Here is a 72,089-nt window from a genome sequence, read left to right on the forward strand (position 1 = left end):
ATAAAAGGTGACAATGCAAGAAAATTTAGATGCTCAAGCCACACTTGACCCCACACATGATGGTTCGTATTAGTCAAGTTATGGTAGTCACGGGATTTGTATCCATGCAACAATGTAAATTCATGAAGTGTATCCATTACACTTCATGAAGTGTAATGGATCCATGCAACAATGTAAATTCATGAAGTGTATCCATTACGGGATTGAGTAATTATGTGACTTTTTGCACCATTGATAATGTTCAACCCATCTACTCTTTTGTTTGGATCCTAGTGATCAATGGAAATGGTTCTACTCTATTTGGTTAACAAACACTTTACAACGAAGCTGAAATTTTTTTGTGTATTACATTGTTTGGATTTATGTTGTCAATACTTTGTTAATATGTCATTAATGGTGGGTAAGAATTATGGTTAATACTATGAAATGAGTCTATTTAGTACTAGTGGTTAACTCTTTTGTATAGATAGTGTGTTGGGATTTGATCCTACGATACTTTTAGTACTGCTAGTACATTTTCCTAGAGTACTTGAGGACTTATTTACACTCACTCATTATCATTATTGAGTATATCATTATTTTTTCCAAGTTGAAAGGCAAGTGTCTTTGCTTGCTCCTACTTTAAAACCTACTAAAGGATGGTCAAGCTTTTGGTTGAGAGGAAAAACCAATATAAGTCATCCAGTAAGGTAGACAAGATGCTATCTACCATGTTGCATGATGTGACCTTGGAGTATATTATTTTGCTAAGGCAAAGGACAAGAGAGTATGTTATAGGTGTTAATGAATTCAATTTACTATCACAATTTATTATCATGTCCTTAGATTATTCTTTATGAAATTGTGGAATTGTCACCAAGTAATATGTCGTTTAAGTGGCACACAAACTTGATCTCAATGTCATAGTTTGATTTAATATTCTAGTTTTTGTTCGGGCATTAATATATCCTTACAAGGGATAACATCCAAACTTGTTATTGTCTTTATTATTCTCCATCTCTAAAGTTTCCATTGTGTTGAGGTATATTATTTTGAAATACAATACTTCTTTTCCAACAAATAGGTATCTATAGAAGTAACAAATGCCAAGGTTTACTTGGAAAACATTAAATCGTCAAAAAGAGAAGCACAAAATGGTAAAACCTAAACAGAGAAGAATGAATTCTCTACTCCATAGTCCTTACATGTATCACAGGCATGGTTTCCTAGATGATAAGGTATGTGCACAACATGCATTTCATTGAGTAAAAAGATAATGTTTGCACAAAAGGCTTGGGTTCGAGTCGCCCAGTGGCCTAAAGAGATGAGAGGTGTAGCCAATCACCCGAAGACTTATTGCCTTGTGTAGCAAGTCCATCTCAACTACTATGGTTCGTTCCATTTCAAGGGTATCACACAAAAAGACAGTGTTTGGCCTAGCATGGAGCATCACCATTCATAGATAAATTCAATAAAGTTGTAGAATAGCCAAGCGAGTTTTATAGTGTAGTTTTGATTATCAAAGTTAAAAGGATAAAATTTAATTAGCATTTGCTTGCTAAAGCGTAGTCTAGTCTTTGGTGATGTATTCACAAATTTGACATCAATATAGGCCATGTACGCTAAAGAAAGGATGAGTCTGTAGTAACTCAAGAATGAATCATGAAATATATTTGGATTTCCCTTGAATGCAAATGTGGCTGTATGTGGTTATATTGTGTTTGGCGGGTTGCATGATAGTAATTTGGTGGACATAAGGGGGGCTTCACAACCGTCCGCCCGAGCGTCTTGGAAAACGGATTCTCCGAGCGGTGGCAATTCACACGAGGATGGACACACAATATGTATTAAAAGCCAATGCTTTCTATCACAAGCTTGTGATTGGCCTAATGGTTAAAGGTGGACGTGGGATTGCTGACGGCACGGGTTCAATAACCCGTGGCTCTTCCGTTTGACGGTAGCTTCTCAACCAACCTCTACACGCCGTCCAGTTTTTTTTAAAAAATCTGTCCGTGACGTGTAAAGTGCCACGCATGGATTGGTCCACGTAGGACAATGCATGGCTCCGATTGCTGGAGCTGCCGGAGCTACCATGGGCTCTTTATAGCTCGATGTCCTCACACACCCCTCTGTCTCGGCGGTGCCTTCCTCACACACTGTGCTGCTAGAACTCTCTCTTTGAAAGCCTCTCCGTGGGTGTACCAGTCCTTGCCAAGGCTTCGCTGAGCAGTCAGCGCATGAACACCCATTACGCCGCCAACATCATCTGGCAAGTCGGCGGACTTTGCCCCATGAAATCACATATTTGCTCCATTCTAGGCTGCGCCTCACTTGCTTTTGGCTCCTCCTACTCCAACTATCGCGCCTCTTTGTCAATTGCATGCAGTCTCTCGATAGCTCCACCCGAACCCACATTGGTTTTTGTTTTCTAGGCCATACCCTATCAGTATTGTCATTGTCTAATCAAGGCCCCCCACTTTCATGTGTATATATCTTATAATAGACACATACATGTATATATTCTACCTTTTCTTGTTGGGAAGTGGATATATAGCATAGGTTCAACAAGCATGCCATCTGTCATGTAGTCCTTAGGCATCGAACTTGGGTCCCATCGTAGAACCCAATCGTTCTACCAAAGCTGAACTACATGTCCGTTGGCATATATATTCTACCTTTTATCTAGTAGATGTATATCTTCACCTTTTATCCATTGCTATATTTATGCAATGGCCTTGGAATTTATCTACAACTATGTGTATGAATATAAATATTCTACCATCATGACGAAGGTCTAAAGACTAGTCTCCAATGCTGCATGTACTTTTTCCACCATGCCATACCTTACAAAGTTTGGGGAAGCTTTTTAGGTAATGTTTGTCAATTTCATTTTTGGACCAAATGCACCCCTTACCTAAACATTGTGTCCTTGCATGGCTTTTTTTATACCTTCATGATGCAATGCTCCATAAGCATTGTTTGGGCCACACCAAATGGGCATTGAGTTGTTTTGAATCATTTTAAAAAGAAAGATCAAGAGACTTTTGAGAGGATCACAAATCACACAATCTAAAAGCAAGAAACAACCATATTATTGGTAATTACACTAGTTAGTGCCACAAAGTTATTACTCAATTAAATCCCTCCAAATAACTACGATCAAGCATTGCTCCCCATCCAAAACAGTGTGGATGGGAGCATCCACTGCAACGATGACGTACTTTTTTGCCACCACCTGCACATCATGGGCGAGCTACCTTGGCAAATTCAATATTACCTCCTTGTCGGTCCTTGCCGCCAACAACAAGGCACAGCCCCATCAAGTCATCAACCACAAGCCCTCTTGCACTACCAACACATGCTACCCAGGCTGAGATTCATTGTCGAATCCTTCCAACCCATAGAAGACACCATTTCTAGGCTTATTTAAACCTTAACAACTAAGGTTCACAAGCCTTAGTTTCAAAGCCTATAAAATACTTAGTTTTGAAGCCTAATAAACCTAAAAACTCCCTAAAAACTTTAAGGGCTAGCACACAACCTGGAAAATATTGTGAACCCTTGAAACTTAAGTTCATTTTTGTGTGTAAAAATAAAGTATTGATAAATAAGATATCTATTAAGCCCAATAATTGTTGAGATTTCGGAGCTTATGTGTGTGAACACATGTGAAAAGGTGTGTGTAGGAGCATGTGAATAGGAGCTTATATAGCAACTTAGTGTGTGTTAGTGTGTAAGCATTGTGAACAGGGGCTTGTATAGCCACTTAGTGTGTTAGTGTGTAAGCAACGATGTCATCAATTAGACATGTGGCATTGCCCCATAGTTTATGTGATGAGAAAGATAAGGCTCACATCTTATAAAAGTATGTCCCAAGTGTTGATTAACACGCATTATTAATGTAAGCAATGATGTAATCAGTTAGACATGTGTCATTGCCCCATAGTTTGTGTGATGAGAAAGATAAGGCTCACAACTTTAAAAAAGCATGTACCAAAGTGTTGATTAATTAACACACAACATTAATCAAAGCTTCTTTGTATGTGCAATCATTGTGCTTTAATAGTAGCTAATAAGTCTCTCTCTCTCTATCTCTCTCATTTTAGCTATGGATATCCTCCACCTACATCCTCTGTAGATTCTACTCTGCTAACCCTAAAGATACCACAAATAGTATCAGAGTGAAGTCCTCATTCTACTGTTTTTGTAGAAGCATCGCCACCCCAGAGCTATTGCCCGTCGCCTTATTTGGGCGACAACGCTAGTGCTATCATGACAATAGACATTTGGGTGTCATTGGGATAACCTAAAATCATCCCTAAAGACAATGATCTTGCGAGAGATGCCAATGGACAATGATCTTGCAAGAGATGCCAATGGACAAAACATTAAAGTTCTAGGTTACTTTAGCTATGGTTCTTAAACAATTGGTGGAAATGTGGAATTTAGATTCCATGTTACCCTAGATCCCCTTGAGTATGATGTCATCCTTGGTAGAACTTGGATATGTGATTCATTTTATTCAATTGATGAATCCATGCAAACAAACACCTTGAACACTCCTGCAAGCATTGTGCAATTGCTATTACGAGAGGAAAAGACCTTGGAGAAGCTGGAACTTCCAACATATCTTACTCAGAATATCCCAAGGGTTATGGTTGGATTGGAACTTTCCAATAGAATCACCACAATCCAGCACAGCTTTATCCACAACAAGAGCAAAATCTCATGACCCTCAAGTTATGGGATTTGTTAGGTCAACCCAACACTCACAGCTCATCCTGAAAGAATTCCATTCACACGACTTTAACATGCCATGTTTGGGGTACTTTGAACATACAATATATATTGAAACTAACCCCCTTACTTGCAAGTTTTTTGTGGGGTTGAGTATGTGATGGAAGAAGATTTGATCTTAGGGCATAAATGGACTATTGCTGCCCAAGCACCACTCTGCTTTGCTAGCAATAAGGTCATCATGATGGTCAATGAAACAAAGTTGACAATACCATATTGCACGGAGGAGGATCCAACCCTAATGGATTTCTATGATGCTGAACGCAAAAAGCTACAAGCCTCTTCCTCGAAAGCCCCTCTACACAAAGACCTACCATTTGTATCAATGACCAACTCCGATAAAGCATCTACTCCTCTGACTCCATCTTCACCCAACAAGAGAAAGAGCTTCTATTTCCAATGCCAAAAACTTGCAATCAACAACTATTCCTGAATAAGTTCCCCAAGCGCAACCATCTCCCACTAAAACGGAACTCACAGGAAAAGACCCGGATCCCATGCCTCTTCAACCACCACTCTCACCACATGAGAAGGCTGCATGCTTAAAAGCCTTAACATCATCAGCCAACACCACTCCACAAGAGACTCAAGCCTCATTCGTCAACAATGCCCATGAGTCTCAAACCCATAACCTCAGCGCCAACCAACGTCAAGGAGGGCCCCAAACCTTCCGCGTACCAAAAAGAAAACTCCACCAAGACAACCAAGATCAAGATATCTTAATGGTATCAAAATGTGGGTGAAGAAGCATCTACTTGTAGCCCAAGGCTACTACGAATAAACCAATCCAATTTGGATACCTCGATCATCAAAGCCTCTTCCTCAATGCAACACTCAGAGGCCAAGGAAAAATAAAAGTACTCCACAACACCGTCCACAAAAGCCTATGTGAGTTCCTCAAAGAAATCCAACATCTCAACAAGTGTGGATACCAAAAAGATTACTCCAAGCACAAGGGTACTACCAAGGAAACACCAAAGCTTGGATTCCCAAGCGCAACAAAAGTCCCCTAAGCCTGCACAAATAAAGAAACCTCAGCCACCAAAAGTATCAGCCCCAATTTAGAATGTTGATCAAAGATGGGTGCCTATGCACGTGCTTCAACAATAAGGATACTATGATGGTAATCCCATCATATGGTTACCAGGATCGAACAAAGGAAGGAACGTTTCACTAGCACCTTCAAGCCCAACAGCTTCACCTAAAGTTTGACAAGAATGGAAACCCAAGCAACACCAAGCAAGCTAGGCAATAAATACCCAAGAGCTTGCGTGCTCATTAAAACCCAATGGTAACCAACTAGAAGTTGTACCTCCTGCCTCGACAACACTTGAGTCACAAATTCAAGATTCAATTCCCACGTCTACAAAACGGAGACTTATGAGCGCATCAAAGACAAACTTTTCACCCCTATGGATGAGAAGCATAAGTGCAGCAGCTATATGCGGAAGACATAAGAACCTATTCTCTAAAATAGGGAGTAGACATAAGAACCTGTTTCTTGCAAGGTGGTAGCAAAAAGAAAAGGCGACAAAAAAGCAAAAGAAAAAGAGAAAAGAAAAGAAAGAAAAAAGAAGAAGAAGAAAAAAGACAAACACAAGTCACACATATGGCCTACTTAAAAATGGTAGAATATCACAAGAAACTCCCAATAGTATTCAATAGCCATTACATTTTTGTTAACCTTATAGCTTACTATTCTTTTGGCTAAGTTAATGTAGCAACTGCCCTATGAGTACATATCCATACTCATGCACTTGCACCAAGGCCTTATCTTCGACAACTTTCCAGGTACATCTCTGGATAGGGGGGCCAAAGCCTGGTCAATGGTACAACCCATCGCTTGGAACTTTCCTTCAAATTGCAAACCTCTCCAAACGCAAGTCTTCACAACACAAGGATCTCTAATCCTTAGTGAAGCTATCTATATTAGCCTCGCAAGTCGACCTAATTCTTTCATGCCTCACCAACAAGTGACTACTTCAACAACAGCAGCTCAATAAGAGTCCATTTGACTCATTTAATGTACTTCATGTATTTTTGCTTCATAGAGTACTTAAATATATATAAAAGTATAAACAGCACATGGGAAGAAGCATGCAGGAACATGTCCTACTCAACAAGATTTAACAAGAATCTTGCCACAAAAAGGAACATCATCGAAACCAAATTCTTCAAGCGATGAATGTCGCTTCAATGAATCATATGAGGAACTGAGAAACACAATCTCATTCTGATGATTATGTCTACGTTCCTCTGGATCCTTCCTTCCTTTCTCCCCCCATCATTAACATCTCTGTGCAAGGAGGAGAGATAGAGAGAGAAGAAGAAGACGAGGATTATGCAAGGAGAGACAGAAAGAGAGAGTGTGTGTGTTTTTGAATTATACTAATAACATATCCATAACCAAACCCAAAATTTTGAGAACCCAAACAGTCTTGATAGATGAAGTGTTTAACATGAAGTATTGTCTACAATAATCATGTTATCAGTATATTGAGAGACAATATCTCAAGTAATACACCAAATATCTTAGAGCAGCTTAAGCTGCGAGACATTTGAGAGGGTAGAACCTGTTATCTACATCCATCCAACACAAACAAACAAATAGTTAGCCTGTGTGTGTATTATAGGTGTCTTAGGGCCTACCACGTGTTATAGATGTCACTTAAGAACCCCAAAGTTTAAGCTAAAGTTGGGTCAATAAGTTCCAATTTTTTCCAATCAAAAGTCCATTCCCAAAATTCGGATAAATAACCCGTAAACCTATAATGTAATCTTACATAAGAAATGCAAAGTAATCCACATAGTGGATAGAAAAATGTGCCTTAATATCCATGCCCATACTACTCAAACAAGTCATCAGTTCTCTAATTAGGCATCATAAGTCACCATATCAAGCTAGTTGATGAGGATAGAGAGAGAGTGGAGTGTGGGCTGGGCTGTGAGGAGGGAGGATGAGGGGGAAGAGAGAGGACATCGGTAAGAGAGAGTGGATGCCAAAAAAAGATCACCCCAAGCTCGCTCCCAACCCATCCCTGATGAGGCACACTCTTATTGTTGCCATATATATAGGCAGTGATGTGTGTGAACACACTTAGGACCGCCGGGGTACTTTTCCCCTCTTTAGGAGGTTTTCTTCCCCGGCTTGTATATACGCCCATTATTCTAGGGCTAACTAATCTTTGTACATGGACACAATCTAATACACTGTGTGTTATGTGCATTCTTGCTTCTTCTTCTCCAAGCTTTGTGTGCTTTTCTGCAACCCTAATTCCAACAATTAGTATCAGAGCGTAGGCATCGGCTCCCAGGGCTAGCGGCTAGCACCCTCTGACTCACGTTCTCCGATTGAGGTGAGCTTTCACGAGCGCTTGGTTGCAGGTCCCTATACTCTATAGATGAGCCCGAAGTTTTTGCGTTCTCAGAAATTGCATCTGAGGTCGTTTCGGGCTCCGTTTTTGCATTACAAGTTCTGTACATGTGTTCGTCATTTTGTGCAGAAATTTCGACAATGCAGTTTTCTGCAAAACAGGCATACGTATTCTATTGTGGACCGTGCTACATAGCACGAGTTGTTTTCTGTTCAGTCTTTGCTTCATTACAGGTAGCTTTTGCAGTTTTCTGCAAAACAGGCATACGTATTCTATTGTGGACCGTGCTACGTAGCACGAGTTGTTTTCTGTTCAGTCTTTGCTTCATTACAGGTAGCTTTTGCATCAGTTTCAGTCAGTGGCCATGGCTGATAACAGCAATGACGTATTTCGCATGTTGTCTCTGTTGATGATAAATTGGATGGAGACAGCAACTACCCACTTTGGGCATACATGATGCAGCATGTTTTGGTTACAAAAGGAGTGTGGAACATTGTGCAGGGTATGGATGTATGTCCAGGTTCTGTGGATGTAAGATCTGTTGAGGATGTTGCAGGTTCTAGCAACTCTACTGTTGCTGTTGTTTTACCCACTACTGAACAAGCTCGTTTTGGGATGGTAAAGATGCACAGGCTCATGCCTTGATTGCACTTTCTGTTAAACGTAACATCACTCCACATATTCGTTCAGCTAAAATAGTAAAACAAGCTTGGGATATTCTAACTGGTTTGTATGCAGGTCGAGGCAAAAATCTCTTACCTGCGTAAAGAGCTAGAATCGAAGATTATGCAGGAAGATGATGACATCACTCCACATATTCATTCAGCTAAAATAGCAAAACAGATTTGGGATATTCTAGCTGGTTTGTATGCAGGTAATTAACGAAGCAAAAATCTCTTACCTGCGTAAAGAGCTAGAATCGAAGATTATGCAGGAAGATGATGACATGAATGTTTTTCTTGCTGAGATTAAAGATCTCAAGGAACAGTTGATTTCTACAGGTGAGATTATTCCTGATCATTCTCTTGTGCAGATTGTTCTTGATGCTTTACCCGAGTCATATCAGACTTTTGCTTCCACATGGAGACTTGTTACTGAGGACAGACTTGATGTTGTCAAGTATGATACTTTAGTCAATAAGCTCTTGCAAGAAGCGTAGTCCAGGCAAAATAGGGCTAGGCAGTGTGCAGTTGATCAGGCATTTGTTACTGCCCAGCAGAGAAGAAGTGGTAAGGCAGCCCCTTCCACTGTTTCTTCTCCTATTAGTAGGTCTGCAACTTCTTCTCCTTCCACACATAGCAACAATAGGTCTGAGAAGGCTCTTGATAAAGGCAAGAAAAAGATCAGGTGCAACTATTGTAAGGCAATTGATCATGTCATTAAGAATTGCCCTAAGCTAAAGGCTAAAGAGGCAAAGAAGAAAGAGCCAAATGCAGCCACAATAGCGGATGCTTCTACAAATGCAGATTCTGCAAATATTGTGCAGGATACAGAATGGGCGTTTAGCGTGTATTGCCAGTATGACCCATCTGTACATGATGCATGTTTGGCAGTTTCTGTTGACTCTGATGTATGGTATTTTGACAGTGGTTCTACAAAGCACATTACCTCGCATCGTGATATGTTCACTTGTCTTGAGACTGTCTCTAATGGGAATACTGTCACATGTGCCAATAATGCTTCTTATCCAGTGAAGGGCGTTGGTAAAATTATGCTTACTGCTGCAAATGGCAGTGCTTTCACACTTTCAGATGCTTTGTATGTGCCAGGGATAAAGAAGAATCTATTGTCTATCTCTGCGCTTGCTAGACTTGGACTTGTAGTTAAATTTGTGGATGACAGATATACTGTTCATGATTTGACTTTTGGTGATACGATTATTGCATCTGGCACCTTGTTTTGTGGGCTGTATAGGCTCAATTCTTAGGACAAGTGTGTGGAAGATTCAGCAAATGCAGTTTCTGATGAAAAGGCAGTTTCAGATGCAAAACTATGGCATGCTCGTTTTGGTCATCTGAACTTTGCTAGTTTGCTGCGTTTGCAGAAATTTGATATGGTTGCTTCATTGCCCCCTCTTGAGGCACCATTGAAACATGTTTGTGAAGGCTGTATTTTGGGCAAAATGCAGCGTTCTGCATTTCCAAAGGATGGTTCTGTGCGGGCCACTCGCAAATTGCAACTTGTACATAGTGATGTATGTGGGCCTATGCAAACTCCGTCATTTGGTAAACACTTGTACTTCGTGACTTTCATTGATGATTACTCAAGGCATGCATGGGTATATCCATTGAAGGTAAAGTCCGCAGTGTTTTTGTGCTGCTTATGGCTGAAAATGTATCCAATTCTACTGTGGGCATCCTCCATTCTGATCGAGGGGGGGAGTACATGTCTAAAGAGTTTGATGCATTTCTGGCTAGTCGTGGGATAAAACACCAATGTACAGTGCCGTATACCCCTCAGCAAAATGGTGTTGCTGAGAGGAAAAACAAGTCACTTATGGAGATGGTACGATGTATGGTCAAGAGCCAAGCTTTGCCACATGCGTTTTGGCTTGAGGCTGTCATGTGTGCTGCATATGTACTCAACAAGTGTCCCACTAAGGCCTTGCAGTCTCTGTTACTCCATACGAAGCTTGGCATGGTAGGAAGCCTTCTATTGGTCACTTGCGTGTCTTTGGTTGCTTGGCCTATGCTTTAGTGCATGTGCAACAACGTAGAAAATTGGATGATAAGGCTATCAAATGCATTTTTGTTGGTTACAGTGCTGAGAGCAAGGGTTACAGATTGTATCATCCGTAGTCAAAGCGTATCTTGATTAGTCGAGACGTTGTTTAAATTGTGGAAGATGTTGTGCAGCCTTTGTTATCATGTGCCAAAGAGACAGGTGTGAGCTCACGAGATGTATTTGATACGTTGTTGCCTCTGTTTATAGGTGGGAATTCAAATGTAAGTCCTGATGAGGCAAATATTCAGCCTATGCAGATTTCAAACGACATCATAGATCAGCCTATTTCTGATGCAGATATACAGGATGTAATTTATGAGGATAGGGCTGAAAATGAGTAGGCTAGAGGTATGCCTAAATGGCCAGTGCAAACCTTGTGTGATAGTAAAATTGATGCACCTATGTCTAGTCGTATTCGTTCAGGTTTTCAGCATGCCTTCTATGCATCATATTGTTATGCTTTGGCTGTGTCTAGTATGTGTGGAGGAAGAACCTCTTTCATTTGATGAGGCACAAAAATCAGAAAATTGGTTGGCTGCAATGCAAAGTGATTATGATGCTATAATGAAGAATGGTACATGGTGATTTGCCTATTGGTAAAAAGGTCATTGGATGTAAGTGGGTTTTTAAGTTGAAACGAAAGCCAGATGGCAGTGTTGATCGCTATAAGGCTAGACTTGTTGCAAAGCGTTATGCTCAAGAAAAGGGCATTGATTTTGATGAGACCTTTGCTCCCACTTGTCGTATGACTACCATTCGTAGCATTTGTGCATTGGCAGCTCATAATGGTTGGAATGTACATCAGTTGGACATAAAGAGTGCGTTCTTGAATGGAGATTTGCATGAGGAGGTGTATGTATCGCAGCCTCGTGGTTTTGTTCAAAGAGGGCAGGAAAACAAAGTGTGCAGGTTGAAAAAGGCTTTATATGGTTTAAAGCAAGCTCCACGAGCTTGGTATAAAAAGATACGTACATATTTGACTGCACATAGTTTTCAGAATAGTCCAATAGAAAGCACTTTGTATATTAAACGTGTGGATGATGTACATCTAATCATTGCTCTCTATGTTGATGACATGCTGCTCACAGGACCAAATGAGAGTCATATTGCTGATTTTAAGGCTAGTTTGAATGCCTCTTTTAAGATATCAGATTTGGGGCATTTGCATCATTATTTGGGGATACAATTTAAGCAGTGTGATGGAGGTATTGTTTTGTGTCAGACAAATTATATTGAGAAATGTTGCGGAGATTTGGCTTTCAAGACTGCAAGCCTATTGCTACTCCAATGGAGACAGGTTTGAAGTTGAGTCTTCATGATGCTAGAGATCACTTTGATGTCACACTATCAGACAGCTATTGGTTACCTCATTTATGTATGCATTACGAGGCCGGACATTCAGTTTGCAGTCTCATAGGTGAGCAGGTTTATGCATAGCCCAGGGTCTTAGCATTGGAAGGCAGTTAAACGCATCTTTCGCTACTTGAGTGGCACCATACATCTTTTGCTGTTTTATCTCAAGGGGGATTGTTGCTGCCAGATTTACACGTTTTTTCGGACTCAGATTGGGCTGGTTGCTATGACACAAGAGTGTCCACAAGTGGTTTTTTGTTTCATGCTTGGTAGCTGCATATCTTGGTTGAGCAAGTAGCAACCTACTGTGGCCACTTCTAGTTGTGAAGCTGAGTACAGGGCAGCTTTCACAGCTACGGTTGAGTGTGTGTGGCTCAGACGGCTTTTGGCTGACTTGGGTGTTGGACAGGAGTTTGCACCTCTATCTACACTGACAGTCAGAGCGCATTGGCAGTTGCGAGAAACCCAGTTTTTCATGCTCGTACAAAGCACATTGAGGTGCATTATCACTATGTCAGGGAGAGACTCTCAGCAACAAAGATCAGCTTGGCATATGTGCCAACACAGGACAACCTCGCCGATCTTTTCACAAAGGTGCTTCCTCGTGAGAAGTTTGAAGCTTTTCGCAAAGCTTTGGGCTTGCTCCCCTTTGTGGACTGATCTACTTCGGGCATGGCACTTCCCTATACATGAGAGCCAGCTCTCGTTCATACCATCACTCCGAGGGGAGATTTGTTGCCATATATATAGGCAGTGATGTGTGTGAACACACTTAGGACCGCTGGGGCACTTTTTTCCTCTTTAGGAGGTTTTTTCCCCTGGCTTGTATATACGCCCATTATTCTAGGGCTAACTAATCTTTGTACATGGACACAATCTAATAGCTCTTGTTCTCATTCCTGAGCTTCCAGCAGCGAGCTATCAACTAGATTTAATTGAACAAGATCTAATCAAAGAGTATTTCTCCAAGCTTTGTGTGCTTTTCTGCAACCCTAATTCCAACACTTATGGTAGTTTGGAAAACTTGAAAAGAAGATTCCATTTTTTCAACTAGCCTTAGGCCTAAGATCCTCTCGTAGTTATTGTTTTTCACCTCTTATAGGTGCTTTTTTTATCTGCTCGTAGGCGATGTTGCCAAGGAAGCAGCATATGGGGTTTTGAACCCAGGACCTCCTAGTCCTAGACAAGCAGCTTTACCACTTTTGAGCTATCATGATCTATCACCTCATTGGCCATTGAAGAGAATATTCTTACCTCACCACTCCTCCCATTTTGTAGATGAACTAAACTAAAAAATAGGATGATCTCACACACTTTCTTATAACCACCACTAATAGAGATTGTAATAATAAACTTTACTAAGAGATACTACCAAGATATTATTCTTGTATATACACAATGCAATATAAAAAAGTGATAAGGATTAGAAGTATGTATATTTATAACATTATGTGCTAATTATGTGACTTGAGACCATATAATTAAGTTGTCTCCTTCTTCTTTGTTGTTTGTAAATGCACCCTTTAATGAATGTATGATTTAGATAGGCGTACAAAAAGATGCAGCTTGTTTCTTCACACTCTTTTCCTCCATCCTTGTCAATATCCATGGTGCAATGGGTAAGACCACCTTCACATTCTCATATATCCTTGGCCATGTAATGTCTAGGTGCTATGCTTAGGTGACCAATCATCTTCAAGTTATCCCTTAACTACCTTTACATATTTTTTACAAATCAAATGGTATAAAACATCTTGAAGATGTGCATTAGGTCAAGAAGATGTTTAATCTTCAACTTGGCTCAATATGGGAGACAAACAAAGATCGAGTATTATTAGCCACTTCGTAGGTTAACAAAGTTTCACATGGACCATCGTAAGGTGCTTTGCCATCTTACCCATGTGTAATGGAAGCCCATGTTTTGTAAGATAGTGCTGGACTTTATAAAGCTGCCTTACCCATTTGTACTGGAAGCCCATGTTAGTAATGTAGTGAGACAGACTTTATAAAGTTGCATTACCCTGAGCCGAATGCCAAATAGGAAAGTCACAACTTTTGTGCATATCCATAACTAGTGGCTTAGGACTATTTCTAAGTTATGAGATAGGCTAAGTCTGAACACTATCCATTTGTGTAAGTCATTTTTGACATTAAGCAATACACATTCATACCCTTGCAAGAGAATACTTATAAGCTCTCCTTCTTCTCTACTCTTGTTGCTTACTCGTGTTTTGTTGAATATGCTTGATGGTTTGCTTTCTTGAATAGGTTTTAGTGTAGGCTTCTCCCTCTTATTAGCTTTCTCCACCTCTTATGAGACAGAACCACTATAAAGTCTCTTCTCATCTTGCCACCATCAAGGTAAAGAGAGTTCCTTCCCCCCCTTAGCAAAGGAATCATTTCTATGTGACAACAAAGTGAGGATGCGAGGTGAATGAGCTAGCGCACCCACATCAAGAAGTTGCATTCACGACTCTAAGGCAAGACCAAATGACACTTGTTTTGGAAAAGGCTAAGGGAGGCTCTTGACTTAACAAGTATCTATTTATTCTCGATAGTGGCTTGATGAGAGACATTCTTCACAACTCTTCCTAATTTCCACCTCTCATAGCAGAGGGACACTAGAGATGGAACATGATTACGTTGAGAAGGAGGAATAATAGACAATGCTTATCATATAACATCTTAATTAGTTCATTTATATTAATAAAATAAGTAATGGTCCATCCATTTTTGAGTTCTATAATGATTTTAATTATAGAAAAGTAAGGTATCTTAAGAGTAGAAAGTTGGAAAGAATACTCGGTGTATTTGAGAAAGTCATGCATTGTCCATAACAAAATACCCTTCATCTCTACATTGTAATGTGAAATTGGTCTTGTTATATTATAGACTTTGTTACCTTGCCATAGTTTTTCAAGCTCATGAATCAAAGGCTCAAGGTACACATCCATGTTCTTCACCCTATACTTTTTGTGTGAAGTAAAGCAAGCATTACATGCCCTTATAGACTTCCATGAAGGGATGTTGTAATTGACCAACACAACCGACCAAGTGGACCAGACATGTTGACCTTAAACTAAATGGATTCACATAATCCATTTCTAAGCCAAGACACAAAGTGACAGGGCTCCTCTTTGTACTTTGGTCACTCATGCTATACATGTTTCCAAGCTCCTGAATCTGTAGGGATGATCCTCATAATGCCATTAGCAGAGAGACAAGAAATTCCCCAAGCCCTCCACTATCTCCATCTTGCTATGCACATCCGGATCTTGCAATATTCTCATGTATTTCGGGGAGATTTCCTGGCTTCACCCCTTTTCTTTGGCATCAATTGGTGAAAGCATCTTTGTTAATAAACCTAGTTAAAAAAATAAGCTTTACTTTCTACATAACACGCCTTTCAAATCTTATAACAAAAGAGAGGAATGCCCTTACCTAAACAGGCTTGTAATGCTTGCATCATTGCTCCATCCATAAGTGAAGCAAATTCAATAATTCCAAAAGTGGATATTGAAATTCCCATACAATGGTGCACTTGCTTCTTACCCCCATCTTTGTGTAGCATATTAAGACAAAAAATTTGGTGATTGAGATGTTTCATTCTAGTGTACAATACTCAAAATTCCTCAAAAGAGAATAGAAAGCCAAAAGGCAATGAAAGAAATAAAAACAAAAGTTTTTTTCACACACCCCATTTCATGGTTTCTTGATAATCAAAAATAGAACAGAGGCTAAGGATCCAAAGAGTGATTTGCAAGTAGTATTGGTAGGTTGTAGAAGAAAACACATCATGATGGTGGAAGGGATAAGAATGTGCTTCATGACCACCAACCAGTCTACCAGCTAGATTTTGTTGACACCCTTTCCATCTATCAAACTTTTGTTGAAACTTTCTGAGCACCCATTGCCATCTTTGGTGGATTGAGTCTCCAAATCGCATAGGGATTCCAAGAAGTGTGAAGATAGAACCTTTTGGGATAATTCTGGATCCCTGGGTTTTTTGAGAAGAGGTTTAATACCAATCTTGCTATGGTTGATGGGTAGAAGGAGAGGCAACTCTAAAAGGAAGAGATGGATTATGGACCATGTTGTTGGTGTCAGGCAGAGTTAGCCTGCATTGTTGGGGAGGTGAGGGAGCCTAACTTGATAGCATCATCCACTAGCCATGACAAAGCATCACGAGCAATGGAAACAGAAGAGGAGCAAGACGACATCCTTGCCTAATTGATCTCTTGAGGTGAAAAGGCTCAGACAGGTTACCATTAAAGGCAATCCTAGCACAAGTAGGGTTTTTACAGATCTTATAAACTGATGTCCAAGACCCATGTCACGAAGGGACTGAAGAATGATGTCCCATTCTAGTCTATCTAGGCTTTATCAAAATCAATTTTGAAGAATATAAAGTCCTGATTAGATTTTTTAGCATATTCAAATCCTTCCCACGGAGCTATGATGGTATCTAATATAAAATTTCCCTTAATAAAGCCTTTTTTCTCCTTCTTGATCCAGGCAAATTCTTATAAATATTGGGTGATGATGCTAACTAGAACGAACTAGTTCAAAATATTAAACCCTAGCATTCACAAGCTTCAATACAAGCCACATGGTAATGCAACTTGTTTTGACAAGTGATGCTAACTAGAACCAACTAGTTCAATATTTGAAACCCTAACATTCACAAGCTTTAAAATAGAGTATAGATTTTTCAAAGAAGGAGAAAAACAACATAACTTTTTCCTAGCATTTGCCTTATTTAGCTTCACACATTCTTAGAAGCAGTTATACATGTTCTTAATGTGACAATTCACTCATAAAGTGTCTTGGATTAATGTGAACACTCTAAATAAGTTTTAGCTAAAGCTAGCTAATGTGGACAACCAAGTAAGATGTGGCATGTGACTACCTAGGCCTCTAGTACTAATATTGGGCTACACCTGGATCTATGATTTGACTATGGATGGTCATGCTAGAGAATATCTAAAGAGATGATTTACCTACTTGGCCTAAGTAAGTGTGGTCCTAGTGTTAAAGCCACTTTTTGATGGCCATACATAATTGTATGCATACTAGCATGTGATAAGGAGGTCATCCACACTATGTTCTACCATCCTACTTGTCACATCATTTACTAATGTAGAATGACTATCCAAATAAAATGGTCCACCATACTATTCAAAGGTCCCCAAATAACCAATGTTACTCCCCACCCTAGCCTAAGTGAGAATGGAAATGCAATTGTCATTGAAAACTTACGTGTTACTTGCATTGATCTAAGCTCTAAATTGTTTTGTTTGGTTGCTCTCCTATCCTCAACAAGCTTCTTCGATGTGTCACTCACTATGGCTGCTCCGTTTCAACACTCTCACAATGCATAGCTCATGGCAACCCTCTTGTTAAAGCCGTCTCGCAGGCTTGGAACAAGATTAAACCCCAGCTTGGGATGATAGAAAATCTCAAACTTAAAGCTCCGATCTTTCATCTTGACTCAATATGGTTCTCTCTGGTTCTAAATAATTTTATCTAGCCTCACCTCTTTAAAAGAGCTCATGCTCTTTCTAAGAAAGGCATTAGGACTTGGTTTGACATCTGCTACTTTGACTAGAAAAGATGGCTAACTAGATTGGAAATCTTAACAACGTATGGGGTAAAGACTCAGGATTTGGACCTCATGCAAGACAGAACTAACCTTTGGGATCCTTCTCTCTCTCCCCTCATTCAAGTATGAGGTCCCCTTCTTCTTCGCTCACTTAGCTTGCCCTTTCAATCTAACCTCTTGCCCATTCTTGCCTTTCCTCCTCCTCCCTCTCTCTATGTCAAACTTAATGATAGTAGATGGGTCGTTAAAACTGGCATGGGAGCCAGTGGAAATTCAAGTTTCAACATATATGGTCTAAAAGAATAGCCCCTAAAAAGTCATGCCTCATGTGGCTTATCCTATAGCGTGCTGCCAAGATTGGTATAGGGTTAGGCCTTTGTCCTAGATGCCAAAGAGAGGAGGAAACTATAGCCCACCTATTTAGCATCAAGCCAACTCACCCTACGCTCTTAATTGGAAAGGAATCCTATTAGGAGTTGAACTAATGGTTGTTCAAACAAATTGTGGAATATCATCATATCATAATTTCTCTGGACAGTATGGAAAAATAGAAATGCTCGGATTTGAAAACTATTTTTCAGATGAAAGGATTATTGGACCTGAAGAAGAAAACGTGCTCGGCTACCATCTTGTCATTGGAGGGCCAAAAAATTGCTATCGAGGCAAGGAATCAATTGAAGATGCTGTTGCCTCCTTGATTACTAAAGAAAAAGAAGCCATAGCTGATTTGAACACCCAAGATGAAGAGCTGGAAGAATACATCTATTAACTAACCAAGGTTGCAAAGGAATGAAGTCCTCTAGTTTCTCAGTATCTAAGTATTAAAGTTAAGTTTCTTCAGTTACAAAGCTTTATGTATCTTTTTCATTTCCTAGTATAATTTCAATCTAAAAAAAGGAAAAAAAAGGAAAAAGAAAAAAAGAAAAAAGAAAAAAGAAAAAAGAAAAAAGAGAACGGTAGCCTTGGAACTCCATCATTAGAAGAGAGACGACCAAAATGCGAAGAAAGTAACAGATTTTGATGAAAGGAGCTTCAGCGGGCATGACTGCTGCAACGGAGGGTGTGGCCTCGGGGCTGCGCTCACACGTTTCGGCGGTAGTGGGCAGGAGCATGGCCTCCTATAGCAACAGCAGCAAGCCCTTCTGCCCCCAAGCTTCTAGTTCCATCTGCAGTAGCAGAGCCCAGAAGAAAGGCCTGGACCTGCGCACAGGTTTCGCCTGCCCTTTTTTTGGAGGAAGCTCTCATGGCTCCCTCTTCGGCCTCACCCTTCGCACCGCACGGGAAGCTATAGATCAGGCCGTCTCTCGAGGTGGCCCTCGCAAAGGAATCATCACAATGGTGCGCTTTCTGACATCTGGATGTCCTTAACACGTTGTTCTGATCATTGCTTGCACAAAACACATTGTAATCCTCTCCCAGTTTACATACTAGTATTGGTATTTGTGGGAGAGGAGATGTGGTGGAAATGGCATCTACCGTGGTCTGGATGGCTTTTGGTGGGTGCTTGGAAACGGCCGCCATGACTGTGGCCTGGATGGTGTTAGTTGGTGGGCTGATTTGCCTGGAAATGATCACCATGGATAGGACAATGTTTGTGGTATGCACATTCATGGCCAGGGCAGGGCTTGTGGTCATGCAGATATCCTTGAACACTGCACATACCATGGCTAGGATGGGTTTTGTGGCCAGGATTTGTGGGAAGGGGCAGGGTTGTATTGCACAGTAGACACATTGTCTCAATAAAGGTTTTGCCCATGGTCTGCAGTCTCTTGGCACTTTGGTCAAACTTTTGACCTCTCATTGTGATGGGTAGGATACAAACTAGGCAGCCACATGCACGAGTGATTTCAATAGAGGGACCTTCCACTACCACTTTCAGTAAGATAACAGGAAATTAAAGCCATAATTGCCAAAAAAGTGAGTGTTGCATCCACGAAGCATCATATACCAAGTGCAAATGCAAAGCGGCAATAGAGAGTGGATTTAGCTCTATGCTAGAAGGTAAGGAAATCAAGATGCAAACATTACATGTAGAGTGCAAATAGATGGTTAATGGATGAAATTGAGGAAATTGAGACATCACGAGTTGTTTGCAGATAGGCTTATTTCCTTGTTTAGATCAGATTTAGGAGCATTTAAGAACTTTTGTATTGCTTTGTTTCAAGCAAGACATGCCCATTGAGGTAAAATTTTGCTGCTGTTAAATCAAACTCATGACACTGTAGGCATTCCAGGTTTCTATGAAGTGGCTATTAAACGTTTTCTTGTAGGTTATCCCATTTCAAAGAGGAGATGCTCGTCAACAGCCACCTCCAGATCTGCCTTCTTATTTGTTCAAGAATCGCATTGTTTTTCTTGGAATGTCTCTGGTACCATCGGTCACGGAACTGATAATGGCAGAGCTTCTCTATCTTCAGTACGAGGATCCTGAGAAACCAGTCTACATGTATATCAATTCCACTGGCACCACCAAGGTATCATGGCTGGCCATTACACAACTTGTATAATTATGCTGAAGCTTATTGACATGGGCCACTGGGTTAATAGAAGGTCTGCTGGTTGTAGGATGGAGAGAAACTGGGGTACGAGACCGAAGCTTTTGCAATTTATGACACAATGAGGTATGATCTGCTTTCAACTTTTTTGTTGGTGTCTAACTCCCCTGCCTTTTAAGTTTGAAGGTGACAAAGAGTTGGTAATCATTTGCCCTTCGATTGATAATATCAAGAAAATAAATTCATGTACTGGCCACTTTTTGCTGTTGAGGGGAAGCTCCAATTTGGCTGTGAAGGGTTCTTGCATAACCAAACAGATAAACAAAGGTGTTTGGGTGTTGTCCCGCACACAGCTACAATTCACTTAGATTGTTCATTGTACAAGTGTCCAAGCAGCTTATTAGGCGATTTGCTGAGTGCCAGACAGGTGTTTAGAGTCATAGGACCTACAGGACAAAAGCCTGTTAGAGGCTATCAGTTCACTGTGTGCACTTTTGCATCACCTCAATATGAGCAGGTTCCTTGGCAGAATAGGCAGCATGTGAGAAATTGTCACGGCGTGGGGTGTTGGGGAGACCAAAGTGGTCACCCCCAACACCACACTCGCTACACCTTAAGTGGACCCCATGATGATTTATATGATGACAGGCCCCTCTCCCTTCGCAGGAATTTATTGAATCAAACCACAGTGTGCCTGAACTTTCACAATAGGTGAGAATTGAAAAGATGCCCACAGTTGGGTACATCCAATAAAGTGGGCTGAAATCTGAGAAGTTTGATTTTGAGGGTTGGAAAACCCTAACGCTAGTTTTTGCACAGTCCGGGCAACAAGCTATCTTCTTTGTCCACACCTTGGTTTCACCAAATATGGTGCAATCTGGCGAGCACAGCCGCTGTAGATTGTTGTTGACAATGTGCAACAAGTATATTCTCTAGTATGTAGTCTTGAAATTGATGAGAAGTGCTTGAAAAATGAAGAGGGAGTGCTCCAATTTATAGGTTTGAGACTTCAATGCTCTAGAATGGAAGAGTAAACTCCAAATGACAAGTGACTACTTTAATTAACGAGTGTTAGCTAAATTGACAAGTGTAAAGTAAAATGACAAGTGTAGAGACACTTGTCCCATTCTAGATGCCACATCTTAATTTAAGAGGTGATTCTTCCATAACCTTGATGGGGAGAAAACCAGAATTAGGGTTAGAGTTCATTCATGGGAGACATACACAGAGAAGCAAGGGAGAGAGAGAGAGAGTTGTGGGGATAAGTCAACTCATGAGGCATGAGTGTGTGACTCCCCTATCACACATGTATATTGCACTAGTACACATAGTGCACTTAGTACATTAAAAGTACTAAGTGTACTATGTACTATAACTTATGGGCTTGTACACACTATAAGGGTGGGCATAACGCCTTTACCCCAACAACCTCCCACTTAAAGGCAAAGTGCCCTTAAATGAAGGAAAAGAAAAAATCAGCATGTACATGATAATATACAAGGCCATATCAAGGCTGAAAATGGCCTCATCCAATGCCCATCAAGTGTCTGCAATGAGCAAACCGCTCCGGGGGCAAACTCTTCGTCAACAGATCAGCCGGGTTGTCATCCGTATGAATCTTAACAAGCTGAATTTGCTTGTTCTCTATCACCTCTCTGATGAAGTGATACTTCACATCCACATGCTTCGTCTTTGCATGAAAAACAGGGTTCTTTGCCAACTGAATGGCACTCTGACTGTCACAATGCAACAATGGAATATCCCCTGTATAGCCCAAATCAACCACTAACCGAGATAGCCATAATGCCTCCTTGCAAGCCTCTGTGGCTGCAATATACTCGGCCTCTGTAGTAGATAAGGCTGTGCACTTCTGCATCCTGGATATCCATGACACAGCACCTCCTGTGAATGTAAATACATAACCGGTAGGACTTCCGGTTATCTGGATGACCGGCATAATCCGAATCCGTGTAACCATGCACTAATGCATCCTGTTTGCCAAAGCAAATGCACAAATCCTGTGTGCCCTTCAGGTATCTCATGACACCTTTCACTGCTTCCCAATGCTTCTTGCCAGGGTTGGCCATGTATCTAGAAACCACTCCCACTGCAAATGCAATGTCAGGCCTAGTAGCAACCATGGCATACATGAGACTGCCACAAGCTGAAGCATACGGAATCTTGGCCATATCAGCCCTGTCTTTATCTGACTGTGGGCTGTCCATAGCACTGAGTTTCACATATGGAGGCAAAGGAGTACTAGCTTTCTTCCCCCCGTCCATATTGAACCTCTGCAAGACTTTGCCAATGTATTCCTTCTGAGACAAATACAACACATGCTGATTTCTGTCCCGAAGTATCCGCATACCCAAGATGTGATTTGCATCACCCAAATCCTTCATATCAAAGGTTTCATGCAGCCTCTTTTTCAATGCATCCATCTCTTTACGAGATTTCCCGGCAATCAACATATCATCAACATACAAGATGAGGATCAATAGACTGCCATCCAAAGCTTTCTTGGTGTACAAGCAGTGATCTATGTCACTTCTCCTGAATTTCTGGGATTTCATGAATGTATCAAATTTATGATACCATTCTCTTGGTGCCTGTTTGAGCCCATAAAGACTCTTTTTCAGCTTGCATACAAGCTTCTCCTTTCCACTTACTGCATAACCCTTTGGCTGCTGCATATATATCTCCTCATGGAGATCACCGTGAAGAAAAGTAGTCTTCACATCCATCTGGATCAAGTCCAGATCATCATGCGCAACCAAAGCCAACACAGCTCTAAGTGTGGTCATTTTGACCACTGGAGAGAAGATCTCATCAAAGTCCACACGATATTCCTGCTTGAAGCCCTTAGCCACTAACCTGGCTTTGTATCTTGGCTTTGCATTTGATGCAACTTTGAGCCTGTATACCCACTAGCATGGCAAAACCTTCTTGCCTGCAGGCAAAGGCACCAACATCCAAGTTCCATTTTTATGCAGAGAATCCATCTCTGACTTCATGGCACGCTCCCATAGAGCCTTGTCTGCCCTCTGTAAAGCCTCCTTGTAACATGAGGGCTCCCCACAGTCAGTGAGCATCAAGTAGTCAACCCCTGGAACAAACCTGTCAGGGGCTCTGGAGGGTCTTGTGGACCTCCGTACCCAATGACCATCATTTGCAGGTTGCTGTCCAGCCTGCATATCACCCATTGGTGGCTCCTGTTCCATGCCATAAGGCTGAAATATCATGCCCGGTATCTCCTCCAACTGTGGTATATCCATAGGGATATCTTCTGCCATATCTGGCTGTCCATTTGGACCATTTTCAGCACCATTTAAGGGCTGGTTTTCCTGCTGTAATGGCTGATTTACAGCCCTTTGTTGTTGTCCATGATGTCCATCATCATCAAAGATGACTCTGCCAGGCTCCCGTTGCCTTGCAGGCTCCTTATACATGCATGTTTCATCAAAAATGACATCATTGCTGCGTATGATCTTTCTATTCATGGGATCCCAAAGTCTATACCCCATTTCACCTCTGTCACCATATCCTAGGAATATGCATTTGTGAGATTTAGGATCAAGTTTGGTGCGCATTTCCCTGCGTATGTGCACGTACGCAACGCAACCAAACACTCTCAAGTGCTTGTATGACGGAGGCTTCCCTGTCCATACTTCTTCTGGCACTTTCCCACCAAGCCTCGTGTTAGGTGACCTGTTTATAAGGTGAACGGCTGTCATAACAGCTTCAGCCCAAAAACCATGAGGTAATGCAGCATGTGACAACATAGAACGGACCTTCTCCTGAATGGTCCTGTTCATCCTCTCTGCTGTCCCGTTTTGTGGAGGATCATAAGGAGTAGAGAGCTCCCTCTTGATGCCTTTAGCATCACAAAAGTCCTGAAACTGTTTGGACGTATACTCTCCACCATTGTCGGAACGCAAAGCCTTCAGTGTTTTGCCAGTTTGATTCTCAACAAGAGCAACAAACTTCTGAAACACTGAGAATGTATCACTCTTCAAACGAAGAGGATAAACCCACACCTTGCGTGTGGCATCATCTATAAAAGACACAAAATATTTTGCCCCTCCCAAAGAAAGCTGAGGCATCTCACATACATCTGTATGCACAAGCTCTAACTGAGCATCTTTCTGTCCAAGAGCTTTCTTGTGGGGACACTGTAGTTGCCTACCATATATACAATGCTCACAAAACTGAAAACTTGAAAACTTTAGAGAAGGCAAGTAACCCAAACGAGACAATTGCTCCATTCCTTTGACACTCATGTGTCCCAACCGGCTATGCCACACAGAGATTTCCGGCAGCTCGGTTGCATTTACATTAGCATGGTGACAAACACCTGCATGCATGAAATAAAGAGTGTCCACCTTAGAGCCTCTGGCAACAACCAGTGAGCCCTTACTAATTTTCCACTTTCCACTACCAAATGTGGTAACATAATCAGCATCATCAAGCTGCCCAGTAGAAAGCAGTTTCTTCTTGATTTCAGGCACATGCCTGACATCATGGAGCATAAGCTGTGAGCCATCTGAAAATACAAGCCTCACATCACCTCTGCCAAGAATTTTGCATGCATGGTTATCACCCAAATAAACCACTCCTTCATTGCCAGCAGTGTACCTGACAAACAAGTCTCTGCAACCTGTGACATGAAAGGAGGCACCTGAATCAATGATCCATGAGTGCATACCATGACCACCTGTAAGAAGTGAATGGGCATCAAGTGAAGAAGTAAAGAGGACCTCATCCTCACTGCCACCTGCATGTGACACATTGATTTCTTCGATCTTGACTCCACTTTTGCCCTTTGGCTTTACATCTTTGGCTTCATCTTTCTCTTTGTCTTTGCCTTTTCCCTTTTCCTTTTGATCATTTTTCCATTTGTAGCATTGCTTTTTAATGTGTCCCTTTTTGCCACAATAATGGCATTCCAAATCCTTTTTGGAGCGAGACTTGCTCCTTCCCCTTTCTTGGCTTTTTCCCCTTTGCTGGGATCTCCCACGTGCATTCATTGCATTGGACTTTCCAACAAAGTTGTTTTTCCTGTTCATCTCTTCTTGAAGAAGAGCACCCTCAACATCTGCATATGACAGCATAGCATTCGAATTGCTAGTGGCTGTCCTGAATGTGTCCCAACTCTCTGGCAAAGTGCATAACAAAAAGGTGGCTTTGAACTCATCGTCCATTGCCAACTTTTGATTAATGACCTGGCTGACAATACCATTAAACTCATTTAGATGGGCTGTCATAGAAGCCCCTTCCTTCATCTGAAGGCCTATGAGTTTCTTCAACCAATACACTTTGCTTGAGGCACTTTGTTGGGCATACAAGTCCTGCAATGTCTGCCACATTCCCCAAGCTGTCTTCTCTTCACGAATGCTGAAAAGTAAAGAGTCTGACACAGACAACATGATAGTAGATCTTGCCAGCTCATCCATATCTTCCCACTCTTCAGCCGTAAGAGAAGCGGGCATCACACCCCTTTCTTTGATAGGCTTGTGCTGCTTTTTCTGGAGCAACACATTGTAGCACTGGGTTTGCCAAATATCATAGTTATGCGAGCCTTCAAGCTTCTTGATGTGAAGCAATGAAGAGCTCTCACCTGTGGTTGCCATAGCAAAATGCAACCTGTCAATGCCTGACTCCCTGCAAAATGTGCAAACACTGCACCAAAAGCACACAAAGTGCTCACAGTTTTTCTCCCAAGCTTTATCTCCCACTGCGGAAGCAAGAATGCAACTTTTCTCCCAATTTTTGTGATGAAAACACCAAAATCTGATTGCTGCAGATTTTGGACAGCACCTTGAATGTGCTCTTTTGCCCTTCCAAAGTACTGTACAGCAGTACCAAGTGCTCACCAATGATGTACCAAACCTGTCCCGGCAAGTACAACAGCTGAATTTGAACCTTTTGGTCACTCAAAACAGTGTACAGCCATGCCAAAACATGCACAAAGCTGTGCCAAATCTGTACCAGAGCAGGTACAATAGCAATAAATGCTCTCCTGGCTGTCCAAATGAGTGAAAATCAGACTTTTACAGTCTCGAACACTGCATGCAACAGTCCCGAACAGAAATTGGGCAAAAGCCCCTTGACTGCAAGCTGATTTTTGAGGATTCAAGGCATAAATGTCTTGCCTGCTGCTTTGCCAAGCTCAACAATCATACAAACTTGAAAAGCCCCTTGATTTGAGATCAATTTCTGATCATACATGGTACATTGACGCACATAAAGGCATCCAAAGTGTTCACGATGCTTCCCCCTGGCCACATATACATCCAATACATGAAAGCCCCTTGATTTACAGGCACATTGAGTGCTTGTAAGGCATCAACACATTATCCACAGCATCAAATGCGATCGCCTGCATGCAAATCAACCAAATCGGCACAAAAGCCCCTTGATTTGCACTGCAATCTGCTGCAATTTTGCCCAAATGTGCGATTTTTCACATCATACAGCATGTATGAGTGCTTAATTGCACAATTACATCAAAAGCCCCAAATTTCGACATCCAATTTCTTGCAAATTGATCCTGATTTGACCAATTTCCTGCAAATTTATCCTGATTGTGACCAATGTCACCCAATTTTGCCAATTTTGCTCAAAAAATTGAGCAATTGACACCTGTATCTGCTCAATTGTTGATTGTACTTGCTCAATTGCAAATCCCAAAAAAAAAATGAGACAAATACCTTGTAATTTCTGATTTTTCTCAATTTGCAGGCTGTTGCAGGAAAAGAGGGGTTGATGCTGATGTTGCTGCAGAAAGAGTGCTCTGATTGAGGAGGTGGTACAGGCCAACGGAGCACTGCATCCTTCAAGACACTGCGCTTGGGCTCTTGTGAGCTGTGCCAGAGGTTCTCCAGCACGTTATGGCGTTTGTAGTACTCCCCGCGATTGAAAAAAAAAAGCCCAACCCCACGTTCGAAGCTCACATCGCTGTCCTCATCATCACTCCATCGCCAACCAGTGGGCGAGCAGTCGAGCAGGCCAGTTAATACGCCTTCGCCCCCTCCACTTGCTACGCGCTTGGGCTCTCTTCGCTTATGTCTCGCCTAGCGCCAGCCGACGCCCAGCGCTAGGCCTTCGCTTGAGTTTCGATTGCCACACTCGACCTCCGCCTAGTTCGCACAGCCGGCGCCAGGTTATGCGCGCAGCTGTTGCTACTGGGCAGCGTGGATTCGCCTGCTGGGCAGCGTGGATGAGCCTGCCCACGCTGCTGCTTCTCTCCACCCACCTGCCTGCGACGACTGGTCACACAGTCGACCAATAGCCAGTGCTGCACAAAGGCGACCAGCAAAAAGGCGACTCACAGAATGAGCAAACGACTAGCAAAAGGGCAAACAATTCTTGATGAGAGGGAGGGGAACCTGGTGACCAAAGCTCTGATACCAGTTGATGGGGAGAAAACCAGAATTAGGGTTTAGAGTTCATTCATGGGAGACATACACAGAGAAGAACAAGGGAGAGAGAGAGAGAGTTGTGGGGATAAGTCAACTCATGAGGCATGAGTGTGTGACTCCCCTATCACACATGTATATTGCACTAGTACACATAGTGCACTTAGTACATTAAAAGTACTAAGTGTACTATGTACTATAACTTATGGGCTTGTACACACTATAAGGGTGGGCATAACGCCTTTACCCCAACAAACCTTCTATGCTGAAAATATCCCAACTCGTTAAGAATTTGACAAAGGTGCTTTAGTAAGTCTTGATCCTTGTGAAAATCCAGAGATTTTGACGCGAATGGAATTTCCATCAAAGTCTGCCCAAAATAAAAACTCTCCTAGAATCTAGGAGTTGCATGTTTTGGGTCCAAGAAGGCTTCATTGTAAAGATTCACCTGTTCATGGTTTGTTCAAATGATTTGAGCATCTGGTTTCACCTTTGAAACCACTCATCACTCATCTGGGCATTCTGGTCAATTTGACTACCCTAGTGCTAAATTTAGTCATTTGGGCATTTGGTCTATGACCATGAAACCAATAGGGGACCTGGAGAGAAAGACCAACACTTCATAATACTAGATAGAGACCGGTCGAGACTTATGAAAACAAACCCCAGAACACTCGGGACATTGACAGATAGCACAATATTGAGACAATCTTTAGGACGCAATGGAATAACCATAAACAACACTAAAAAGAACACAACACTGAGCCGGAACAGCCGGCCCCTTGTAGGAATTGTTTTATTCCAATGAATAAATTGATACAGATAAACCAAGGTGCGGGTGCAATCCTGCACCGGATTTTCCACAAAGTTTAGCAAGCACATGCTCAATGATCCGGGGTACCAATCAGCACCACAAGTAGTGCAAATCAGCCTCGAACAACAGCCTGGAATGGTGCCAAATCCAGCCCCGAAATCCATGCCAAAACAGCCCCCAAAATAGAGCCTCAAATCAGCCCTGGAAGGTCTCTCAGTACAACTACCAGATTTCTCCAAAACAGCCCCGGAAAAGCTCCCAAAAACAGTCCCTGATACCCTCAAACACATCCCTGAATCGATGGTCACGAGGGAGCGGTGAAGAGAGAAAAGAATCTGCCTGGCTGCCGTACCACTGAACGGCCTGCTGAAGAGAGAGCTGAAACCGCCTGCTGTCCAGTGTACAACCAACGCAAGGGAGAGGAGAAGAGCTACCCGGCCTGCTGTACCACTGTACAGTTGGCTGTACATGCTGTACGGCCAGCAAACTGAAGAGGGTGGAAAAACTGCCGCCTGCTGGCTGTGAGGGCAAGAGAGACCAAAGGACCGAATATACGAGAGATCAGAGCAAATCACACAGCATGCAATGGGGGTATATATATATAGATGATAAAATCAAGTACGAAGGCTTTGTGTGAATATATGCGCTTATGTGTGTGTGTGTGTGGAGTGCGTGTGTGAGAGCATATCTTGATACAAAGTTCTACACCCACTATTGGGCACTGATGATGTTAGTGGTGATGTGGTAGTAACTAGTGCATACTATGCATAATGGAGTTGACAGCTATAAAGTCTTGTGGGTTGACTACCATGAGTATATAACATGCACGTTCCTAAAAGGTGAATTTGGGCATGTTCCTGGATGCATCTAGGTATATATGATAAAATCTAGTACAGGAGCTCTATGTGAGACTTCGAAGGACCAGAGAGGGCTGCTGTCCCAAAAAACGCAGATAACAGTGCTGAAGTAAGCCTGATGTAAGCGTTGATATACGCTTGATGTAAGGCTGATGTGAGCTCAGATGATAAATGCTGAGGTAAGCCTGATGGTGTGCTGAAGTAAACGCTGAAGTACACCTGATGATGAAACGCTGAGGTCAGCCTGATGGTGTGCTGAAGTACACCTGATGATGAAACGCTGAGGTCAGCCCTGATGTAGGCGATGGAAACTGCTGAAGACAGCCCCGGTGTAGGCGGCCAATCCAGCAGCAGAAAAACGCTGAGGGTACACCTGATGTAGGCGGCCAGTCCAGTAGTAGAGAATGCAGAGTTTGCACTTGACATAGACGGCCTGCACCAGCAGCAGCAACCCGAGATGTAAATGCTGATGGTAGCCCTGATGTAGGCGACCAGCAGAAGAGATTCTTGTAATTGTGTACATGCTGAATAAGGATGCGCTTCATATATATATATAGGTAGAGTGGGTGTTGGTCGGTCAGGAGAGGCTATTGGCCAGCAGATAAAGTTGAAGTAAGATGTCAAAATAGCCCTTTTGGGCTGGATAAAATACCCTTTTGGGTATATTTTCACACACCCCCTCTCAGATCAAAAGGGGATCATGAGAGAAGATGGGGGGGAAAAAAACTTTGGTTGTCGAAGATGAAGATCATGTGCTTTGAGACTGGAGTAGAGGCTTTTGAGATTGCAAGGTACTGGAATTATGCCACAATGCAAGAGGTTTTCACATGCATGAACGTCCATTTTTGGGTTTTCATTCACACATGTGCCCCAAACACAAAAAACAGAATGCTATGCATAGGGAATGCAAGATGGAAAAAATGCAATGCAGTGGGTTTTCACATGAGCCGTGCCCTCATGGGGTTTTCACTGACTCATGTGCCCGATACAATAATGATAAAAAATGTGAAAGGAGAGAAAGATCCCCCTCTCAATATGCAGAGGGTGATGGTGGAGGACCGATGCTGATCCGGTCATGAAGACGCTCGAGGATGTTTGCATGGTTGTCCGCCGTAGGAATGTACTGGAGTCGGATGGTACTAAGCTCAACCTGTTCCCTAGTAAAATGAAAATGAACACCCACATGCTTGGTACGGTTAGAAAAAATAGGATTGCCAGCAAGGGCAATCGCACTGACTGTCGACGAAGATGATAGAAGTAGTGTCAATGGGAACGCACATCTCCGTAAGAAGCTATCGAAGATACATAGCCTCAGTGGTGGCGTCATAGAGGGCCCGGTATTCGGCGTCAATGGAAGAACCTGCAACGGTATCTTGCTAGACCAAGAGAAAGGGGCAGATCCGAGGGAGTACAAATAACCACCATGAGAACGTTGGGAATCGAAATCACCAGTCCAGTCGGAGTCAATGTAACCACACAGGGTGATCCCACAACTGTAGTGAAGTCCATACAAATAGGTACATGCCAGATATCGAACAACCCTCATTGTTGAACTCCAATGTGGCTCCTTAGGAGCATTGAAATACTGACTTAAAATGGATGTGCAATAGGAGATATCATGACGAGAATTTGTGAGCTAGATAAGTTTTCCAACCACTTGGCGGTAGGCTCGATCTTCATGTGGAGGTGAGTCCACTTCCTTTAATAGTTTGATAGTGGGATCCAATGGAGTAGCACCATCAGGAAAGTAGGAAGTAATGAGTTGGAGACAATACTTCTGTTGGGACACAAAAATGCCATCGGGATGTTGGACCACCTCCATGCCAAGGAAATATGAGAGAAGACCGAGATTAGTCATCTCAAAAGTTCGTCTGAGCTGTGCCATGATATCAGCCATTTTGGCTTGATGTGAACTAGAAATAATGAGGTCATTGACATACAGCACTAGGTAGCAAACCATCCCTTGATCAGTGTGAATATAGATATTGGGATCATAGTGAGATGGTTGAAAACCTTGGCCACGAAAAAATTTGTCAATGCGATGATACCACGCTCGGGGGGCTTGCTTAAGCCCATAAAGAGCTTTATGCAAGTGAAAAACTTTGTCCTCAAACCCGGGGAGCGGGAAGCCCGGAGGTTGGTCAACGTAGACCTCCTCTTCTCGAGAATGCCATTTAAAAAAGTACTCTTAACATCCATCTGATAGACTGGCCATTTGTGGTGAGTAGCCAAATTGAGTAAAAGATGGATTGTCGTCATTCGAGCAGTGGGTGCAAAGGTCTTGTCAAAATCAATGCCTACTTTCTGGCAAAATCCTTGCACAACAAGACGAGCTTTGTATTTGTCCAAGGTACCATCGGCTTTAAATTTGGTGCGGAAGATCCATTTGGTTCCAATGATCTTCTTATGACGAGGGCGATCCACAAGGGACCACGTACCATTACGGTCAATGCTTTCGAGTTCTAGTTCCATAGCCTGTTTCCAGGATGGAAGTTTGATAGCATCTTTCCACGATGTTGGCTCATCATGCGCCTCAGTGTGTGCGGAAAAGGCAGAGGCAAATGAGGCACGAGGAGCAAGCCTGGTGGATCGACGAGGACCATCCAAAGGGGTATCATGGGGAAGCATGCTAGAATCACGCATGGTCTGTTGGTACCAGTGAGGTAAAGGGTCCCTGGGTGGCTGTTGGTGGGAGGAGGAAGCCTCCTCAAGAGGCGAAGTTGTAGGTGACTGTGATGGGGTTCATGTGGCACGGTCTGAGATTCTTGTTCGGTTGGTATGGGCAGCGGAAGGCGAAGTAAATCTTGCTCATCAAAGAATGGAGACGCCCATTTGATTAGTGACTAACAGAACCATGGTCACCATGAAACTCGTTTCACGTTTCGGTGTTGAAACGTTTCGTGCGCATCACTGAAACCATTTCGTTTCATGTGGAACAAAAAGTTGTGATTTTTTCTATGGTTTAGCCTCTCCCTATATTTTTAAGCCTTTCACTTCCCTTCTTTTATGTCTCTTTGTCTCTCCTTTCTTCAATGGCGACATTATAGCAATATATTTTCATATTGTCATGCATATATCGTTTCGATCTACCGTTTCATTATGCACCTATCCACATTTGAAACGTTTCATTCCAAAATAGATCGTTTCGACAACGAAACGTTTCAGCAATGAAACGTTTCGTGGTGACCTTGAAGCAAACCCACGTGGAAAAGTATTGGAAGGCGTCGGATTTATGCTTTAGGAAATATACCCACATGTGCCTTGAATAATCATCAACGATTAGCATGTAGTAGAGAGATCCATTCAAGGAACGGGTTGGGGATTGGCCACTCAACTCGAAATGAATCAACTTGAGGATTCCTTGAGCACGATGAGTAGCATGTTGTGGGAATGGTGAGCGATGCTGCTTACCCATTTGACATGGCTGGCAGACATTCTTTGTCAGATTGAGGCTGGGTATGCCTTCAACTAATTGGTCTCGAGATAACTGGTAGAGTGTCATAGGGTAGATGACCATAGTGAAAGTGCCATAGTCGTTCTATGTCGGATGGAGCTCGGGTCACATAAGAACCCGATGAAACTCTGAACCATAAGATGGCTCAGATAAAAAAATTAGACATCCGGTGGAGTTGGGTGGGCCTCAATGATGGGCACAGGAGGATTGTAAGGTAATTGACAGATCTGAATAAAAGCAGAGGCTTTCACACGCGGATGGCCTCGTCTGGGCCTTTGTTTCTTCTTCCTTATGGAGGAGTGGCCAGAGTCAATCTTAAATGTGACTTGAGCGATATTGGCTGAGGGGCCGGGATGAGGTGTAAGGGGAGACCAATCAGACATTTCTTCCGGGGTGGTGAAAGAAACTGACTGGGAGGGGGGGGGGGGGGCTTGAGCAACTTGACCAGTGGATCGCCACTGAGAGGATCTCAGCCAAGTCGTACCATTGACTTGTTGCTGGGTCCTTGGCGGGGAGCCCTGCAGAGTAGGTGCTGGATTATTACCCCTCTTGATCTCCAATTTGGGGCATTGCTACCACCTTGGTTGTTTTGGCGGTTCGAGTTAGTGGTGTTGGAGGTGTTGCCTCTATTTTCCTTGGCTTTAAAAACACACTCATCATCAACATGTCCAGGCATTTGGCAATGAGTACAAAATCTCTTCTTTTTGGGAATATTTTTCCAGTGGGTGTTGAGGTAGGGTTTTTGGGATTAGTATTGTTGGCGGGAGGTTTGCCTTGATTACTTGAGTTGTTGTTCCCCTTCCCTTGCTGTCCTTTTTGAGTAGAGGTGGTATTGGACACAAGGGCCCCCTCTTGAGTAGAGGAGGAAGAGGATGACTTCTCCAAGACGAGTCAGCCAGGGCTCTACTCCATGTGTCCGTGGTCAGGTGTGCATTGTCCTGCACATGCGTCCGAGGTCAGGTGTGCATTGTGTGCACATGAAGCATTGCCAGTCCGCGCTGTAAGTCTCCCTTTGGAATGATGTCAGTTGTTCTGTCTTTGGTGTGCGACCAGATGTCAGACAACTGTGTAGAGCATGTAGGTTTTCATGTAGAAATGGGGCCAGCCCATAGGGTTACCCCAAGGCTTAGGTTTGCGTTTAATGTGGGCATGGGGAAGGCTATGAGCCACCCCAAGGGGCTAGGAAGGCCCCAGGCCTTGCCCACCAGCCCTAGTGTGGGCTGGGCAGGCTGGTGGCCAGCCCTAGGGGCCTGGCCATACAGCCGACAGGGCTATAAGCCCTACCCAGCAAGTCGGCCAGATATGGGAGGCATTCCCACACCCATGCGCAGGCTGGACAGCAGCCTGGACATCAACAGATGCATCCGCAAGTAGCCAGCTTTCATAAAGTGTGAAAACGCTGATTATTTAGCATAAGTGGCTATTTTACCCAGTCGTGGAGAATGTTTCTGCCACCCGACTCCTGTTGGACAGCCGACCAGCAACCTGAAGGGGTATATAAGGCCCAGCCATAATTCAGGTCAATCATCTCATATTTCACCAAGTGTTGAACCTACTCAAGGGGCTAGGACAGCCAAGGAGGAGTTAATGCAAGGGTGGATTTTGAAGGTCAAGGGCAGAGGATTATCCTCAGCTAAGAAGGTTCAGGTTCAGTCTTTTATTTTCAGATTTTGCATCACTCAAATAAAAGCAAATACACCATTCGTGGTGGGGGCCCTACAAAGGGTATTCGGGACCCAATACTGTGTCCTCTTCTCCCTCTCTCTCTCTCTCTCTTTCTCTCTCTCTCTCTATTTTCTGCACATCTATTTTCAGTTTTGTGCATTATTCTTGTTATGAATGATGGCTGATTTCTGAGCATTGAAGTTACCGATCTCCCCCAAAGCTTTCGCATGCCATAGTGGTATCAGAGCCTACTTCAAGTGTAAAGATTCAGCAAACCGGATTTTTTTTTTCTCGCTCGTGGTTGGTTTTAAGACTCCGGTGGACCACCCACCCCTTTTGCAGTGACTCTTGTCCCTCGAAGGACGGTTGGTTTCAGCCTTTGGAAGCCTCCGGAAGTCTCCCACCCACACACAGTGGATGGTTAGATTGTGCTCCAGAAAGGTAGTGCATTTTCTTGCTATGGCGAGCTATGATGACGAGAGAGAACAAGAACCTTGGGACCGATTGCACTAGGCATTCCATCTAGGACATCAGGCATGAGTGTACCAGAGATGTTCCAAAAGATGATGCAAGCAATCGCAGAATAGAGTACCAAGTTGAAAGAGTAGAAGGCGTAGATATTGGCTCTGGAAGAGTGCACCCATTCTCCAGCTCCGCGTTTTCCGTCTCCTCCCTCTTCTTCCGTTTCCCAGATTCCAGATCCTCTACAAAGGGACCCTTTCGAAGGGTCACGATATAGCCAAGTTCGATGCTTGAGTTGCAGATGCGTGCAATGGAGATTCGACAACGTGAAGAGGATGGCATGCGACGCGTGGAACATGAGCGATACCTTGCGGCTTTGGACGCAAGACTGATGCTTCCTCAAATCATTTTCCCGAGAAAATGAATTTTAGTAAGTATAATGGTAAACACGACCCCACAACTCTTTATTCATGGTTGCATCAATACGAAGCTTACTTTGCCGCAGTTCGAAAAAGTGATACTGACAGGGTGATCTTTGCTAGTTGGTACTTGGAAGGTGGCCATTTCTTGGTGGACCTAGTGGGCTCATACCCACACTAGATTAGGTATGGTAGCTTATGTTTGGGACGAGTTTGTCCGCGACCTTAAGCAGTGGTTTCTACCGCTCCATTACCTTGAGCGACTCGAAGACGAGTTTAGGGGAGCACGTCAGAACGCGCAAATAGTCCTTCAGTTTGCTAATAAAATTTCAAACTTATGTTTGTAATTGGGCTTATCTGATACGGACAAGAAAGGGTAATTCCTTTATGGCCTTGACACACAAATCCAGTGGGAGGTGCGTATGTTTAGGCCAGCCACCTTCGAAGACGCACTCTCGCTTGCACAGACGGCTAAAATGAAGCACAATGGCGGAAAGCCCAAGACTTCCCAACCGGCTACTCCCAAGGCTAACACCTCGGGGGGAAAAGGCCAAAACTAGATAGGGTCTTCCCCAGGACAGAGCAGGAGAGTCTCTGGCTCCAAGAACTCGACCAATGCGCCCAAGCTTACTCCAGACCAGAAAGCTGAGGCAGGCAAGATCGGTGGCAAGTTGAGTGTTGAGGAGATTGCTTAGTTCAAGGAGGGTAGGTGTTTCTTTTGTCATACAAAAGGACACACTTCTCGCGAGTGTCCTAAGAAGACTACCACTCCAAAGACCGCGACCCCAGCCTCCACAGCTTTAGTGATGAGCGCAGCTTTCACACAAACCCCAGTGGCGGCCCCTAGTTCTTCCAATCCCAATGCTTCGGTTGGAGCAATCATTAGCCGAGAGCTTGAAGATAAGCAGAAGGGCGTCCATGACCAGGAGTATGAGCGCAATAAATTGCTCAAGACCTTTGGCTACATAGGTGGCCAGAGAGGAGTCATGTTGTTTGACAGTGGCAGCACGGAGGACGTGGTCACGGAACATGCCGCTCGGCGTGCCCGTTTCGTCCTGACTTCGGTGGACAAGCAAGTTGAGCGTTTTAGCACAGGCATGACGATGAGCGTCAAGTATGAAGCTCTAGGTGCTCAATTAGTCATTCAAGGCATAGAGCTTGTGCGTGATTTTATGGTTGTCCCTCTTGAGCAGACATAATCTTGGGCATTCAGTGCCTTCACAAGTTCCTTAGTGATGTCAAGTGGGACAAGCACACCTTCCAGATTAGCTGGAATGTGTCCAACGCCCCTGTGACCATTAAGTGTGAGTTAGGAATCCAGAACTTTCTGCTCATAAGCCACTTGCAGGCTAAACGAGCGATCAAGAAAGGCGTACATTGTGCAATGATTTACATCCAGACTACCCAGACGACGGCTAGTGCTTTCGAGAAGTATTTGGCTCTCCATGAAAAGTTCTTGAAGATTTTTCTTTGGGACAATCTTTCTCCCCGGCTCCCCCCCTCCAGACCAGAGGACCACAAGATTGACCTCCTTCAGGCTCGGAACCCTCGAGCAAGTTCCCATATCGCCTTTCCAAGGCAATGGAATCGGAGTTGGACCGCTAACTCCAAGAATTATTGCAATCTGGCTTCATCCGTCCCAGTGTGTCGCCATTTGTAGCACTGATCTTGTTTGTCAAGAAGAAAGATAGGTCTTCTCGATTGTGTGTCGATTATCGTGCACTCAATAAGCTGACTATTAAAAGTAGATTCCCGATGCCTCGAATAGACTATATTCTCGAGAGGCCAAATGGAGCTAAGGTGTTCTCGAAACTCGATTTAAAGAGTGGATACCACCAAGTGAGGATTGTTGACATCCCCAAGACAGCCTTCCGTACGGAACGGGCCCACTATGAATTTGTGGTCATGCCTTTTGGCTTGACGAACGCCCCAGCCACATTATTCAACCACATGATGATGCGGGTGTTCCGGGAATTGATTGGAAAGTGTGTTCATATTTTTGGACGACATACTGGTATTTTCAGCTACGGTTGAGCAGCATGACATTGATGTGGAGAAAGTCTTGAAGTTGTTGAAAAGCAACGAGCTCTTCTATGTCATTGAGAAGAAGTCATAATTTTATTTGTTCGAGGTTCATTACCTTGGATATATAATTAGTGCAGAAGGCATTCGACTTGATCCGGCCAAGGTGGCCGAGATTGTCAATTGGGAAGTACCACAGATCCTTTGTGGGTATAGGCCAGGTATACTCCACCCACATAGATAAGTTTTCTGACCTCTCGGTGGATCTCACCGATCTACTAAAGGGTGTCAAGACTAAAAGGCAGCGGATTCAAGAACCTCAAGGTGGCTTTGTCAGAAGCACCTTGTCTAGCGCTTGCCTCCTGGGACGAGCTGTTCCAAGTGATCACCGATGCGAGTAACGTCGCAATTGGAGGTGTATTACAACAGAATGGCCACCCAGTGGCTTACATGTCTCTGCCCGTAGAAAAGAATTACTCGGTCTACGATCAGGAACTCCTCGTAGTTATTCAGGCCTTGAAACATTGGAAACATTTTCTTTATGGCCGTGACTTTGAGGCTCGCAGTGATCATCAAGCATTACATTGGATTCGGACAATGCCAAGTGCACAGTGGAGTGACCGACAGCACCGCTGGAGTCAGATATTCCAGCAATTTGGTGAAATGATTGAGTACCTTCCAGGAAAGGCCAATCCAGTGGCCGATGCTTTGAGCTGGAAGGGACAGGTAACTTTGATTCAGACCACTAAACTCGACCTTGTTGGTAAGGGACTAGACGACATGAAGCACACGTATGCGGATTCCGAGGAATTCGGTACACAATGGAAACAGGCAGTGGATGCTACAGGACCATGCCACTTTTTGATACGCGATGGTTGGCTTTTCTACAAAGGCCGACTGTGTGTCATGAAGTCGTTTAGGACAGCTCTTCTCCATGATGTCCATGACGCCATTACTGGTGGTCATTGGAACATGAATTCGACTTTGGAGAAGTTAGAACGGCAATATTATTGGCCAAAGATGAGGCGAGATGTGTTTGCATATGTGCAATAATGTGATATTTGTCAAAAGGTGAAAGCTCCTCGTGGGAAGAAGATAGTGGATTCCTTACCAATGCTATGTTCTTTCTTGACAGCTTTGCGATTTATCCCCATCGTACTCTTTGCCCTCTCAATATATCGATGGATTTTTGTCACGAATCTGTCTCCCAGTCCGGGTAAGCGTAATTCTCAGTGCTTGACTATAGTTGATAGATTTAGCAAATTTGTTATGCTTATTCCATGCAGGGTCAATGTGACCGCCGAAGATGTTGCCCATTCGCTCATTCGGCATTGGTACCCGATTGGTGGGATCCCTAGGATCATAGTGTTAAACCGAGATGCCAAGTTTACCAGTCATTTTTGCAGGGCATTGTTTGATAACTTTGGTACTAAATTGAATTTTTCTAGTGCATTTTATCCACAGACTGATGGCCAGACAGAAATCTACAACCAGTTGGCCTTTGATGTGCTGAAGTGTTATATCCACGATCAGCAAGGTAAGTGGGAATCATATTTGCCTTTACTTCAAGCTGTTTTGAATGATTCTTTTTCTTCAGCTATTGGCAGGACTCCATATGAAGCAGCGTTTGGAAGACCATTCCAGTCGCTATTGACGAGAACCTTGTCTTCAGTACCTGAAGTGAACAGATTGACGGAGTCTTACGAGGAGATTTTGGAGTCAGTAAAAGACAGGTTGGCTGTCACCATTTGGCCACCCAATTGGTCCACCCGTGCTTTCTTATCATGTATGTACATTGGATTGGTGTCCATGGCGGTTGTTTATTCCGGGGATAGATGCCACTCATGTGATACTGTAGACTTGGCTTTCCGTTGGGACTTGTGCCTCCGTGTACATGCTTGGAAATGCTTGGTGGATTGGTGTTCCATTGGGTCTGGTACCTCGTGTACTTGCCTAGAGCACGTCTATTTTAGTATAGTCTCATGAACGGGGATTGTCCATACCAATGTTGCATTGCATAGCATCTTTATGTGCTTACTTGCAATTGAAATTGCATATTGTTTTCATGCTTGCTTGACCAATGTGTAGTTTCGGGTAAGGGGACGCCCGCCCGTGAACCGTGCATGTGAAACTGTCTGCTGACATGGTTGTGTGGCATGTGAACAGGTGGTAAGTATTACCCAATCTAGGCTCAAATAGCCCTTAGGACTTGGCCAATATTTATAAGTGAGTGTGTTCCCACTTCATTAAAGTTTGGGCACCCAAAAGTCACTTATAAATTATGACCGCTTCCAAGTTTACACTCACTGAAGTCCCGAGGCGGACAAGACTCAATGTCCAGGACCTGATCCTCCCCTTTTACTCATAAATGGGCATCTCCCCATGTCCCTTCACCTGATTGGATCCCAATTCACTTACTTATTAAGAGAAAATTCGTGTTTTCTCTTCATGAAGATTTTTGGAGGCTAAAAACTCTGTTTTTTTACCGTTTCTCTCCATTTTCAAGCTCTCCATAGCCATACCCAACTTGCTAGGGTGTTTTTCAAGCTTCCAAGAGTGTTTCCAAGCGCTAATCACACTCCTACTCACTCCCAATGACTGAAATTCAGCAAAACAGCTCTCATTTTTGCTGTAATTTCTGGTCTTTTTGCTGAAAACCCTAATTTCAGTCTTCCTTTCTCAACTTGAACCATAGAGGAATCTTTCCCAAGGTTCCCTTCATCCTCTTGAAGACTTTTGTTGTGAAGAAAGGCGACAAATCAAAGATCTCAACACTCCAAGGGCTTCCATTGCGAAGACTTCTGCTGTCATCGACTCTACTTGCTATTGGTAAGCTTTTATGCTTAAATATGGGAGCAAGTAGCAGGAGGGAGGAACCGGATTACAAGATCACATACCCTGTGTAGTGTTCTCTTGTCCTACGTGCTCTCTTGCAGATTGTTGCTACCATGTGTTGGTGGAACAATAGAGAGCAGATGGTAGGGAACATGGGCAGTTGAGAGGGTAGTGTGGGTTGCAAGTCTACATCGACAACCACTTGTTTGCAATAGTGTATTCATATGCATTGGTATGGAAATCTGGTCAGAAATGCCCATGACACTATGTACTTGATTCTCCCAAGATCAATATACTTTATTTGAGGGAGGGGTCGGCCGTTCCGGCTCATTGTGTGTCTCTTGTCAATTTAGCAATTTACTTCTTGTATTTTGAGCAAGTGTCCATTAAATCTTAGTGTATTTAAGTGTATTGGTTAGCATTGTGTTCAACCAAGTTACATTGGTATCAGAGCATACGGTTCTCTTTCACTTCTATCGTGAGAGACGATCACCGTGAACACTAGCTATCTCTACACTTAGAACATTATGGACAGCTATATAATGAATGTTGGAGATGCTAGTACAAGAGGTAGGCACAATGAAATGCATGCCTCCATTACAGGATGAGCAAACTCATGTGGTGCACAATAGGGAACATGAATATGTGGGACAGTCGTCCCGTGGTGGCAAAGAGAAGATGCAGGAAGAAGAGTCCATAGTCTTGAGGGCTGAACTTACTCGTATGCAGGCTCTTCTCCATGCACAACAAGAAGAATTGAATCTCTATCACCGCGAGGATCCATTGATACATGACCGTTTGAAGGCCAAGAAATCTGAATCTTATATGGATCATGCAATGGCAATGATTGCCCAAGAGTTGCACATGCAACTGAGGGATGCAGCACGTGTATACTTGGCTCGTACCGAGGATGCCTATGCAGAAAAGGCAACCATCCCACATGTCTTGGAATCCCCACAAGTGTCCGAACAAGAACTTATGTCTAAGAGGATGAATCTCCATGCTATGGGAGAGGAACAATCAGTGACTTCACGCCATGCAGGAATACCTTATGTAGCCCGTGAAGGATACCATGTTTATGGCAGTGGTCAAAATGTATGTCAAATGCCATTGCCGGCTGAAAATGTGCATGCACAACACATGCAACGTGGGCTGCAATTTTCTGTTGGTGTAGGTATTCCGCGTATCTCTCATGCCACTCATGCCTTCGAGTGTGCTCGTGAGGGAGAAGTTATGGCTGAAAATGTATCAATGCATGTTGAGGGGCCAGCCATGCCTCATGCTTACAGGGCACATGTATCTATATCTTATGCATCACCTTTTGGTCCAAAAATGATACCAGTCATAGGGGCTGTCCCAACGGACAAACATGGGGGAAAACATGTTGAGATGCACACACATGCATCAAAGTCTCGTGACTTCAAAGGCGGAGACAAATCTGTGAAGTTTGACACATATCATGGGGAATATGATGTATCAAAGGCACTTGCTTTTATTGCCCAGTTTGATATTGCTTTCAGTGATGAGGATATCACTCAGAAATCCATGATCCGGCATGTAAGCATGTTCATGAAAGGCAATGCTGCCCATTGGTGGCTCACGGAGAAGCTCTCACCGAATCCTGTTAGATCATGGGAAGAGTTCAAGGAGAGGTTCTATGCTCAATTCTTGCCTCCCAATGCATTGAGTGAGATAACAATGAAGTGGGATTGGGTAAAGCAAAATGAGGGAGAATCGGTAAATGCATTTGTACAAAAGTTTTGGAAAGTGCTTTTGGAGGTGTCTCCATTTATGCATGTCACCGAGGCGGAAAGGAAGAGAAGGTTTCAATCGGGATTGCAACCCGTGTACAAAGCAGGACTACAAATGTATCTTGGTCATACCTTACACCAATTAATCGCAGCCGCCACCGCCACCGAGCAATTGGAACTCAAATTGAGTCGATCCAATAAGGCTAAACCCTCATTTCAAGGCAAAGAGAGGGCTGTCCAAAACCTGCAAAATGATGGACAGCTACCTAAAAAGGACCAAAACCAAGATAAAAATGGTACAAAGGCTCAAAATAACACTACCAAGAAGCGTCCCTTCAAACTGAGAGACTATGGTCTCACTCCGGAACAGAAAAAGCAATATATGAGTGAGGGAAAATGCTTTACTTGTGGTAGCACCGAGCATATTGCAAAGGCATGCCCAAACAAGAAGAAGCGTGATAATGCAAATGCATCAAAGCCTAATGTGCATATGGTTCCGGATGTGCAGGGCAACACTTCACATGATAGCAAAGATAGGGTTGTATGTAAAGCTTGGGGACAGCTCAAAGATCAGCCCGCTTTGTTCATGTTTGATGATTGTGCATCTGAAAATTTCATATCCGCTCAGATGGTAGCTGCTTTGGGTATTGAAGTGAAGGACATGGGTCCTCAAATTGAATCAGGAGCTGCCTTTGTTGGTAGAGAAGTGCAGGTCTTGCCTATTTTTGGCAAGTTGCGCATACACATTCAAGGCTATGTGGATCATGAGGATTTTCTTGTGGTGCCTTTGAATGGTTGTGATGTATTGCTTGGAAAGCCTTGGCATACACGTATTGATCCGTGTAAGACTTACAAGACCAACAGGATCACCTTCATGCATAAAGGCCGAGAACATGTAATTGATGCTGGTGAAGAGGGTGATACCATTCCCCTTGTATCTCATGTACAAATTAAGAAAGTAATGAAAAAGAGTGTTTTTGCGTACTTGATTTTTGTACGAGATCATGTTGAGGAAAATAATGTACATGTAAACACTCTTAGTAATGATAGGCTGAAATTTTTGCAAGAGCACAATGATTGTTTTGCTGATGAGTTACCAAATGAGTTACCACATGTACGATCGGAAGATCATCACATTGATCTTGTGCCGGGTAGCTCACCACCTAATAGGCTAGCCTATCGTGTAAGTGCATCCCAAAAAGAGATCATGAAGTAAGTGAATGAGCTTCTTGAGAAGGGTTTGGTTCAGCCAAGCTCTTCCCCATATTGTTCACCCGTCCTCTTGGTTCAAAAGAAGGATGGATCCTTTCGTATGTGTGTGGATTATAGAGCTTTGAATAAGCTTACCATCAAGAATCGGTTTCCGATTCCACGCATAGACGACATCCTTGACAAGTTGGATGGATCGGCATGCTTTAGCCGAATTGATCTCAAGAGTGGGTATCATCAAGTGCGTGTAGTGTCTGAAGATGTACACAAAACTGCTTTCAGGACAGCATTTGGGCTTTATGAGTATCTTGTTATGCCTTTTGGTCTTACAAATGCCCCGGCTACATTCAATAGAATGATGGATCACATATTCCGTGGGTACAAGAAATTTATAGGTGTCTTCTTTGATGACATCCTAGTCTTCTCGAAGACCGAAGAAGAGCATAAAGCTCATTTGGCTATTGTTTTTGAAGAGCTTCATAAGCATAAACTCTTCATAAATGCAAAGAAGAGTGAGTTCTTCTTGTCAGAGATACATTATCTTGGACATGTTGTGTCCAAAGATGGGGTGGGGATGGATCCTGCAAAGATTGATGTAATTCGGAATTGGCCCGAATTGAGTTCGGTGCATGAGATCCGTAGTTTTCTTGGATTATGCTCTTACTACCGCAGGTTCATTCGGCACTTTGCATGGATTGCTTCTCCTTTACATGATTTGACAAAGAAGAAGGCCGTGTTCAAATGGACTAATATAGAGAGAGATGCATTCCTCAAATTGAAAGATGCAACTACTCATGGTCCAATGTTGATCATTCCGGATTTGCAAAAGCCTTTTTGTGTGGAATGTGATGCTTCTGAAAATTGCATAGGAGCTGTCCTTAATCAAGAGGGACATGCCGTGGCTTATGAGAGTCGTAGATTGCATGATGCAGAGCTCTCTCTTGGCATTTATGAGAAAGAGCTCTTGGCTGTAATTCATGCACTTACTATATGGAAACATTACCTTCTTGGGGCTGATTCCACTGTGAAGACAGAACACCAGAGTTAGAGGTATTTTCTTACTCAAACTAAGTTGTCAGAGAAGCATATGAGGATGGTCAATTTCCTCTCTATGTTTCATTTTCAGATCTTGCACACCCCGGGAAAGAAGAATGTAGTGGCCGATGCATTGTCATGAAAGCCGTATGTAGCAGCTATCTCGGTTGCCTCTCATGGGGACTTGTCTACCATGCGTTTTTGTATCATACGGATGCTGATTTTGCTACTATTTGGGCTGATTTGATGGCTGGTCATGCACATGCTTCATATGTGATCAAAGAGAGTTATTTCATGAAAGATAATTGCCTATGTGTGGTGTCTGACATGAGGCACAAGGTTTTGGATGAGTGCCATGCTCCTCCATATGCTGGTCATAGAGGCATAATGTCTACTACGCACATGATTGAGCGGTATTTCTTTTGGCCAGGTATACGGAAGGACATAGAGGCACATGTACGTGCATGTATCACCTGTCAGAAAGTCAAATTTGATAGGCCAAAGGCCTAGGTTTGCTTCAGCCATTGCCTATTCCCACGCAGCCATGAGAAAGTATTACAATGGATTTCATTATGGATTTGCCACGTACCCAACAGGGCAATGATGCAATTTGGACAATTGTGGACAGGTTTAGGAAGCAATCTCATTTCTTGCCGGTCAAAAAGACCATCAAAGCTGAGCATATGGTTAAAATATATCTTGCACAAGTGTTCAAACATCATGGAATGCCGAAGTCCATTGTGGGGGATAGAGATCCCAGGACTACAAGTCTCTTTTGGCGGGCCTTATTTGATAATATGGGCACCAAATTGGACTTCTCATCAGCTTATCACCCTCAAACGGATGGGCAAAGTGAGGCTACAAATTTAGCCTTGTTGGATCTCTTGAAATGTTATGTGGCAGATCAGAAGTCTTCTTGGGAGAAGTACTTACCGCTTGTGGAATTTGCATACAACAACACGGTGCATGCATCTACAGGAAAGGCCCCGTTTGAGATTGTTTATGGTAAGGTGGTTTTGCCACCCATCCTTCGCACAAAGGATGAGATATTTGCAGTTGATGAGTATGTAAGAGACTTGGATATTGCTTTTGCTCAGGTGCGGACAGCCATTGCAAGGTCACAAGACGAGCATAAAAAGGCTGCCGACAAGCATAGAAGGCAATTGGATGTTAAAGAGAATGATTGGGTATTGCTGAAATTTGAGAAAGCAAGACTTGCAAAGAGGCTTGGCAAAGAGGGTGCATATCCTAAGCTTGCAACCAGGTACTATGGGCCTTTTCGAGTGATCGAGAAGATCAATGAAGTGGCTTTCAGATTGGCATTACCTAGTCATTGGTACATACACAATGCTTTTCATGTGAGTCTCCTTCGCAAGTATGTAGGGCCGGAGCCTAGTGAAATGGTCATTGAGGATCCACGAGAAGTGGATGAGCTTGAGGAGATCTTGCAGCCAGAGCAGATTGTGTATCACAAGGAACGCAAGCTTGCTGCACGCAAAGTTGTGAGACGTTACCTTGTGAAGTTTAAGAACTATCTTCCCATTGATGCTAAATGGGTAGATGAAGAGTTCTTCAGAGATTGCCCGCATGTGCTTCAGACATATTTGGATGCTTTTCAGTTGCGGACAACTGTTTAGAGCCGGGGGAAATGTCACCATTTGGCCACCCAATTGGTCCACCCGTGCTTTCTTATCATGTATGTACATCGGACTGGTGTCCATGCAATGATTGAAATTCAGCAAAACAACTCTCATTTTTGCTGTAATTTCTGGTCTTTTTGCTGAAAACCCTAATTTCAGTCTTCCTTTCTCGAGTTGAACCATAGGGGAAACTTTCCCAAGGTTCCCTTCATCCTCTTGAAGACTTTTGTCGCGAAGAAAGGCGACAAATCAAAGATCTCAACACTCCAAGGACTTCCATCGCAAAGACTTCCGTTGTCATCGACTCTACTTGCTATTGGTAAGCTTTTATGCTTAAATATGGGAGCAAGTATCAGGAGGGAGGAACCGGATTACAAGATCACATACCCTGTGTAGTGTTCTCTTGTCCTACGTGCTCTCTTGCAGATTGTTGTTACCATGTGTTGGTGGAACAATAGAGAGCAGATGGTAGGGAACATGGGCACTTGAGAGGGTAGTGTGGGTTGCAGACAACCATTTGTTTGTAATACTGTATTCATATGCATTGGTATGGAAATATGGTCAGAAATGCCCATGACACTATATACTTGATTCTCCCAAGATCAATATACTTTATTTGAGGGAGGGGTCGGCCGTTCCGGCTCATTGTGTGTCTCTTGTCAATTTAGCAATTTACTTCTTGTATTTTGAGCAAGTGTCCATTAAATCTTAGTGTATTTAAGTGTATTGATTAGCATTGTGTTCAACCAAGTTACATTTGCTAAAGCGCGGGAGGCCTACACTCGACAGGCCAACAAAGACCGAAGGGATATGAAGTTTTCCGAAGGTGATTGGGTTTATCTTCGGATCATGAAGCAACGGTTGAAACAGGTGGGCAAGCGATGCCCAAAGTTGTCTGTCCTTCAGGAGCTTCGGACCTTTCCCCATCCAGAGAAAGATTAACAAGGTTTCAATGAAGTTAAAGCTACCTCCGAGTTGGACTATGCACGATGTGTTCCATATCAGTTGGTTAAAACCATATTGTAGCATTATATGGTAGTGATGTGTGTGAACACACTTAGGACCGCCGGGATACTTTTTTCCTCACTAGGAGGTTTTTTCCCCCGTGCGTATGTACACCCTCTTATCTACTCATTTTGGAGTGTGTACTTATCTTTTGTATCTGGCACACATTTGTTCATTCTAATCTAGTGAGTTTGTGTACTCTCAAGCTTCTCTATCTTGTGTGTGTGTGTATTGTTGCAACCCTAATCCTAATTCCAACAATTGGTATCAGAGCTAGCTTCCTTGACACTTGATCTAGTAGTCTGTCTCCCTTCTCACGATCCTATTTTTCTGTCTCCGATTGAGATACCCTCTTAGGAGAAGAAGGTGTCTACTGTAGTGTGATGTAAAGAAAGTATACAAAGTTTTCAGGGTCTGTGGTGCGATTCGGGCGCGTTTTGGGCACCGTAAGGTTTCTGCAGACATTCTGGAGAGGCGTCATTTTGGATTGGTTCTGCTCGATTTTGGGTGTTTGGGCTGTGTAGCGGCAAAGATTTGGTGTGCAACTGCATCTACAGTGTCTTCAACATTATCGGCTATCATACTTTTGCCAGTAACACTCTATTCTCTACTCTCTGTTATTTTTCATACACTTTGCAGGTGATTGAGTCAGTTGGCAACCATCCAGGGTTGCATTCAATGAAAATACTGAGTACTTGCAGCGTGTTGAAAGATTTTGTATTTGGTAGAAAGTCATGGCTAGTAGTAGTGATGTATTCAACATGTTGTCTGCTGAGGATAAACTTGATGGGACTAACTATTCATTATGGTCCTATATGACGAGGCATGTACTGGTTGCTAAAGGTCTTTGGAATGTGGTCAGTGGTAGTGAAACTTGTCCTGTTTCACAACTACCAGTGCAACCAGGTGTTGCAGGTACATCTGAAGTAGAATCTGATATAGATGTGGCTCCTCCACATGTACCACAAGTACCTCCCACCGCTGCTCAAACGAGATGGGATGGAAGAGATGCACAGACACATGCATTGCTTGCACTTTCTGTAAAGCGAAGCATTATTCCTCATATTTGGTCATGTAAGACTTCAAAACAGGCATGGGATGCATTTGCTGCATTATACCAGGTGCGCAATGAAGCACGTGTTGCATATCTGCACAAATAGTTGGAGTCTGAGCACATGAATAAGGGAGACTCAATGAACAGCTTCTTGACCAAGATCAAAGATTTTAAGGAGCAACTTGCTAGTGTGGATGAGATATATCCTGACAGAACATTGGTGCCCACAGTTCTCAATGCATTGCCAGATTCTTATCAGAGTTTTGCCTCTACCCTTAGACTCATGATGAAGGGAAATCCAAATGCCCTTACATTTGATGAGCTGGTTTCAGTACTCTTGCAAGAAGAGCAGTCTAGGCAAAACAGATCTAATGTGCGAGTTGGTGACCAAGCCTTTGTTGCTAATCAGAAAGGCAAAGGTAAAGCTTCTTTGCATGGTGACTATGAGCCAAAATCAGAATCCTCAGGTAAGGATGCAGAGAAAGAAGGTGATAAGCCTAAAAGAAAGGGCAAGTGTCATGTGCACAGTGTGTATCTACCGTGTGCTACACGCACACAAGACTAGCTTCGAGGTTTGGGGAAGCTTGGAGCTAGGCAAGCTGATTGGCGAGTTGGGCTAGAGATAGACTAACGGGCGGGCACCCAAGTATGGACGGGCGGGCGTCCAAGTGTGGATGCCCGGTGACCGGCCAATAGCCTATAAGAGGGTGGCCAAGGTTAGTCAATATAGAGTCTCGCGTGTCTTTGTGAGAGCTCTATGGTCAGGAGCTTGGATCTAGTGCAGATGTGCATCTGCTTTATGCAGCCAAGGCCGGCAGCAGTCTCAAGGCCTGCGAGGGTAGCTTCATGGCGGTATGGGACGTCACGAGGTAGAGATTGGTCGGCATGTCCAACTACTGATTTGGGTGTTGGACAGTTGTCTAGCACTACGATTTTCATTGACAGCCAAAGCGCATTAGCAGTTGCGAGAAACCCAGTGTTTCATGCTTGCACTAAGCACATTGAGGTGCATTACCACTTTGTCAGAGAAAGACTCTCTGCAGAGCAGAGAGCAGCTTGGTCTATGTGCCTACACATGACAACATGGCAGATTTATTCACGAAGGCTCTTCCTCGTGAAAAGTGCATTATATGGTAGTGATATGTGTGAACACACTTAGGACCGTCGGGGCACTTTTTTCCTCACTAGGAAGTTTTTTCTCCCGTGCGTATGTACACCCTCTTATCTACTCATTTTGGGGTGTGCTTATCTTTTGTATCTGGAGCAACGTATCTGGCACACATTTGTTCATTCTAATCTAGTGAGTTTGTGTGCTCTCAAGCTTCTTTATCTTGTGTGTGTGTATGCATTGTTGCAACCCTAACCCTAATTCCAACACATATGCAGGTCCGATCCCTTCGGAAGTGAAAGACGAAGCGGAACCAGATATCTTTGATGAAGCTGAAGCGATGGTTCCAGAACAAATCCTTTTGCACCGCTTTAAGCATGGCTGAGGCCGAAGACAAAGACAGTTCCTTAAAAAGTTTTAGGACCGAGGGACCCATGAAGCAGTATGGCTTGACAAAGAGTTCTTCGACGACTATCCGGCTTTATTGACGGACTATTTGGAGGCTATGCAGCTTCCGTCAAGTTAAGCAGAAGGGGATGTCACGCGCGTCCCACACGTGGATGCCATGTGGACATATCTGAACAAGAAGGTGCTGAACTGGAGTGGAAAATTGGTTCCATGTGAGCCCAGTCTAGGACGAGTCAGCCAGGGTTCTACTCCATGTGTCCGAGGTCACCTGCACATGAAGCAATGCCAGTCCGCGCTGTGAGTCTCCCTCTGGAATGATGTCAGTATGCGACCAGATGTCATCTATGTAGAGTAGGTAGGTTTTCATGTGGAAATGGGGCCAGCCCATAGAGTTACCCCAAGGCTTAGGTTTGCTTTTAGTGTGGACATGGGGAAGGCTATGAGCCACCCCAAGGGGCTAGGAAGGCTCCCAAGCCTTCCTAGCCCCTTGGACGTCAACAGATGCATGCGCAAGTGGCCATATTTCATAAAGTGTGAAAATGCTGATTATTTAGCATAAGTGGCTATTTTACCCAGTCGTGGAGAATATTTCTGCCACCCGACTCCTGTTGGACAGCCGACCAACAACCTGAAGGGGTATATAAAGCCCAGCCATAATTCAGGTCAATCATCTCATATTTCACCAAGTGCTGAAGCTACTCAAGGGGCCTGGACAGCCAAGGAGGAGTTAACACAAGGGTGGATTTTGAAGGTCAAGGGCAGAGGATTATCCTCAGCTAAGAAGGTTTAGGTTCAGTCTTTTATTTTCAGATTTTGCTTCAGTCTAATAAAAGCAAATACACCATTCGTGGGTGGGGGCCCTACAGAGGGTATTCGGGACCCAATACTGTGTCCTCTTCTCCCTCCCTCCCTCTCTCTCTCTCTCTCTCTCTCTCTCTATATATATATATATATATATATATATTTTCTGCACATCTATTTTCAGTTTTGTGCGTTATTCTCGTCATGAACTATTGCTGATTTCTGAGCATTGAAGTTACTGATCTCCCTCGAAGCTTCCACATGTCACACCTCCTTCACTGGTTCCGAAGGTTCGGGACCCTAATAAGCTCTTAGGAGACTCGCATGAAAAGCATTGCGAATCCTCCAATGATCGGGTAATACTAGTCTGAAAGCCAATACGTTGATCTTTTCCAATATTTGGAAAGGTCCATAGTACTTGTTGGACAACTTAGGATAAACCTTCTCTTTGCCCGTGTTTTCTTGCGAAGCTTGCTTTCTCAAACTTCAACAATACCCAACCGCCTTCCTTGTACTCCACCGCCTTCTATGCTTATCCGCAGCCTTTTTCTGCTTAGCCCTTGACCTCTCTATGGCTGTCCGCACCTGTGCAAAATCCATATCCAAATCTCTGACATACTCATCTGCCAAAGATCTACCTTAGTCCTTAGAAGTGGTGCCAAGTGGTAGTACAACTTTGCTACAAACAACCTCAAATAGTGCCTTTCCTGTGGAACTATGCATTGTATTATTATAGGCAAACTCTACTAGTGAAAGATACTTCTCCCACTCCGTTTTTTGTTCTGCCACATAGCACTTTAACAAATCCAATACGGTTGAATTTGCTCTCTCACTTTGGCCATTCGTTTGTGGATGATACGAGGAAGAAAAATCCAATTTCGTCCCCATATTATGAAACAATGCCCTCCAAAATAAACTCGTGGTCCTGGGATCTTGATCACCAACGATAGACTTGGGCATTCCATGAAGTTTGAACACCTGTGCTAGAAAAATCCTTGGCATGTGGTTTGCTTTGATGGTCTTCCTTATTGGAATGAAATGAGCTTGCTTACTGAATTTGTCCACAATCAATGGTCCAAATACCATCATTTCTAAACTTTGACTTCGGCAAGTCAAAAATGAAGTCCATCGTTATACTTTCCCATGGCCTCTTGAGTCTTGGGCACGGGTAGAGGCATAAGCAGTCTTGGAGTCTTTTGACGATTATACTTAACCGTTTGACAAGTCAAAACATTTGGATACTCATGCTAGGCCAATAGAAGTATCGTACCAATGCTTGCGTAGTAGAAGAAATACCTCTATGCCCTGCAGAAGGTGGTGCATGTGACTCTTCAATCACTTTTTGCCTCAAATCCTTGGTTACGCATAACTGTGTATCCATCATCAAATATCCCTCTTTCAAGGAATAATGATTAAGTGTTTGACCATCCGCTAGCTTTCGCATAATCCCACCAAAGTCTTCATCATTCACATAGTGAACTCTCATGGAATACGCATACCCAAAAATAGCATCATTACCAATGGACTAATGTACATGCTATATATACTCTTCTTATTTTACACCAAAAAGCACCACCTAATAGTGCAGAGATGGTTAGCACTAATCTGTACTTAAGGTTAACTGCAGCTTTTAAGCAAATTAGAAAGCCTAAATATGATAGAGAAGCAAGGTGATTAGAGCATGTAAGTAAAAATGTGTGTTTCCTGCAGAAAAGCAGCCCCAAAACAGGTCGATCAGCTGCCCGCAGTCCACTTGAGGGTAAATTGGGAAAGCACACTCTTTTACTAAAAAAGGCCCACATGTGGCTCTTTTATGAAAAAAGGCTCACATGCACCAAAAGCAACTTGTTTCATCCCTTTCAGGCACAAACTTGCTAAAAAAAACATTGGACTGGCCATACCCATGCTTATTAAGATTCGCACTACTTGTAGTGTGCCTACGCCACACACCCGGTTGCCCATACATGGGTGCCTACTCTGACCAGCCACGTGTGTACACAGGCGCCCTCTCTGGGTCCATCTTGCACATGGCTGGCTACAGGGCAGCCCCTGTATGGACTGCTGTGCAGTCCACAGAGCACGCAACAAAAGCAGTCCCTCTCTCTCTGCTGCAGATACTTCAGTGCATCAAAACCCATCTCTGTGCACGCTATTGTGCACCATCCAATCCACACATGAGCCATGTGAGGGGACCGCCCATGCATGTGGGTGCCTCTGCAGACATGCCGGCTACCCAAGCCCCAACCAAGGTTACTGTGCGACCAGAACAGAGCTCACAGCAGTTGCCTTCTATCTCTCTTCTACACAAAAGGCATTTCCGCCTCTTCTCCACGCTTCCCTGCATACACTCATGCGTACCCCCACAGCCGGCTGTCGACTCGTCCCCCTTTTAGGAGGTGACTAGAAGGACTCTCTGCAGTAATCCCAAATCAGCTCCAAATCTGTGTGTACCATAACTATGGGCACAATATGATTTGATCACAGTAACATTCCCACTAATCCAACCATAGAGAACAAGACTTAACACCGATTCATGGAAAAAAAGCATGAATCAGGGTAAGTGTAAAAACTGTGGGACTGATTGAGTACATGAATGGGTCCCCTACCGTAGGAAACTATAAAAAAGACACTTTGGCTGCCTCATTTCGCATCTCAAGATTATTGAAGAAGAGCAGACCTGAACCCGTCAGCAGTAGAGATCAATGCCAACTTCCAAGGAGTGCTAACTTTGCAAGACAGAAGTGCTAGGGAGTCTTACACATCTGCCTGTAGCCTGCGAAGCAAGGAACCAGCTCGGGTGAGCAAGTCGATGCTGGTAGTTAGCCTGGAACTCAGCCGGCGCTTCGTCCACAAGGTCAAGCAAATCATTGATGTGCTTAGGGCAATCCAGTAATACAAGCAAATACACAAAAAGATGGGGGCCCGTAAGTGGGTCGTTTGGGACCCAATTTAGTGCTCTCTCTCTCTCTCTCTCTCTCTCTCTCTCTCTCTCTTCATTAAGTTGTGTTTTCATAATCATGTCTTCCAAGGGATTGATCTTCATACTGTTTGAAATTTAGTCTCGAATCACTGCCTCTAACCCTCTTGGTGCTTTTTTGCACTAAATATTGAAGAAAAGATTTAAAGTATGTGTTAGGTGGGAGGAATTGGATTTGCGATGGTCGAGAGAGGTGTAACTGTTTAATTGAATGCTGACTAACAGGTATGTGAAGCCTCCTATTTTCACACTTTGTGTTGGCAATGCTTGGGGAGAAGCTGCACTGCTTCTGTCTGCTGGTTCTAAAGGAAATCGTGCAGCTCTTCCATCGTCCACAATCATGATTAAACAGGTATTTGTGTTAACTTTGATGAGAATGAAGAGTCTGAATAGTGTAGTGGGGTTCAGGTTCTGATACATTTATCTCTTCCAGCCAATTGCGCAATTCAGAGGTCAAGCTACCGACATTGATATTGCACGCAGAGAAGTTCGCAATGTCAAAAATGAACTGGTACCTCCTTATACATGTTGCCCAAGTTGGTTTCATGGATTTTCTTGGCATTCGTAAGATGATTGCCCATGCAGGGTTTGTTTATGAAACATTAAGGTTCTTTTTGGGAACATGTTAAGGTTTCAGTGCTCTGCAGCAGCAGTTTAATGCAGGTGATGGTATTGCAGGTTGCACTTTATGCTAGACATACAGGGCACTCAAAGGAAAAAATTGAAGAAGATATCAGACGGCCAAAGTATTTTAGTCCTCCTGAGGCTGTGGATTATGGTATTATTGACAAGGTATTTTCAGCGTTGTATGTGGCATTTTGTTACTTCAAAGTTGAAAATTGCAAGTCTGTGAGTTAAGTGGTGAATGGCCTTTTTCTTAGAACTGTTCCCCCTTGATACCATCAAAATGAATAGTTTTATTGGAGATCTTAACCATGGCTTGTGCAATAAGAACTCATGGTACTGCTATCTCATTGCTGTTAAAGATGACTTTTAAACGATCTAGTCAGCCTTGACACCATCTGGATGAATAACTTTACTAGAAGTTAGAACCATCGAGGAACTTAACCATGGCTTCTGCAATATGAATTCATAGTACCGAGCTCTCATCACTAGCAGTTAATGCAAGTTAGCAGGAGTCAAATCCAAGACTAGATCTAGTCAAGATCTGAATTCAGAATTGTAAATATCCATGATCATTCTTTTAGTTAATGCATATACAGTAGATTAGGTTGAAACACAAGCTCAAGTGCATTTTCAGTTTTGTGCATCTAATTAGCATTAATTAGCATTCATTGCGGCACTTATAGCATGCTTCCGCTTCGCATGTTTCATTGTTATCACAACATTAGGTTTACCATGAGGCAAATCAAAGCACAAGAAGACCGGTGTCCATGTGTTCGCATGTAACATTGGTATCAGAGCATTGGTGTAAGGGACTCCTCCCAAGGATCACCTAATACATGCATAAACAAGATTAGAGGAACCAAATAAAAGGGGCGCAGGCAAGCTCACCACCCAACCGTAGGTTTGCATCCGCAAACGTGCCCCGAGCTAGGGGCTAAGTTTCCACTCCCACGGGTCTATGCCAGTTAGCCTTGGCGTCCCATACCACCAGTGCCTGCCCATAGGGGCACTCGGCAAGACTGCGCGTGATCCGTCATGGCCATGGCAGGAGTAAACCTCTTGGTCTAGGTCCAGACCACAATGAATCAATAATAAGCCAAGACTCACTTATATAGTGCTTATTGCCGCTATAAATAACAGTCCAGTCTTAAATAGCCAATAACCTTGGATTTAATAAATCCAAGACCCAAGGGTTAGTGCTAGGTATGTAACAATTGGTCTGTCTTGTAGGCCAGAGCTGGGAATGCCCAACGCGTCCACGAGGTATAGTGGGGGACAGTGGTATCTCTAGTGAGCAAGCCAAGTGGATAGCTCAAAGCTTTTGTCTGTCATGCATATAGCTTAGGTGGCCTTTAGCCTTGCTTCAACTCCATGGAAGTGGTAGCAGAGGACAAACAGGTTGTGTCGGGATACTCTATTGTACATATGCACCTATCGACTGCCTATTCGGGCATTGAAAGTCGTTGTTAGGCAAATTCCATTATAAGGAATTGGCTATCCTTCAATAAGTCCTTTGCAAAGGCAAACTGCAATATGTAATGTCCTTGCTCCTGGCAAAGCAATGCAGATCCTCATAAATCGGGCCGCCTCATTCTGTCTGACAATTGTAAGTACTGAGCGTAGGTGAGGTGAAAACAGGACTGCCACTGCTGATCCTCATACTCCCCTAGAAAAGAGAGAGAGAGAGAGAGGGAGATTTCATTAACATCTACACACCAAGAGAGAAGGGTGTGTGTACTACATGAGACCATTAAGTACAAATGACAGGAATGTATCCAAATAGGGGAGAGAGAGCCCTTTTTCCTCTGAAATCATTCTTTCAAATTATTCAAGCTCAATAAAATACTCATGTGACTTTATCAACGTGGGTGCAGGTTTTGTACTCAGAAAAGGGACAAGAAAAAGGAGTTGTTGCTGATCTGAAAAAGGCTCAACTTATATGAAGTGAGTAGGATTGTAGTTGCCCATGGCAGTTGAAAGGGCCAACTTCACACAGGTCTTTTGAAAGTGGGATGCATGAGAAAGCTCTTTTCCCCAGATTGCACAGCTGCTGTCAATCTCCTTGTGCTGCAAGTGGTTTTGAATGTAGTCAAGGGGGTAATGTGGTTGTATATTGTGCCAAGCAATGTGAGGATTGGAGAGGGTGAGTGTTGAATAAAGGATTTTTGTTAATGTAATATTATTATGCTACCAAGATCTTTTTCGCATTAATTAATTAATCTTTTTGTTGCTACTCGGCGATGTAAATGAAGGTTTTTAAAAGAAATCCTTAAGGTGCCCTACTCCACCGTGTGTGCTTCTCCGCCCTCCTTGCCCTATCTCTGTGTGCGCCATCACTTTTCCTACTTTTTTCGTACACACCCGGGGCCCACTCAAGTGGGTGGAGCCGATTTCCCCTTCCAACAATTAGCCAATTATCATGGTCGGGCAAGGGCCACGTACCATCGGGCAAGAGCCACGAATTAGGCATCCCCCATGACCACCGCGATGAGTCGAGGGCTGGAACAACAGAGGGGTCTCGTATGGATCCCCTCCTATCTCGGGTGATCCACCACCCGAGGAGGAGGAGTCACTCGAGTGTTCAATGGGCAAGAGCCCGAGCAACCAAACACATCAAGCGAGCATAGGTGTCCCTTTATAACATGAGAGAGCCTAGTGGGACTTGAACTCATAACCTAGAGGTTACAAGTCACAAGCTTGACCACTGCACTAACTCAGTTGGGACCATCACTTTTCCTACTTTTGTAGAGGGGTTAAGAGTTTGTGAATAGGGCTCGTCATCAAGGGAGGGAGGGAGAGGAGGAGACGGAGGGGGTGGCCGTGGAGGAGATGACGAGGACGAGGATGAGGTCGACGACGTAGGGGGGATAACCCGAAAAAAAAATTTTGGTCTCTATTTATTAATTAAAATCGCGCTTAAAGGTTTTCATCTTCGCATGGCCCTGGGAGAGAGAAGAGCATCTACATCTTTGAAGCTTATGGTTGTGAAATTGCTAGCTTTTTTTTTTTATATGTGAAATTGTCAAATGTGAAGAGCTATTTGCGTTGAAGCGTCAGCTTCACATGTCGTTCGTGAAATTTTTTTTGGTTCTTCATATCCAATTTTTGCTCGTGTACATGCGATTTTTTTTAAAAAATATGATGGTTTTCATTAAATTGAAGTGCTCCATTTTTTTTTAAACATCTTTGAAGCTCACGGTTGTGAAATTGCTAGCTTTTATAAAAAAAATTGTCAAATTGTAAATTGTACAAGGATTAATGAATAAATATTAAAATTTATCCTACACTAAGGTTATTACTAAGGTTGCAAACCTTAATGTGCATAAGTTCTATAGCAAAAATTAAATTCGGGCATCCATGAAAAAATTAATTAATATTCAAAGAGTGAATATGTGGTTCTTTGTGTACTATCCTCTCTTCCAAAAATGATATGTTTGCTTTATGTGGTTTCCTATAGTATTTTCCTTTCATGTGAGACTTTGTACCTGTTCTTTGTGCCTTGACAACTTTGTAAGGGTAAGTTTAGAACTTTATTATCCGCCAAGGGGTGGTCACCTTGTCAAGGGCTATGGCTTGTCCATAGGTAGTTTGTGTCCATTGTTTTTCATGTGCACATTTATATCTTTTTTTTTTGGCCAAAATTAGACAATGGTGCCAATAATAGCTCACTCCTTCCAAATTTTGCTGTCCGAGAAAAAAATAGCATTGGTGCCTTGAGCATTTCCTTTACACAATAAATAAACCGACTTCTTACACATTAAATAAATTGATTTCCTACATATAAGATGTGCTACTCATGGAATATAAATTGATATTACAAATAAAACACTTGACCACATTCGAAATACATTGTTAATTAAATATAAAAATTGGCACATTGTCATAAATACTCCACATGACACCATGATCAGTGATCGCACACTAACATGCCGAGATGCGACACCTCAATGTGAATCCTTGTAATGCTCAACACCTAATACTCACAAGTGTTAACAATCACAATGATTGGAACAATTAATTAGACTCAATTAATCTTGACATGTACGTTTATAAGTAGAAACAATATCATCTTCTCTCTCCAGATGGTGGCTTAGCTTTCCCATATGGAGTAATTATATCTTTTATTACAAAAAATAGACCCAAGGAGTCAATAATAGCTTCCTCTATCTAAATTTAGGCTTTCTTTTCCAAAAAATAGCATTGGTACCTTATGAACTAATAAATAAATTGATTTCTACACACATAAGATGTGCCAACCACCATAGAGTATAAATTACCAGCCAAGCTGTCGTCTCGCGAGCGAAAAAACCTTCATCAGAGGTTACAATCTCATCCAATCCTTAAATTTTATCCGTAGACCCTATAGGATTTCTTTGTAGCAATTATCTGATGGCATTCTAATTCCCAAAGATAGGAATGTAGTGAATTTTTATGTCCCTTTGGTAAGTTCTCATGTCCCTTTCATGATCCATAGGATCACTCATAGGTGACTAAGGAACTGCTAGATCTTTATCATGCACATGCCAAACTTTCCTCAAATATTTTAAACATAAAATATGGTTCAAATATATGATTAGATTTCTCTTCTCGAAGCTTTGAGATCTGGCTTGGTATGTCTAATGGCTTTGCAAGCTGTGGGGTTGATGATATCACATTGGGATGTATTGTTTCAAGGCCCTTGCTAGTCTTGAGCCTTGCCTCAAATTTTTCTTGACACTTTCGCACCAAGTTGGTAGCTTCTTCGAGTTTACCCTTTCCTCCACAAGATTAGGTTATTTACCAAATGTTTGTGGGGTCTTCCCTTTTAGCCTAAATTGCAATTGGTTTGGATTGTTCCATTGCTAGATCCTCTCGAGAGGAGGAAGTTGTAGAGACCATGGCTACATCCTTATCGGATCTACTCTTAGATCACAACTTGGTTTTTACCTTTACCCATCTCTTATTTTTTCTTTTTTGTCTAGATTTAGATGTTTTTTAACATTGCTTGCAATTGAATAAGAGCACATACAAAGGTATTACAAAGATATTGGAGTCACCTTTCCATTTCTCTTAGTATGCTAATACTAGCATCGTAATTAAGGGTTGCATGGCTGATTGTTAATAAGCGCCAACAATGGACAATCCATGTAGAGATGTTCTACACCCCATTTGTTGCATGTAGGAGTTGGTGGATTCGTAGCTTGGATTGGTGATATACTCTTGTTAACATGGAATGCTTTATTGACATGGAATACAATCAATAATCACATGGTTATAGTATCCGGCTTAATTCCATCAAAGAGGTCTTCATCCCATCATGAAGACCGAGGTCTTCATCCCATCATGATTATATTGTAAAAGAATTTTTTCCATCTAAAGGATGTCTATACATCTTGAGCATTAAGCTTACCGCGAAAATAAGGCCAAGCCTATTTAAATAAGCTTAAATGCCCAAGATGTCTATACGCGGGCATTAAGCTTTATCATGAGGAAATTGGAAAATAAGGCCAAGCCTATGTAGAAGAGCTAAAACTACCAATGGGTGCCTTCATGTCACTTTTTACTCCTAGGTAGCCTAGTGAGAAATGGCTTATGAAGTATGTAAGTTAATTTCCTCTTCTTTGTAAAATAAGTCCCGTTTGTGCAACAATAGGTGTATACTCTACTCTCTCTCCCTTGTAATTCTAAGCTACTACATGTAGATATGTTGATGCTTAGGGTTTGGGAAGGCAATGCCGTCCATTAAATCATGCGTCTACCTGTGCGTCTAGCTAGGCATTCTAAGTGAGAAGATGTGAGGAGCTGGGAGCTTTTGCACAAGGTTTGGCTTCACCAATCACAACACCTACAACATGAAAAGACAATGACTATGGGAAGATGAATTGAGGAGCAACCTCTCACCAATATGAGGGTTGAACGATAAGTTCGGTTTTGTGGGGCAAGTCTCCCAACGGCCCTTCTTCAATAAGGCAAAACATATTTTGTGCCATTGCTGGGGAGAACCATCATTAGCACCATTATTAAGATTCACTAATCATGGAATTCATTCCTTTATAAAAGAGTCTCCCATGCTTGAGTGTACCGATACACCGAGAAATGTAAGAAAATACACTTTGTGGACTGGATCACAAGCTAAAAGAACTTGATGCAAGAGAGATGGATAATAATTCTGAATTATTGCAACCAAAGTTATAAATTGATGGCGTCTACCCACCCATGCGCTCTAGAAAAGGAGCTTTGATGGCCGTCTAGGTATTATGGATAAAGGATGCCATGCTCATACAAAGGTGCACAATGCAATGAAGATGTAGGTTGACCACCTTGTGATTGGTCCATATGGACCGAGCCAACAGACCATATTAGACTATAACAAAGACCTATGATCTATGCATAGCTTCCAAACCCATACGAGGTCATCTGGGTGCTGATTTGGACCTCATAACCAGAGGACAAGGTGTCGCGAAGATATCCTTCTACTCAAGTGTGCGGCTAATCATCCCACACTTACATACATCCTACTTGCCATGGTTGCAACATGGTTCTAACTCTACATAAGCCATCTCCTAAACATCCAACTTGTCCATATGGACCGAAACAGACCACATCACCTAGTTGATCCTATTAGACTATGACAAGGATCTATGAGGTCTATGTGCAATAGTTTTTTCTAGGCCCATTCGAGGTCGTTTGAGCACATGTTTGGGCCTTGCAACCCAAGGACAAGGTGTCTCAGGAAGATCTCCTTCTATCCACCAAGATTGCACACAGACCACATTTGCATGCATCCTACTTGGCCTATTAGTTTAGGTGATCTACTTCCATATCTTATGGTGTAACATCACATTAATCCTTAATGAATTATTAGTTAGAGGTCTTGGTCTAAGGTTCTAGTGTTATGCTAGAATGGTGACACATCAAGGGTTGGGTGGCACTTCTAGGTGGCATGAATCTCCACTGATTAAGGCACCTCCCTATTGTGTACAAGAGGTGGAGAAGGTAGAGAGGAAAGTGGATCTAGGTGTTAATCCCATGGAGGCCTATAAATTCAGTTAGCTCTCACTCACTAGACAGTGTGAGAGAGTGTGCAGAGTACTATGTGGTGTAACCTCCTTTGGTTTCTTGTGTGATCCTTTGTGGAAACTATGCTTTCTTATCTTTATGAGTTAGAAAAACTCTCAAGAAGCTCAAAGATACATTCTCATGCCAATACACTGTTTAATCCTTGGCTTCTAATCTTGGTGTCCCAATCCTCTAGGATGTCACCACATCTTGAGAGCAAAGTTCCAAATTAGCATCATCCTCCTAGCAATTATTTATCATCATATGGAGATTTTCTTAAGGTAAGATTTTAATATGGGCACAAGTCCAAATTTAGCTTCCTCCTATTGTTGGCTTTATTAGAACATGGAGATTCCTGAAGACAAAACAAACAAAGTAGACTGCTATCATTGGTATTATTAGTACATGGAGATTCTTAAAGACAAAACAAACAAAATACACTCCTAGCAGATCAAATAATTCTTACCACTATCCTCAAAGAATGCAATAACTAACTAAATCCCTTTAATTTAGGATTGAACTATATAATAAGACCTTTTCTTTCACAAAATATATTACGAAACAAACTATATAGCTAAATCCCTTTAATTTAGGATTGAACTATATAATAAGACCTTTTTCTTTCACAAAATATATTATGAAACAATTCTTACAGTTAAAAAGAGATCATAATTTAAGCCAACTATCATTTTAGCTTAGATATTAGTCGAAACCTTGTGCAAACTCAAGACTCCTAAGAAACTTGTTATTTATTATCAACAAAAGGTTAGGACCTCACCTTACATGTGTCAACATCCCTGAGCTAGAGATATAGGGGCATCAAGAGACCTCACATAGACACCCTGGGTCCCATACCGCCAAAACATTTTACATGTGATAGTTCTTGCTCTAGGACTAAAAGTACAGAATGGAATGCCAATTTCACTCTATAGCTCATGGGTTTTAACTTTAGCATGATGCTACTAAACCACCACTCAAATGCCAAAAACTAGCACATTGAGCATAGCCCTAAGATAGTTCCTGATATTCCACACAAAACTGGGGATGGAAATATCACTTTGACACCAAAAATTAATATTTTTAGCTTTTAACTTTTGTACATATTTTGTAACAGCAATAAAGGTGGAAACTTGTGGGGCCACAATGTTGTGGTGACTTGTGGAAACACAAACATGGTGAGGTGCTCATGAAGCTTGCTGGGCCCACAGTGAAGTGTCAATATGGTGTGGATGGGCCCACCATGGAAGGATGGCATGATGATGACTTTCTCGAGGCCTATAAGGCCCACAGTGGAATGAAAAAAGCTAGAAGATTGTTCAAGAAACTTTCAACACCTACAATGTCATGATGGCACAACGGCTTTTGGACAGCTACCCGCTAATGGATTTTAATATTTTATTTCCTAAGGTTTTATTTCATGTGCCAATGTGCACATGAATGTAAAGACCATAATTATGCTCTATAAATAATTTGGTATGGTTGTATGGGAGTGATGTGGAAATTAAAGTGGGCCTTAATGTCTATATGGCTTGACTTTTGTAATTTAATATTAGGTAGAGTGTGGAAGGCATGTGGAAGCACATGGAGAAGTGTGGAGAAGTGCATAATTGTGAAGACTTTTCTACCATGCATACATGGATGAGGAGAATTTTTACATTTATAAAGTGGAAGTGCCATATAAGAACCTACATGACTTGAATGCTTATCTCATGCTTGAAGAATCTCCAAATAAATAATTAGAGGACAGACCTAGCCAAAGGATACAATTGATGGATGGTGATTTCCACCATTATGTCATGGGAGATGAGAGATTTACATTCGGTCATATGTAACAAAGAGAGGGAGGGTGACTTCCATCTATAAAAGGTGTATTTCTCTCCCCATCACATCATATTTTGCTCTAGTTTTCCACTAGGTCATCACTAGAAAACTAAATTAGCCTCTACATAGCCTTACTATTCTTTTCTAATGCCCAATTAGCCTTCTAGAAAATGTTAATGCCTATGTTTCCTTATGTGTGAAATAGCTTCTTCAAGCTTTCCCATGGTGTGCTTCCTTCATTTGGTCTTCATAATGGGCTTCACAAAATGCATCACAAAATAGTCATCCATCGTCATAAATAGTCAACAAGAAATACTACATATGACAGAGACAATGCTAATGGGAATGCTAGTGTAGTATAAAACCAAATCTAGCAACTAACCACAAAAAGAAGTCAAAGAGGGATTGTCAAAGCTCACTAGTTATCATAGGGGTTCACCCTCGCACAAGCATCGATCTTATCCTCCAAGTGCTCATCCACTCTCCTCCTCATAGATGAGCCTTCGCATGCGTAGGTACTCAAGTAAGGCTCTACATAGCGAGAGATGATGCCGTCATCTATGTCGAGGGAAACACAAGATCTCCCTGAATGGAGGCATGCCTTCATAGTGAGAACCGTGCCGCACCCCATCTCGAAGACAATACCTCATGAACGGCAAAACAGCTCCAAGAAACGCAACATAAATGTGTGGCTCATCTCTAGCCCCCCTCGAAGCTCCAATCCTCCACTATTGAGAGTGCACTCACTCACTGGTGGCAGGATAGTGCAGAACATAAGAGTCTACGGCCCCCATACACAATGCCTCAAACAAGGGTCTTCTCTCTGAAGAAGAGAAGGTGGGTGCAGAATCCAGGTACATAACAAGTCACCATCAATGTGGTCCACAAGTGGCTCAACAACATTGGCCGCCTGCTTTCTTTTTGGCTTACCTTCCACCCCATAAACAAATTTAGGAAGAGAAAAAAACAAACTTCACATTAAGGTTTCACAAATTGCTTAACAAACCATGTGCTAGTAAAGGGGGATCATCTGATGCATCCTTTTTCATCATAGAATGCGTCCTAAAGGCCTCTTTCTGTCGTACCAAGACGTTGCCTTTCTCCACCACCATGGAAAAGTATCCAACTCCCAATGGTTGAGAGAATGGAAATTTGGGGGGTACATGGTGGTTTCCCCATTAGCCATGGAGTTCCACTACCTTGCCCACATAGGCAAACCACCTAAAAGTTGGCTCTCCTTTAAACTGAGTAAATATCTTTTGAAAAAACAATGCAATGAACCCATAGTATACTAAAACATAACCAATATACAAAATTATGCCAAGCAGAAACCAATGAAAGAGGTTAGATTGTATGTACCCGAACACCAGACGATGGGCGGCCATCTGCACCATATCCACCTTCTTAGAGCCTTACCTCTTTGTCGCTTGAACGAACATCAATCATTCTTACCAACAACGGGAACATGTATCTCCGTGTGCTTCTATCTTCACGTCCTTGTAGTAATCTTGGAGTGTATAATCAGATGGCAACACAATGCCCTTTGGGATGGACATAGTCGGCGAAAATCTCTAAAGAACATTTCTAGATTTTGTCCAGAACAAGTTCTCTAGAGAGCCATCTATGGATAACACACCAAAACACATCAATCCCATATGCAAAGATAAATCATTAAAAGTAACCATCCACAAATCCAATGAAGTTGGAAGATCGCATTCTATACTTGTGGTCGCCCTTGAGAATAACAAACATAGCTTAGCGAAAGCCATCACAACCTCACATCCGTCCTCACATGACACATAGCTAGCAAATTAAGCTTCTCCAATGAAACGAAACTATCCTCGCTCCTTTTCAAAGAAAGTACTGCCTTCCTCCATTTATCCCAACTTTGGATCCAAAACATTCCAGATCTGTCAAAGAAAAAGAAGTCTTCAAATCTAGGGTGACAAATGATTTTCAAGATCCATTGCAAGATAGAAGCCGAAGAATCTAAAAATTTATACTTGTCTATTTTGTCTCAGTTCTTTCTAGTGAGGTTTTCAGATTCCTTCTTCTCCAACTTAGCAAACTCCTCATTGGACCTTTGAAAGAACCAATCTTCTTCTCCAATGCATTTTGATATTGCACCTACGTCAACCAAGCAAGCGCACTCAACAGGAAAGAAACACAATACAATCCATACACTAGCAATCTAATAATGCACATGGAAACCTATATTATATACTAGCTTTCCAAGATAACCTCGTGCCAAGGGACACCATGGTTCAACTCCCTTGGTGTTTCTCTGGTGGATCCTTATGCTCTACCCTATGGGTTTGGGTTAATGGTGGCAACTGCATTTCTTGGCAGATGTCATTCTCTTTTATCGTGACTCTTTACTTGGTTCCCTCTTGTAAAGTTACCTTGCCTATATCTGTCCTCTTGTCATAAGACTTAATGAATTCTACACATATTTGTTAACCTATGTGACGGACATTGAGACGTACTATGTTTTACGTCATTAATTTAAATATTCTGAGTCATGGGCCGGGCTTGTCGGCACCATATGTTAAGGATAAAGGGATTGGGTGATCGCCGATGAGAGGCGCACCTTGAATATCAGCAGGGTAAGGGTTAGGATCGGCCGGCCATGTATGGGCGCCCATGTGTGAACGGCCAAGTCACCTATAAGAGTCAAATATAACCCTAAAACCCTCATTCTCATGTGTTGTGAATACAAGAGTGCTCTTGCCTTATCTCCTTGGTTTCCTTCTCCTGCGTGTGTGTGAGAGAGAGAGAGAGAGTGAGAGAGCGATCGAGCACTGTGTAGCGGCACGGCGGCGGAGAGGCGGTAGAGCGACGACGGCGGCTCCTTCTTCACTGCTGCGACGCGGGAATCCTTCAAGGCGGCGGTTGAGCGGTGAGTGACACACCTTTTGCATTCTGTTGAGCTTGCTTTCCTGGTTGTATGCTTGCAGCCATTCGTGGCTCGCATACGGTGTTCGGCAAGTCCCCAGCTACGACCTGTGCGGCAAAAGCGCACATTTTTGGCGCCGCTGTCGGGGAGTTGCCCTGTACCAAGCTCCAGTTTGCAGCTCGGGCTGCTGCGTGAAGTTCAATTTACACTGTAGGAAAGCGACTGTGTGTTTGTTGTTGAGGTGTTTCCGTGTTTTGCAATCTGTATCTGCAATTTGTCTTCTGCATTTCTGTTTCTTTTGTTATTTTTTCGCTCCGCGTGTGGGCGTGCGTTCTCGTATCTGGTTTTCTGCGTGAGGGGGATTGCTGAATCCCCAGACCTGTGCTGTGTGCGAACCGCAAGGCTGAAACCTAGAAAGAAACCCTAGAAAACTTATCTCAAAAAAATAAAAAATAAAAAATAATAATTTTAAAAAATAAAAAAAGTAAAAAATAAAAAGTTAAACTTTATTTTTAAAGAAAAAACCAAACGTGTGGAGAGGACAGATTTTTTAATTGGAGAAAAAATTTTTGAAAAGAAAAACCCCCAATCGACCCCGAGACCCCGACCCCGGCCTCGGTCTTTTGATATATATATATAGGAGAGTGAGCCTCCATAGCTTTCTTTCAAGTGAGAGCTTATGGGAAGTTGTGCCCTATATGTAGCCCACTCCCCAAGGAGTAAAGTGAGCGTGGGATAAAGCCCTCACCCTTTCCTCCACAAGCAAATAGGCTTTTGCCCCTTCCCCCATAGGGAAACGGACCGTTTTGAGGACCACGAGAGCTCCGGATAGGCAAACACGGTGCTGTAAAGCACGCTAGGACCCTTTGAACGATACGCTCGTTTCGAGCTATCACACGCCCTAGGCCAAGTTCGACCGTAAGTAAAGGGGTCAAAAACGAGTTAAAAACAATCTAAAAACAAGTAAAAACGGGGTGCGAAATACCCAAGAAACCACTTGTGTGGGCTTCAAGGGTAGTTACCAACGCACGTGGGGTAACCACGTCACATGCATCTATGCTCTGGTCGGGTGCTAGAGTCTGAGCCACTAGAAAGCGTTTCAGTCTACGCAGGCTCACACCATCCCTCCACGTTAGCATCTTGGCCTTCGGCTGGAACCCAAGGGAGTGCAACCCAAGATCCACGAATAGTGGATAGTGACTCGTCCTCTGACTCAGAAGCCATGGAAGGGCACCCTACCAAGAACCCTGAGGAGACAAGCCAAAACATGCCAGTTTGGGCCCCACAACCCAGATCTAGCATGTTTAGTCGTCTAATAGAGACCTTTAGTAGAGCTACACGCTCGGAACATGCGACAAGCGAAGTAAATGAAGAAGGAGGGGTAGTAGATTCGCCATTCATATCTTATGTAGACCCTACCCTCCCAAAGAGTGTCCATGTGGATATTCTACCCACTTCATTTAATGAGGGCCCTACTGAGCTACCACCTTCCTATGCTCTTCCTAAAGTAGAGGTCCCTAGAAGCCAATCCATAAGAAGTGACATTGCGTCCACTTCAAGAGAACCGTTTGGCACACCAAGTCTGGATGGGATATTTCTCAATGAAAATTGGGAATATGATCTACACACAGAGACTCTAACTGACCTATACACGGGTTACACATACCATGTAGGTTGGTTAGAAGTCCTACGGTCTACATCTAGCGCCACTAATCTAGAGGAGCAACAACAAATGATATGTGAGGTTATTCATAGAATTATCCAAATTGAGAGGCAAAATAGGGGAGTGAACTTAGTTTCCACTGGCCCTATGAGATTTTTGGATACGGGCAAGGCCAAACAACCAACCCTATCACAATTGGGGAGACTCCCTCGGTGAGTCCCATAGACCCTTCGTATGTTGTTTCGCCTGGAGTCTCAATGCAGGTTGAGCCCACGAGCAGTAACTTTAGCTTTCCAACCTTGGCTCAACTTTCGATTAGGGAATCCACAATGCCTACCCCAATGATGAGCATGACGGAAAGTGCACCTGTTACCGCTGTAGTTAGTACGTCGCCGCTACCTAGTGGAACAGTACCTATAACAGCGCGTGCCAGTGTCTATCGACCATATGTACCTATCACTACTCATGCTCATGTAGCTCCTATGCCTCTTAGTATGCCAATGGCGTATGCTCCACGACCGCCTTATCACAACCCTTATCCAAGAGGAGCTAGGCCTAGCCACATATCATATCCTACGTCATTTGCCAACATACCCAGACCAACGCCAACTCCTATCAGCCAAGCTATCCCAGAAGTGCCTCCACCAGCTATGCCTGCTCACCTAGGTGATCTCGCAACGTTTGCTCAGACGATCGGACGATCTATTGCGGAAAACATGCGGGGTATACCTGAGAGAGAACCTAGAAGCAAGGCAGTACAAGTGGCTAAGCTCACTCAAAACTTCAGTGGGTAATGAGGATGTTAGGAAGCACATTGAAGTCTTTGAACACGTGTGTGATTCCTTGGAAGAGCACAATGAGCTGCATAAGTGTAAAGCCTTAGGCTTAACCTTGAGTGGGAAGGCCGGAGATTGGTATCGAACCTTAAGGGTTGAAGAGCGCACTCACTACCCCACTCTCAAGAGATTGTTCTTGACAGAATACATACGTGGGTGTGCTTTGGGGAGTAGCATCTCAACTCCAAAAAGCTGAACGCGAGGAAGGGGAGTCAGTGAGAGACTTTATAAGTCGATTGAAGCATCTAAATTCTCGCTGCACTCCCGACGATGAGCGCTTCAATAATAACCAACTGCTCGATAGATTCATCCGAGGATTGCGCCACGAGGACATATACAATGGCCTAGTCATTAGAGGTCTTACAACGTGGGAAGCAGTCACCAATGCAATCCAGTTAGAAGACAACTTGATGATTGCAGGTAAAAAGGTGTCTTCGGAGACAAAATCCGTTAGTTCGCAAGTATCTGGGCAGGAGCCAATGACAGTAAAACCTATTGCCAAGGAGCCCAAGATATCTGAAATGTCTGTGATCGACCTTACTAAGGCTCTCCCTTTAGGGGTAATCGAGCTCCTCAAAATAGCCATATGTACCCAAGGAGAGAGCAACAATGGTGTTCGGTGTGCTTAGGACCACATAGCACGAGTGAATGTTCCACATTTAGAGTCAAATTCAATGGGAATTGCAATGCATGTGGTATGCACGGCCATCAATCTAAAGATTGCCTACTAGTACTTAAGCGAATGTTGGCAAATCAAGCACTACTAGCCTGGTCAAACACACCTCAAGTACCCGCGCTGATGCCTGCACAACCTGTCGAGCAACCGTCACAGCACATAGTTCCAAGGAATCCGAATGTAGTCCAGTCTGTGCCGTTACCACCGCCAGTGCTAGGACCACAACCTCCACATCCAAGGATTACCCCAATAAACCAGATGGGTTGTGAGTCACATAGTGCGTGTGGGGATTATGAAGAGGAGATAGACCCCACTGCTCCATATGGGATTGATACGTTTGAAATGATTCCCCAGTACTACATGGAGGATCATTTCGGGTAGGTCAAGCCTGTATATCAAGCGGTTGCTCTCGCCACAAGAGGGCAAAACCTTAATACCTTGGCGAGGAGACCACCTCTTTCATGCTACGAGTGTGGTGGACCGCATCGTGTAGCGGAGTGCCCTAATAGGCTACAGAAGATCGCTACTCAAATGCAACCAAATCAAGGGAGCACATCGGGAATGCCGGTACTTACATGTAATCGTTGTGGCATAGATCATTTGATCGCTCAATGTCCACATAATCCTAATGCACCCAAGATTACGCCATTGAATTTGGTTGAGGTCACCAACCAAGCACGAGGAACCACACCCATTGTACCCGTGAATGTAGTTACATGGTCAATGCTTCAAAATCAAAACTACATTCTTGAAGAGAGGGATACCGCATCAATCGCTCAGGCAAAGAAAAAGAAAACACGGCGGAAGAGATCGCTTAATGCCACGAGCTCCAAGCCTAGTTCAAAGACTAACATAGGAACGAGAGACGACCCCGTGTATATGAATGATCCTGAAGATGATTCTGATTCAATAGAAACCATGGGGACCAAAGCCACTACCTTAAGGGAGGAACCCACTCGGGAGCTCAATGGAGAATCAAGCGAGTACATAAATAAGGGGAAACAGAAGGAAACTTCCTCGGCCCCACAACCAAGTCAGTTAATGCCCTCTCGACCACCCAAACTGACTGAGACTCCCCAAGACAAGCCACGTGGGCCAAAAACCCTCAAGAAAAAGATTGGAACTTACCCAAACCCAGTTGAGGAGATTGAACAAGTGCAACACTTAAGGGGTTTGGTGGAAGAAACACAAAGAGAACTGGAGCCAAACCCGAGAAAAATCAAAATTCCAGACACAGTGTTTCCTACGCAAGTTCAGCCTCACAGGAACCATAAACCGCTAGCTATACCTAGTATCATTCGGGAAGAAAGTGAGGATAGGACATCAGGAAGTGGGCAAACACCCTTTTTGCTTGAAAGAATGTTTAGTGAGGGAATGCCTGACCCCATCGAAGAGGAAGTGATTCCATCTTCACCAGTCCCTAGTCAAGGGGCGATGTCTCGAAAAGTACCATTGAATGTGTCTAAGCTAATGGATTTCATGTCCTCTGAAATCAGAACCACGATCATATCCAAATTATACGGAGATCCTGAGCTGTTCTTAGCTCTTCGGGCATTTCTCAATGGAGAACTAAAGGCGGGGCTACCACAATTTGCAAATATGGATAGACCCGACACGCTTCAAGATGAAGGGGAGCATTGGGATCTACAACCCAACTTAGATGAAGATTCGGTCGTTGAAATACCTGTTACGTACTTTGAAGGTGACGAATCTAATGCAACCCTCCCCATTACTACCAAGGGATTAACTCTAAAGGGAATCCTTGATGGTGGTGCTGGAGTGAGCATTGTGACTAAAAACTGTTGGGAATCTATGGGGAGACCTCACCTCGAAGTCACAAACATAGTGGTTAAGATGGCAAACGGAACTATTGCTAAACCTATTGGAATGTTAAGGGACCTTAAGATTAAGGTTCTGGGATACAAGGTACGACATACCTTCATTGTAATGGATTTCTCCAAGCATCCTATGTCATATCAAATGATCTTAGGACGTCCTTTCATGAGAGAAGCACAAATGGTGCATGACTGGTCGAAAAACCATGTCTATCTACAATTCCAGGACTCTGTCATTCGAGTTGATCTTGAGAATGGTCGTGCACATCCTTTAGGAAGCAAGGTTATCATTGATAATCGATCGAATACCACTATTCACTCCGCCCCATTAAGGTATTGCTATACATGCAAAAAAGAGACTGATGATGGGAAAGATTCTCCTTATATGGATGTCCTACTGGGTATGACTGAGTCGGATAATGTGGATTGGGTACACCTAGCGGCAACCATAGACACATGGGGAAATAGAGGCACAAGTTGGGTAACACCTGAGGGGCAAGATATGCCACCATTAGTGCCAATAAACATGATAGGTGTTATGCACTTGACTCCTGATGGCGAGAAAGTGGCAAACTCCACTGACACTGAAAGTAGCGAAGACTCTGACCAATGCAACTCTGAGTATGAATCTCAAGAAGAAACTAACTCTGGGGGGGATGAATCAAATATTCACCCAAATGTGGAAGCAAGGTGCTCAAGGCCTAGGACAGTGCAGTTCATCCGAAAGTGAGGGGGACACAAGTGAAGATCGACCAAGTGAGTCCGAATCTGATAGAAACAAAAATCAAAAACTTGGTAAGAAGAAAACGAGACATAAGCGCCAACGCTATCGAGCTAATGTACGCACTGCAATAAACAAGGAAAGATCCACTGCAGAATGGCTTAGTTATGTAGGAGCCCTTGATGCTCATCGAAGTTGGCGGATAATTGGGGACAATACCTCCAAAGTGTCATGTGGTGTATTCCGCAACCTCATGACGTCGCCCAATTAGAAATCGAAGAGAAGCCGAAACTACGTCGTACTGCAAGAAGGCGACAAAACCAAGAGTTGGCTCAACAACAAAAGGAAGCGGAATTGAAAGAAAAAAGCCTGGCACAACAAGAACCAGTAGACTTACACCCTGCACCCGAGCATTTCAAATCATTTACCACGGGGGAACGTAAAGTGGTCTACACAAAATCCCAACGAACGCTACCAATGGGAGTAGCGGTGTCTACGATGGCCCTGCGGTAGTTAAGGAGATAGACTTAGCAGATCCGAGTGAGGAGTCGAAACCAGTTTTTATTGCTCAAGACCTCACCAAGGCGGAAGAAGCTACACTTACGAAGCTTCTTAAAGAATTCAAGGACATATTTTCTTGGACATATCATGATATGAAGGGTGTTCCACCCTCTGTGGTGCAACACACGATTCTAATGATTAGCACTGCTAAACCAGT

At 43.1% G+C, this 72,089-nt stretch overlaps 1 protein-coding gene across 1 annotated transcript; it reads left to right on the forward strand.

Annotated features, from left to right (window-relative positions):
* Positions 1 to 18,790: 18,790 nt before the first annotated feature.
* CLPR4 (CLP protease R subunit 4) lies at positions 18,791 to 56,054 on the forward strand. The gene is made up of 7 exons (XM_086812334.1): positions 18,791 to 19,167; positions 20,100 to 20,303; positions 20,395 to 20,450; positions 53,484 to 53,610; positions 53,692 to 53,769; positions 53,937 to 54,050; positions 55,760 to 56,054. Exons 1-7 carry the CDS (start codon positions 18,850 to 18,852, stop codon positions 55,826 to 55,828), a joined length of 966 nt encoding a protein of 321 aa, XP_086668460.1. The 5' UTR covers positions 18,791 to 18,849; the 3' UTR covers positions 55,829 to 56,054.
* The last annotated feature ends 16,035 nt before the right edge of the window (positions 56,055 to 72,089 follow it).

This window comes from Cibotium barometz, chromosome 18, assembly GCF_041138505.1.
Source record: "Cibotium barometz isolate CiBa-2024 chromosome 18, ASM4113850v1, whole genome shotgun sequence".
Classification (NCBI taxonomy): domain Eukaryota; kingdom Viridiplantae; phylum Streptophyta; class Polypodiopsida; order Cyatheales; family Cibotiaceae; genus Cibotium; species Cibotium barometz.

Bases quoted from the DNA above. Each gene is read 5' to 3' on its own strand.
- CLPR4 (XM_086812334.1), top strand. From the start codon at position 18,850: ATGAAAGGAGCTTCAGCGGGCATGACTGCTGCAACGGAGGGTGTGGCC. The intron at 19,168-20,099 runs GTGCGCTTTCTG...GTTTTCTTGTAG, and splicing joins GCAAAGGAATCATCACAATG to GTTATCCCATTTCAAAGAGG. The intron at 20,451-53,483 runs GTATGATCTGCT...GCTGACTAACAG, and splicing joins GCAATTTATGACACAATGAG to GTATGTGAAGCCTCCTATTT.